At 37.1% G+C, this 72,089-nt stretch overlaps 1 long non-coding RNA gene across 1 annotated transcript; it reads left to right on the forward strand.

The window, feature by feature from the left end:
• Window positions 1-29,858: 29,858 nt before the first annotated feature.
• On the forward strand, window positions 29,859-59,284 carry LOC129049185 (uncharacterized). Its single transcript, XR_008512035.1, has 2 exons — window positions 29,859-30,004; window positions 59,159-59,284. It is a non-coding gene; the product is annotated as an uncharacterized LOC129049185 (long non-coding RNA).
• Window positions 59,285-72,089: the final 12,805 nt, after the last annotated feature.

A 72,089-nucleotide genomic window follows, 5' to 3' on the forward strand; every position in this document is an offset into this window, starting at 1 on the left:
TGAACTCATTTGAAATGTATGGTTTGATAGTTTAATATATATGCAACCCATTAAACCAGCACCACAGTCAAGATACTGAACATAAACTTTACCACCCAATAATTTTCTCATACTTCTCTGTAATCCCTTTTTCTCACTCTTCTGTGAACCCTCATTCTCAGGCAACTACTTAGCCACTTTCTAGCATAATAGGTGAGTTTGCATTTTCTAGAATTTTATATAAATAGAGATATAGAGTAGGCCATCTTTTAACCTGGCTTCTTTCACTCATGATCTATTCATATTGTTGTATGTACCTGATATGGTTTGGCTATGTCCCCACCCAAATCTCATCTCATATTGTAATAACCATAATCCCCACATGTCCAGGGAGAGACTTAGTAGGAGGTAATTGGTCATGGGGCCAGTTTCCCCCATGCTGTTCTCATGACAGTGAGTGAGTTCTCACGAGATTTGATGGTTTTGTAAGTGGCAGTTTCCCCTGGGCTTTTTTCTCTTTCCTGCCGTCTTGTGGAGAAGGTACTTGCTTTTTCTTTGCCTTCCACTATGACTGTAAGTTTCCTGAGACCTCCATAGCCATGTGGAACTGTGAGTTAATTAAACCTCTTTACTTTATAAATCACCCAGCCTCAGATAGCATCTTTACAGCACTGCAAAAATGGATTAATACAGTACCAATAACTCACTTCTTTTTATAGTTTAGTAGTATTCTGTTTTATAGATGCACTACAATTTATTTATCCACTGGTTCACTGACATTTGAGTTGTTTCCGGTCTTTGGTTTTTACAAATAAAGCTGCAAAGAACATTTGTGTACAAGTCAAGTCTTTGTATGGAAGTATGCATTCATTTCTCGAGAAATACCTTGAGATAAAGGTAAAATCACATGGCAGGCATATGCTTAATTTTTAAAGAAGCTGCCAAACAGTTTTCTAAGGTGACTGCACCATTTTGTATTCCCTCCAGCAATATACGACAGTTTCACATGTTCCACATACACAGTTGAAATGACAGGACTTTTTAATTTTAGGCATTTAATAGGTATATATTAGTATTTCATGGCGGTTTTAATTTGCATTCTCCTAGGGAGTAATGATGCTAAGCATCTTTTCATGTGCTTGTCATCAGTATATCTGTTTTAGTGAAGTGTGTGTTAAATACTTGACCGTTTTTAATTGGATTATTTGGTTTCTTATTAAGTTTTGAGAGTGATTTATCTATTCTGGATAAGCCTTGTCTTAGATATATAACTAGCAATTTTTTTTCCACGTCTTTGGCTTGACTTATTTTGTTCAGTCTTTTAACAGTTTTTGAAGAGAAAAAGTTGTTAATTTTGATGAAGGCTATTTTTTTCTTTTCTAGATAGTGCTTTTGGTGTTATATTTAAGAACCTTTGCTTAAGCCAATGTCACAATAATTTTCTCCTATACTTCTGGAAGTTTTATTCTTTTGGGTTTTACATTGAGATCTCTGATCCATTTGAGTCCATTTTTGTATATGGTATAAGGTATGCATCAAAGTTTATTTTCTGCACATTGTTACGGGTTGAAATATATTCCCTGTAAAGATGTTGAAATCTTAATCCTCATTATCTGTGGTACCTGTGAATATGACCTTATCTGAATACAGGGTATTTGCAGATGGTCAAGTAAAGACAAGATTATTAGAGTGACTAATAGGTTATTAATGTGACTGCCAGCCTTATAAAAACAGGAAATTTAAACACAGAGACGCACACACACAGAGGACCATGTGGACATAAAGGCAAAGTTTGAGGTGATGCCAAGTTATGCCAAAGCTTGCCAACAAACTACCAAAAGATAAGAGAGAGACATGGAACAGATTCTTTCTCACAGCCTTTAGAAGGAACCAAGCCTGGTGGCATCCAGAACTTTCAGACAAGAAATTTCTGTTTAACAAGCCATCCAATATGTAGTACTTTGTTATGGCTACCCTAACAAACTAATATACTCATGCATATCTAATTGCTCTAGAATTATTTGTTAAACAGAAAATTTTTCCTCCACTTAATTGCTTTTGCATTTTGTCTAAAGACAATTGATTGCACAGTTGTGGGTCTTTTACTGGATTTTCTTCTGTTCTATCAATCATTTGTCTATCAATAGCAATACCACAGTACAGTGATAGTGTAGAATATATATCTTGAAGTCAGTATAGGACCTCAATTTTGTTCTTTTTTAAAGTCGTTTAGCTATTACAGATATTTTGCATTTCTATAATATTTTTAGAATCAGCTTTCCAAATTTTACCCAAAAGGCCTGATGGAATTGTATCAAGATTGCTTGGAATGCATAGGTCAATTTGTGAATTGACATATTTTCAATACTGAGTCTTCTGGTCTACGAACACGGTATAATTTTCCATTTATTTAGGTCTTTAATTTACTTCAAAAAGTTTTGCCATTTTCATTGTACAATCTTTGCATTTCTTTTGCCCATGCATTTCTGAGTGCTTCATATTTTGGATTGTATTATACAAAAATAATATTTAAAAAAATTAATTTTCTGATTGCTCACTGCTAATGAATTTTTTGTATGTTGACTTTGTATGCTAAAACCTTGCTAAACTCACCTATTAGTTTTACTAGACTTTTATTGATTTTATAGGATTTTCTACTCACATGATTATATATCTTCACATATAGTTTTACTTACTCTCTTCAAATCTGGATGCCTTTTATTTCTTTTCTTGCCTTAAGGTACTGAGTAGAATCTCCAGGAAAGTATTGAGTGGAATGGGTGAGAGCAGTCATCCTTTTTTCCTGATCTAGAGGGAGAGCATTTAGTCTTTGCATGTTAAGTATCATGTTAGCTGCAGATTTATTTGAGATGTCCTTTATCCAGTTGAGGAAATCTCATTCTATTCCCAGTGTGCTAAAAATTTGTATTAAGATTGTATGCTAAAGATTTTTTTTAAAGTCAGAAATTTTGCGTTTATTTTGCAACTATTAAAATGACTATGTATTTTATATGTATATACATATATTCCTTATATAATATCTAAGTGTGTGTTTGTGTATGGGTGTGTGTGTGTATATATATATATATATACACACACACACCCATACACACACATATGTACCCATACACACACATATAATACACCCATAATACAATAGACCCATTTGTAATATAACACACCTATATATAAGGGTGTGTGTGTGTGTATATATGTGTGTGTGTATATGTGTGTGCAGTGTATATACATAAATACGCACACTCATACACACCCACTCATATATATGTGTACTATATATCTTATACATACACCCATATATATGGGTGTATTATATTACATACACACACATACACACACATATATATATGTGTATGTATGTGTGTATGTATGTGTATGTAATATAATACACACACTCATATATATATGTGTATATATGTGTGTGTGTATATGTAATTATATACATCCATATATACGGATGTGTTATATTACATATACACACACACACATATTATTAAGGAATTAAATTGATTTAATATTGAATGGTAACCCAACCATTCCTGAGATAAACTCTACTTTGTGATGATGTATTATCCTTTTTATACATTGTTGGAGTCTTTTGCTATCATTTTCTTAAAACTTTTCTAGGTATGCTTTTGGGTACTATTTGTCTGTAGTTTTCATTTTTTGTAACATTTTTGTTTGGTTTTGGTTTAAGAGTTAAACTAGCCTAATAATTAATTGGTAATTATTCCCTTTTTGTCAATTTTCTGGAATAACTTAGACAGAATTTGCACCATTTATTTCTTCTTTGAATATTTGATAGCATTCACCAGTAAAACAATCTGGGCATTTAGTTTTCTTGTAAAAATATTTTTAAGAGTAAGTTCAATATCGTTAATAAATATATATAACTCTACAAGTTGTGTATTTCTTAAGTGAACTTTTTAAATTTATGTCTTTCAAGGAATTTTTTCATTTCATCTACATTGGCAAATTTATTGGCACAGTTTTTTTATCATTATAAGTTTAATACCTGTAGAATCTATAGTAGTGCCACCCCCTTCATTCCTGATATTGATAATTTGTTTATTTTTTTCCTTATCAGTCTGGGTAGAGGTTTATCAATTCTATTGATATTGTCATATAATCAACTTTTTTCATTTTAATAATTTTTGTATTATTTTTATTTTTTTAGTTCATTCATGTCTGCTTTGATCTTTGTTGTTTCCTTTATTCTGATTTGTCCAGATTTTATTTATTCTTTATTTGTTCTTAGTTTTTTAAATTTTCCTTATGCAGTCATGAATTTTTAACTTTTCTTCTTTTGTAATATAGGTGTTTAGTGCCATAAATTTCCCACTAAATATTGCTTTACCTATATCCTACAAATGTTGATGTGTGTATTTTTATTTAGTTCAAAATTTATTCTAGTTTACCTTTCAGTTGCTTATTTGGCCTACAAATGTGTGATATTTAATTTCTAAATCTTTGAGGCATTTTCTCTAATATCTTTCCCTAATTGATTTCTTTATTAATTTCATCATGGTGAGACAATATATGTTCTATAACTTAAAATATTTCTATCATTGTGAGAATAGTTTTATGGCCTAGAATATTATTTATTGAAGTTTTACTTATTCCTTAGATCTTTGTTCAATTTCAGTAAATGTTTTACATGCACAAACTTTGTTCAATTTCAGTAACATTTTACATATACAAATTTTTCATGTGTTGCTATAGTCTCAATAATTGTATGTCCCTAAAATTTACATGTTGAAACCTAATCACCAATGTGGTGGTATTAGAAGGTAGGGCCTTTGGGAGGTGATTAGGTCATGAGGGTATGATCCTTATGAATGAAATTGGTGCTCTTATAAAAGAGGCCCAAGGGTACTGCGTGCACCTTCCACCCTATGAGGACACAGGCGTGAACTATGAACCAGAAAGTGGAGTATATGTCTAATACTAATATCTTCACTCCAGCTTCCTTTTGGGTAGTACTAGCATGGTATTTTTTTAGATTATTTTGCTTTGCATCTATTATGTCTTTATATTTAAAGTAGGTGTTTTATAAGCTGCATATTAAACCCTGCATCAATTAATGATGGAGATACATTCTGAGAAATACATACTTAGGCAATTTTGTCATTCTACAAACATCATAGAGTGTACTTACACAAACCTAGATGGTATAGTCTATAACACACCTAGGTTACATGATATAGCCTATTACTCAAATCATCATCACATATTTTGCCTGTTTTTAACCAAAATGTTATGCAGCACGTGGCTGAAGTTGGGTCTTGCAATTTTATACAACTTTATAATCTCTGCCTCTTAATTGTGATATTTATATCATTTATATGTAATGTAATTTTTGATATAGAAAATTTTAAAATTACTCCATTTTTATTGAAGTTTTACTTACTCCTTTAGATCTTTGTTCATATTTTGTTTTCTTTTTTTGCCTTCTTTTACATTAAGTACTTTTTATGATTGTGGTTTTTCTTTTCTATTGGTTATTAGCTACAAATCTGATTAGTGTTATTTTACTTTTTCCTTTATGGTTTAGGGCAAACAACATTAGCCTACCTCAGTCTACCTTCAAGTGACATTATACAACTTTCTTTTTTGTTGTTTGTTTTTGTTTTTAGATGGAGTCTTGTTTTGTTCCCTAGGCTAGAGTGCAATGGTGTGATCTTGGCTCACTGCAACCTCTGCCTCCTGGGTTCAAGTGAGTCTCCCACCTCAGCCTCCCTAGTAGCTGGGACTACAGGCATGCACCACCATGCCTGGCTATTTTTTTTCTTTTTTGTATTTTTAGTAGAGTCTTGGTTTCACCATGTTGGCCAGGCTGGTCTTAAACTCTTGACCTCAAGTGATCCACCAAACTTGGCCTCCCAAAGTGCTGGGATTACAGGTGTAAGCCCCCACTCCGGGCCCATATTATAAAACTTCTTATATAGTATAAGAACTTACTGACATTGGACTCCTAGTGTATTGACTAGGAGTCCTAGTGTACTTCTTCCCATTCCTTGTCTCTCTGTGCTATTGTTGCCATACATTTTATAACCCCCTTGAATAATATGTTCTTGTTTTGTGCTTTAAAGAGTAAATTCTCCTTTAAAGAAACAAATAATAATAATACATTCCTTCATATTTATTCACGCAGTTACAATTTCTGTATTATTCATTTGTTTGTGTAGATCCAGATCTCCATCTGGTAGTATTTTTCTTTTTTTTCTTTTTCTTTTGTTTTTTTTTTTTTTGAGACAGCATTTCACCATGTTGGCCAGGATGGTCTCGATCTCCTGACCTCGTGATCTGCCCGCCTTGGCCTCCCAAAGTGCTGGGATTACAGACGTTAGCCACTGTGCCCAGCCAGTATATTTCTTCTACTTGAAAACCTTCCTTTTGGTATTTTCTTATAGTTCAGGTCTCCTAGTGTTAAATTATTTCAGCCTTTGCATGTCTAAAACTGTCTTTGTTTCACTTTTTTGTTTGTAAGTTGTTTTTTTCTGGGTTAAAAACTCTAGTTTCACAGTTTTAATCTTTCAGTACATTAAAGATATTGCTCCACTGCCTTCTGGCTTACATTATTTCCAAAAACAAAACAAAACGAAACAAAACAAAACAAAACAAAAAAAACAACCTCTGTTATCATTACCTTTGTCCTCTTCATAATGTCTTTTTTTCCCTGTCTTCCAAGATTTCCTCTTTATTATTGTTATAAGCAATTTGATTATTACATGCTTTCATGTTTTCTTCATGTTTCTTGTGCTTCTAGTAACTATACCTTTATAGCTTTCATCAGCTTTGGGAAATCCTTAGCCATTATCTTTTCACACATTTTTTTCTCAACCCTCCCTCTTGATTCAAAACTCCAATTGGATTCAGTACTCCTAGTGTATTGACTATTGTTTACAATAATCTCTTGTATATTTCAAAATAGCTCGAAGAGAATAATTTCAATATTTCTAGCATAAAGACAAATATTTAAGTTCATGGATACATATCCCAATTACATTGATTTGATGTTTTACAAAGTATATGAATATATTAAATTATCACATGTTCCCTGAAAAGATGTACCCCTGTTATGTACAAACACAAATTTTTTTTTTTTTAAAAAAAAGCTTAAACAAATTTTTTTTTAAAAAGCTTAAATCTTCTCGGGCTTTGTATTGGATGCAGTTGTTACTTGCAAATTGCTTAATCCTTTCAAGTCTTTATATTTTAAGCTTCATTAAATGGACCATATTACTGTTTATTCTTGGGTTAATTTCCCCCACTACTGAGGCAGGACCTTTGTTAGTGCTCTAATTGATGCCTCATGAATTGTGGTTTTCTACTTTGGGTGTTAGGAACAGACACTATTGTCAACCTTTTGGAACTTAGGACACTCTTCTTTCTAATTCCTTTGGATAGTTTTTTTTTTTTTCTGTATTAGCCAGCTTTTTCACATGAGTGTGCAAATCAGTACTTAATTGAAACCTTCATGGGTACCTTCTTCAGGTCCTTAGAGTTCTTTTTCTGTACATCTCTCTTTTCTCTAGCACTTTGCCCTGAGGGCTCTAGACAACTTTGCTTCCTCAGACTCCCAGCTCCATCTCAACTCAGGGAAAGCATCAGATTCAGCCTGGATTCCCTTTCTCTACACTGTGGCCCAGAATATTTCTCCATCTAGTAATCTGGAGCAGTAATAATGAATTCTTTATTTCTTTTCTTCTATAAAACATCACTACTCTTTATAGGATGATGTCAAATGTCTTGAGCATCATTGTTCTATGTATGCTCTTACTATTATTATTTTTTAGTTATTTCCATTACTCTATCTGAAACAGAAGCATCCTGAACTGGAATTCTTGACTACTTCACCATACAACTTTTTTCTTCATGTACTATTTGCTAGTCTAGTAAGATAATCCTTCCCTCTTTAAAGCATCCACTACTTTGATAGAAGACAGATAAATAATTTTTTCTCAGTTGGCACTGTAACAAGTCTAACTAGACTATTCCACATTTCTATAAAACCACAGATAAGTGGTAAGCCCCATGAGTCTCATGGACATCGGACTACTTTTTTTTGCGGTAAATGAAGTTCCTTGGTTGAAATGGACAAGGACTGCCATATGCAGATTTATTAAATGGAAGTCCTGGTAGAAACAAGATCAACAAGGAAAGTAACTATAAATTTGAAATAAATGTCTATTTTAATGAAAAAACAATAAGTAGTTTTTCCCAAGATTAATGGTGCTTCAGAAAATATATTTTACACTAAGAATACTCTCTTCAATGAGACCACAATAGTGGCTTTGTATTGACATAAATGGAGCATTACCTGTGGCATGGCACATTTGGCCTTGTTGAAGGGATATCTCTCTCTGCCAACATAGCCATATTGTTCTTGAGTTCTTTGAGCATATTATATGATAGTTGCAGAGGAAAGTGGCTGGTAATTGCAAAACAAGTAAATTATCAATACAGTTATTTAAATCCTCCTCTACAAGATCAACTTTTTGTTGTATATTTATGTGGTAATCTAATACTCTTATACTAGAAGCACATTTTGAATGGCTTAGACACATGCAACCTTCTCTCACTATGACCTTCAAGCTATAACATAACACCACAGAATTTTAATTCCAAATGTGATCACTATGTCATGAAGAATCACCTACAACTTAGTTTTCATTTTTTTTCTCCTCAGTCAACTTCTTAAAAAAAAAAAAACCAAACAAACAAAAAAACCTTACCACAAAGCCACAAATATGGGTTAAAGAAGAGCCATCATTGTGCCTAGTATAGGCACACAATGTGTGTGAACCACCCACTCATTCAACACAAAGATGTCTTCAGGAGCTCTTGATTTAGTTTTTATAAACTAGATTATTTATATTTGATAGTAGATTGCTGCTGGGCACGTGCCAAAGTAATTAACAACACATATTTTATTATTAAAACTTGGATTGCATAATCATTTGGTGAACCTATGATCAAATACCCATCAATGCCTCTTAAATAGTTGACCATATAATTTATTAACAAAATTAGGATGCAAGGGTAAAGTAGGACTGTGCCAGAAAGCAGAATGTATAACCACGTTATAATACTTTACAACTCTAAGTAAGCCAAGAGTTAATTTTTTTTTTTTTTTGAGATGGAGTTTCACTCTTGTTGCCCAGGCTGGAGTGCAATGGCACGATCTTGGCTCACTGCAACCTCCACCTCCTGGGTTCAAGTGATTCTCCTGCCTCAGCCTCCTGAGTAGCTGGGATTATAGGCACCCCCCACCACATCCGGCTAACTTTTGTATTTTTGGTAGAGACAGGGTTTCGCCATGTTGACCAGGCTGATCTTGGAACTCCTGACCTCAAGCAATCTGCCTGCCTCAGCCTCCCCAAGTGCTGGGATTCCAGATGTGAGCCACTGTGCCCATTCACAAGAGTTAATTCTTCTTCTTCTTCTTTTTTTTTAAATTATACTTTAAGTTCTGGGATACATATGCAGAACATGCAGGTTTGTTGCATAGGTATACACGTGTCATGGTGGTTTGTTGCACCCATCAACCCCTCATCTACATTAGGTATTTCTTCTATTGCTATCCCTCCCCTAGCCCCCAATCCACAGACAGGCCCTGATGTGTGATGTTCCCCTTTCTGTATCCATGTGTTCTCATTGTTCATCTCCTACTTATGAGTGAGAACATGTGGTGTTTGGTCTTCTGTTCTTATGTTAATTTGCTGAGAATGATGGTTTCTAGCTTCATCCATGTCCCTGCTCCTCTATGTGCTCTTCTGTTGCCCTACTACTATTCCCTCTCTAGAGTAAACTGGGCAACTGGAAGCCCTAAATCCTGCATGTGTCCCTGGAACAAAAGCTGGTGTCCTATGTCTTGGACCCTTAATCATGGTGTTCCTCAGTCTTGAGCCTCCTGTCTGCCAGGTTCCCATTGTTCTCAACCTGAAAGGGTCTTGAGACATCCATTGTGATTGTCATCCTCTGTCTTTCCTGTCAGACTCCCTTCCCCTCCCACCAAAAGAGGCAGAGATGTATGATCATTTTTCAATTTAAATAAAATACAATTTTAACATCAAAATGAAGAATGAAGGGAATATAATTCTTCCCTTCTCATTTCTTTCTTAGAAGCTGGACAACCTCCAGTTCTTTTTCCACTCCCATTCCTCTACTCAGATGAGAGGATCCAGACATTACTTGGTTTAGTAACCAGGCACGTATTTGGAAGGTAAGTGTTTTTATCCAAGTTTTGCACTAAAGGAAGTCATTTAATTTCCTTGAGCTTCATTTTTTACCTCTAAAACAGGAAGTCGAGCAACTTGATGCTTACCATCTCACTGGCCCATAAGTAGAGTCATATCCTAAGGTCAATGAATCTAAGCTAGAAACAAGAATCATTTTTAAAAATCATTAATTAACACTCACAAGAATCTCCTCTGACCAGTAGCTCCAAGTGTTTATACAGGTCTGTAGTTATTGTTTTAGTCTGAAGCCAATGTCTAATAATCCCCTAGATGTCTGTCTAGATCCTTTTACCTAGTATTCACTTGCTGTCACAGGTGTTTCTACATTTCCTCAGGGAAGGCCACCTCCACAGACATATTTACGGTGTTATTTTAAGGTTCTTCATAAAGGATGTCCACTAATACTTTGAGAGTCAGCTCTCAGATATGGGGAAAGGTCATAATTTTTTAAAGTGATGGGTGAAGTCAAGTCTCTCTTCAAGTCAGGGTGGCTGTCCATTTCACATGCTAAATAGGACCTTAGCAGGATGCCTATGTATGTAGCTCCCAGGAATGTCATAACCATTAATCACCAACAAATCTCTCTAATTACCATGTAGGCTCTGCTGACTATTTTAGAAAACATGACTAATTTGCCTTAGCCAGTTAAATGCTACTTCACGGTCTTAGCCACCTCAGAATCCTCTTTTCTTCAACAGTACTTGGGACCCTATTCTAATTACAGGATATTTCACCTCCCATCTGCATTGTGATGCTTCCTTTATTGATGTAGGTCTCTAGGTCATGGTGAAATGAGTGATCTGGATTCCTGAACAGAACATAAGTGGTGGGAACATGATGATTCGAGCATTAAAATTATACCCCAGCCTCTATCACTCAAAGCCCTTTTATTTCATCTAATATATTATGGTAGAGAAAGTTCTGTAATTTTATCATCATTTAGGGTAGACCACCATTGAATCCCAGGTTTTGTTAGTCAAACCACACCATTCAATTAAGAATCTTTGATAAATTCATCAGCTACCAATACATTCATCCAGATTCTTTATCAAGGACCCTAGAAATTCATTCTCGCATCCTATACTGAAATTTTAACTAATACAAATTAACATGTATATATCTTTCCTTTCTGCATTCAAATTCATAATGTCTCTCAGGTTGTGCTTGCATTTTTCTCCAACTAAAATATAAGCCACACAAAAACAAGATTTGTTTAGTTTATTGCCATATAAAGTTGGCATCTAAGGAATATTTAATTAATAAAATAGTGAATTTGTTTTTTGAGTTTTAGATCTGGAAATAATACAAGCTGGTAATATAAGAGAAAAATTGACTCTTCCTCCAGGTGTGACTCCTTCAGTGAAGAGTAATAGCAATGTATTAGCACTTTGTAGGAGTTATATACAGAATTGTCTCTGTGATGAATCCTAGTTGATACCCAGAACATGTACAACATGTTTTTTCTTATTACTGTAGATTAGTCAGTCATTATATTTGATAGTTTTGATCCCAGTGGCTTTTGCTCTCTGTGAGAAATAGATTAAGTGATAATTTTCTTAATAAAATGTAGCCTTATAAGTTTCCAAGTAAATGCAATATTAGTATTCAGAGCAATAGATCTAAAAATTAGAATGACTCTTTCTCAAAAAATAGCCTTTCTATTGAGACTCTCCTTAAACAAGCTTTAATGCACACTCCAAGATGATTAGTGGAATACATTGAACGACTCCTTCATGTTATGTATTAGGAGCACACTTTTGACTCTCTGCTGTCTTGCAAGATTCTGCAATGTTTTCCAGGGCTAAGATCTGCAGAAAGTAAATTTTTGACTTCATTAGTCAATTGCTATATTTAACAGAAGTTCTTAGATGAAAGAAGTGGCAAAATGTCTATTTTTCCTCATAGCTCTTTTACTAAATTAAATTAAAACTGAACTGTAAAAACTAATGCTTTTACTGCTTTTTCTACAAAATGGAAGCATACACTGGGAAAAAATTAACCAACAAATCAGAAGTAGGTCTTATCTCCTATACTATCGCTTGCCAAGTTGCCTAGGCTTGTCCCAGCTATTTAGTGGTAAAAGGGAATTACTCTTTAATTTCACCTCATCTAAAACCAAAAAAGCACTCTGGTTTCTTGGAATACCATTCTTTCTTACATCAAATAAATATGAACACCTTTATTATAAATTAACCAATGCTTCCCCTGAAGCCTCTCTCTGGAAACTCCCCTGTTTAGAAGATAATTGATAGTATCTTCAAAAACATCATCTTCCGTGAAATTTCTTTTCCAATCCAGGCAATCTTTCCTGTGATTTCTTCTTGACTAAATTGGTTTTAATTACATTCCCGTTTGCTTTTAGTCTCACCGTCTAAATTAAATTTAGCATTAATATGATGTGTCCAAGACAGCCATGTAGTTTTATTACTTTTCCAATCTGGATTTTTTAACAGAGGTGAATTGTAATGGCTCATATTTCTTCTTACCTTTATCTCTATCAATGAACACTTCAAACCCTTTTTGAATATACAAAATAGAATAGTATATGAAGATTCAGAGATGTTTCCACCATTAGCTAAAAATTAAAACATTTAAAACTGGTATTAAAACAAAAAAAGGTACTCCTTAAAATTAACAATAACTGAGAAAAAGATAATTTTTAACATCCAAAATAAGAAGTTCATTTGGAATATTTAGTACAGATTAGTTTAAGCTTTCTTAGGGGAAAAGAGGAGCATTAGTTTCTATTGCTGTGTACCAAAGCATCACACATTGAGCAGCTTCAAACAATACCTGTTTATTAGCTCACACCTCAGTGGGTAAAAAGCATGGCATACCATTGCTGGTTCTCTTTTCAGGCTATTGTAAAGCTAAGTAATGATGTAACATGGCTAATATCTTTTCTAGAGGCTCTGAGGGAAATTCTGCTGTCAAGTTCATTCTTGTCATTAGAAGAATTCAATTCCTTCCTTTTGCAAGACTGTCTTTTCCTGCTGGTCAGCCAAAGACCACTTTCAGCAACTAGAGGATCCCACCTTCATTATTTGGCATCTGGCCCCCTTCATCTTCAGGCCAGCAACAGCACCTTGAATCCTTGTGCTCTTCTGACTTTCTCCATCTCTGTCCCTCTAGAATCAGATTTGGAAGGCCAGCATGATGAGGTCAGGTCCACTTGCATGAACTCCCTATTTTAAGGTCAACTGATTTGGGAACTTAATTAAATGCCTTTGCCATAGAATGTAAAATAATCATGAGAGTAATATCTCTCAATAATCACAGATTCCACCCATACTTGAAGAGAGATTATGCAAGAGCAAGGGTCATTAGAACTCATTTTAGAATTCTGCGTCCCACAGGGAACAATGCATAATTTGGACAAAAACTACTGAGAATTTCCCCTATGAAAAAAAAGAAAAAACTATTTTGTTTCTTTGTTAAGGCAATACTAAATTTATCATTTACTAGAAACCATTACTGAATAATATCGATATTTACATGGCTATTAAATACTAAAGTAAAATTTTAGTTTTGGTTTTTATTGTGACAGGAGTAAAAATCGAAATCATAAAAATATTCGTAGATATGTAGCCACATGGCCCTTCAAGAATCAATTTCTTTTTAATTGTTTTCTTATAAAGTGTGTGAATCATACTAGCTTCAGTCAGCCTTGCAGAGAAATAAAGACTTTGACAGCTAAGTAGCTAATGAAGGCAGTAGAATTTTCAGCATCTTGTCATTTGCTGCCATCTCTGCCACCACCTCTGTGCCCCAGGGAATTAGCTATTTGAAGAAGGGTCAAAGGGCCTCAAATGGTGTTGGAGCTTGCATGTAAAATGACACCATCTTGACTCAATGCTAAATGTGCTGGAAGAGAGTAAATAGCCAGACGTAATCAGCAGTTCAAAATAATAAATTTGAAAAATAAGGCAATATAAGTGCAATTGTGTTAATAAAGATGAAAAAGCATATCATTCCCAGCACCATAAGATTCATTTTAAAAAATAAAACAATTTACAGACAAGTAAGAAATGCCACTACGTAAATTTCAAATTTTATTTAATAAAAATTATTCTGCCATCTATATTTTTAATTTTTTTTAATTTTGACAATTTAGTGAGGTATTTTATTCCTTTCAGCACATCAAGTATTTTCTATGTGAATATTTTGAATCCATCCACCTATTTCCAAATTCATTTTAGTTACTGTATTATAAGAATCTGATATCAAAATGAAAATCCTCATTTGCCTAAAATGTTGCTTCAGAAATGAAACTAAAATAAATAATATTCATTACATATCCTCTTACATTTTGTAGGGTGTGTCTGTAGAGAGATGTTAATGCAAAGATTTTCACTTTGCAAACTGTTAAGCATTTACAAAGCATTTACAAAGCAGCAGACAAATATTTACAAATATTCTTGGATTTAAAAACATTTTCTCCTTTGCATCAGAAATTGAGTTCTTTCCAACCTCTTTCCAACCTCCTTGGACTCCCAGAAAACTGCTCAATAGCTTGAGATTGTGGGTACCTCGTTCTTAGTCCAGGCATTATAATATCTACTACTGAATGAATATAGATGGTCATCAATTTACCATGGTTCAACTTACAAGTTTTTTACTTTACATTGCTGCAAAAGCCATATGCATTCAGTAGAAACTGTATTTCGAGTACCCATACAACCATTCTGTTTTTCACTTTCAGGGAAGGGAATGAAAGGAGTGAGTAAATACAGCACCTTCAACCAAAACATCCAGGTACTTGCGTTGGGACTAATTAAGGAAATAACTTGACCCATGGAGAATGAGAAAAACAAGGCAGGACAACAGCCCACCCCAGAGCCACAAGAAGCCAAGGGAACCTCACCAGCCCAAGGAAGCAGTAATTGAATGTGCAACCTGGGAACCTTCGCTTCTCCCACAGATCTTTGCAACCCTTGGGTGAGGAGATCCCCCTGTCAACACACTCTACCAGGGCCTTCAGTCTGACACACAGAGCTAGGTGGAGTCTTGGCAGAGCAGCCGCTCAGGCACACACAGAAAACTGGGAGCTTTAGATACTCAAGCTTTCCAGGCTTCCTAGCAAAAGTAGCTGCAACTCCAGCAAAGCAGGAGGTTAGACCCCCATACATATCCCTTGGAAAGAGGCTGAATCCAGGGGGCTAAGCAGCGACAGTCTGCAGGCCCCACTTCCACAGTACCTCACAGGATAAGACCCACTGGCTTGGAATTCCAGCCAACCACTGGCAGCAGTGTTGCGCATCCCTGGGACAGGGAGGCTGCCATCACTGTTGTTTGGGCAATTTAGCCATTAAGGCCTTCTGGCTTTGGAGAATTCAGACCAACTGGGGGCAGAAAGGTTCCCCCAGCACAGCACAGCTGCTCTACCAAAACATGGCCAGACTCCTTCTTTAAGTGGGTCCCCGATTCCATTGCTCCTCACTGGGTGGAACCTCCCAACCGGGTCCTTGAGCCACCCTTGCCCCTGTTCTCTGGCTGACAGAGATTTGAAAATTATCTGGGACAGAGTTACCAGAGGGAAGGGTGGGCCACCATCTTTGCTGTTTGGGGGACTTAGCGATTCCAGCTTTCAGGTTTTGGAGAGCCTAAACTGACCAGGGGCAGAAGCAGAACCCCAACACATCAGATCTGCCCTATGAGAACATGGCCAAACTGCTCTTTTAAGTGGGTCCCCAATCCCATTTCTCATCACCAGGTAGAGCCTCCCAACTGAGGCCTCCAGCTTCTCCCACTGGTATTCTCCAGCTGACAGAGGTCTCAGTTCTCCCTAGGATGGAGCTCCCAAGGGAAAGGGTAGACCACCATCTTTGCTTTTTGGGAGACTTAGTTATTTCAGCTTTTGGGCTTCAGAGTGTCTGAGGCGACCAGGGGCAGAAGCAGACCCCCAGCACAGCACAGCTGTTCTGCAAAAATGTGGCCAGACTACTTTATAAAGCGGATTCCCAGTCCCATTCCTCATCACCGGGTAGAGTTTCCTAACTGGGGTCTTCAGCCACCTTCTACAGATGTCTGGGCCAGCAATAGGCCCATATCTCCCTGGAATGGAGCTCCCAGAGAGGGGAAGGCTGCCACCTTTGGTGTTTTGCAGCTTTCGCTGGTGATACTTCAAGTTACTGGAAAATTCAAGGTGACTAGGGACTGGAGTGGACCCCCAGCATACTACAACAGCCCTATGGCAAAGTGGCCAGACAGTTACATAGGTGCTTGTTCTCACATCTCCTCTCCAGGCAGGTCTTCCAGGTTTAGGCCTCTAGCCAGCCCCCACCAGAGTTATCAAGCCAGTAGCAACTTGCCACCCCCTGGGACAGAGCCTCCAGGAGCAACTGAAAGCTTCTCTGCCACTGCCTCTGCAGTGGAACTGTCCTTGCTACCCTCGGACTAACTAAGGAACAAAGACCTTAAGTGTCTTATCCATATCTTCAACAAGCTGCACTCGACCCAAGGAGAGGAGGCCAGTTTATCTCCTATGGGTCCCACACACTGTCCACTGCTTGTCACCAGAAAGGAAACTCCTGGCTTTGGCCCACAGCACAGACACTTCATCCTGGGCTAATTGCACTGAGCAATTGTTAACCCACATCTCTCTGGGGAGAAGGCCCCAGGAGACAAGCAAAGTGGTAAAGCAGTAAGCCAGCTGATGTGGAGCCCAGAAGGTTTGGTGCAGGAGCGTCTATAGTAGAACATGGCCAGGGACAGCCATCCCTCTAGTCTTGACTTGCTTCCATAAGAGACCTTAGCCCTAGGAGAACCGTTGGATCTGATCTTTGCCAGGTGGTCTTGCACATCAGACACGTCTGATCTGACTTGAGTACTCCTTGGTCTGCTCTCTCTCTCCAAGGGCCCAAGTCTGGCCATGCGTACTTATAGGGCCCTGGTGAGCCAACACCATAGCTTCTGCAGTGGACTGTGCCTAACCAGCGAAGAAGCTCCAGTGATGTGGCCCTTATGGCCATGCACCAGCCTGCAAGTCCCATGCAGCTTCCCTCGAGCCCATGGAAACTCCCCACATCACTTTGCTGGCATGTGTCTGCAAGGGCAGGTTTTGCTTTATTTGCCCTGTCAGCATGCAGGAGTGCACTACATCCCCCAGAACCCTGCTGACCACCATGGCAGATGGAGCCTTGGCCAGCACAGAGCTAACAAGCCCCCATCCCTACCAGAATGCTTCTCTTGCACTAATGCCATGCAGAGAACAGATGATTCTCCTACACCCTGAGCCATCACTCCTGCTTTCAAGGTACAGAGAAGGCACCCAGACCTGCACCAGCCAGCACCCATCCCCCAAACCATCACCACCTCCAGTGCAACAATGCAGTCTCTAGCAGGGGCCCCCTACTTTCCCCCAACTGCCTTGCCTTCGCCACTATGGTAAAAGCCCACAGAGAGGAAGGCACCCCTGGATCCACTAGTACTCTGCTGCAGCTGCCACATATTGGTCTTCCCAGCACAGTAGACTCCAAACCTTGAGGAGTCAGAGAACAAAGTCGCAGCCCAATACACGTCCCCCAGAGTCAGAGCATGCCGTCCATGAGTGGGGAGCTGAACACTGGTGCCCTAAAATCTCCCAGAAACAAAGCCAGTTGGTTGAATCCACATTATGCCACAATCAAATCCTCAAGGTCATCACAAAGGATTAAAAAAAAATCCCTACTTAAAGGTCAACAACCTCAAAGAATGAAGGTAGATAAGCCCAGAAAGATGAGAAAAAGAATCAGTGCAAGAACGCTAAAAACTCAAAAAGCCAGAGTATCTTCTTTCCTCCAAATGACCGCATAACCTCTCCAACAAGGGTTGGAAACCAGGCTGAGATGCCTGAAATGACAGAAATGGAATTCAGAATATGGATAAAAATGAAGTTCACTGAGCTACAGGAGGAGTGCATTGTAACTCAATGCAAGGAAGCTAAAAATCATGATAAAACATTGCAGGAGTACAGACCAAGTAGCCAGTATAGAGAAGAATAAAGAAAAAAGAATGAAAAGGAATGAACAAATCCTCCAGGAAATATGGCATTATGTAAAGGGACTGAATCAATGACTCACTGGTGTACTGGAAAGGCATGGGAAGAATGTAACCAACTTGGAAAACATATTTCAGAATATTATGCATAAGAACTTCCCCAACATAGCTAGAGGCCAACATTGAATTTTGGGAAATGCAGAGAACCTTAGTAAAATATTCCATTAGAAGATCATCCCCAAGACACATAATCATCCAGTTCCCCAATGTCAAAAATGAAAGAAAAAATATTAAAGGCAGCTAGAGAGAAAGGCCAGGTCACCTACAAAGGGAAGCCCATCAGACTAACAGCAGACTTCTCTAAGTTTCAGCAGAAACCCTATAAGTCAGAAGAGATTGGGGGCCAATATTCAACATTCTTAAAGAAAGGAAATTCCAACCCAGAATTTTATATCCAGCCAAACTAAGAAATAAGATCCTTTTCAGACAAGCAAATGCTGAGGTAATTTGTTACTACCAAACCTTTCTTACAAGAGCTGCTGAAGGAAGCACTAAATATGGAAACAAAAGATCATTACCAGCCACTACAAAAACATAATGAAGTACATAGACCAATGACACAATAAAGCAACATAAGCAAGTCTTCAAAATAACCAGTTAGCATCATGAATGCAGGATAAAATCCACACATATCAATATGAATCTTAAATGAGCAAAGGCCCCAATTAAAATACAGATTGGCAAGATGGATAAAAAACCAAGATCCATTAGTATACTGTCTTCAACAGACTTATCTCACATGCAGTGGCACATATACACTCAAAATAAAGGATGGAGAAAAATCTAAGCAAATGGAAAGCAGAAAAAAGTAGGGGTTGCAATCCTAGTTTCTGACAAAATAGACTTTAAACCACCAATAATCGAAAAAGAAAAGAAGGGCATTACACAATGGTAAAAGGTTCAAATCAACAAAAAAACTAACTATTTTAAATATATGTACACCCAACACAGGAGCAACCAGATGCATAAAGCAAGTTCTTAGAGATTTTCAAAGAGACTTAGTCTCCCACACAATAATAGTGAAAGATTTTAACATCCCACTGACAATATTAGACAGGTCATCGAGACAGATAATTAACAAAGATATTCAGGACCTCAACTCATCTCTGGACCACACGGACCTGATATATATCTACAGAACTCTTCATCTAAAAACAAAAGAATATATATTCTTCTCATTGCCACATGGCATGCACTCTAAACTCGATCACATAATCAGAAGTAAGACATTCTTCAGCAAATGCAAAATAACTGAAATCGTAACAAACAGCCTCTTAAACCACAACACACTCAGACTAGAAATCAAGACTAAGGGATTCACTCAAAATCATACAATTATATGGAGCTTGAATATTCTGCTCCTGAATGACTTTTGGGTGAATCATAAAATTAAGGCAGAAATTAAGCAGTTCTTTGAAACTAATGAAAACAAGGATACAACACACCAGAATCTCTGGAACACAGCTAAGGCAGTGTTAAGAGGGAAATATATAGCACTAAATGCCCATATCAAAAACCTAGAAAGATCTCAAGTTAACAAACTAACATCACAACTGAAAAAACCTAAAGAACCAAGAGTAAACAAATCCTAAAGCTAGCAGAAGACAAGAAATAACCAAAATCAGAGTTGAACTGAAGAGATTGAGACACAAAAAATCATTCAAAAGATCAATGAATTCAGGAGGTATTTTTTTGAAAAAATTAATGAATTAGATACGTTTCTGGCTAGACTAATGAAGAAAAGAGAGAAGATTCAAGTTAACACAATCAGAAACAACAAGGGAGTACTACCACTGATCCCACAGAACTGCAAAGAACCATCAGAGAACATTATGAACACCTCTATGCACATAAACTAGAAAATCTAGAGAAAATGAATTCACTACTGGACACATACACTCTCCCAACACTGAATCAGAAAAAAAAAATTGAATCCCTGAAGAGAACAATAATCAGCTCTGAAATTGAGGCAGTAATTAATAGCCTACCAACCAAAAAAAGCCCGGGACCAGATGGATTCACAGCTGAATTCTATCAGATGTACAAAGAAGAGCTGGTACCACTCCTACTAAAACTATTCCAAAAAACCGAGAAGTAGGGACTCCTCCCTAATTTATTCTATGAGGCCAGCATCATCCAGGTACCAAAATCTTGCAGAGCTACAACAAAAAAAGAAAACTTCAGGCCAATATCCTTGATGAACATTGATGCAAAAATCCTCAACAAAATACTGGCAAACTGAATCGAGCAGCACATCAAAAAGCTTATCCACAATGACAAAGTAGGCTTTATCCCTGGGAGGCAAGATTGGATCAACATATGCAAATCAATAAATGTGATTCATCACATAAACAAAAAAGATGAAAGCCACACAATTATCTCAATAGATGCAGAAAAGGCTTTCAATAAAATTCAACATCCATTCACATTAAAAACTCAATGAACTAGGTATTTAAGGAACATATCTCAAAATAATGAGAGCCATATATGACAAACCCAGAGCCAATATCATATTGAATGGGCAAAAGGTAAAAGCATTCCCCTTGAAAAGCAGCACAAGACAAGGGTGCCCTCTCTCACCACTCCTATTCAAAATAGTATTGGAAGTCTGGCTAGGGCAACCAGGCAAGAGAAAGAAACAAAGAGCATCCAAATAGGAAGAGAGGGAGTCAAACTCGTCCTGTCTGCACACGACATGATCCTATATTTAGAAAATCCCATAGTCTCAGCCCAAAAGCTTCTTAAGCTGATAAACAATTTCATCAAAGTCTCAGGATACAAAATCAATGTCAAAAAATCACTAGCATTGCTATACAGCAATAACAGTCAAGCCGAGAGCCAAATCACGAATGAGCTTCCAGTCATAATTTGCCACAAAAAGACCAAAATACCTAGGAATCCAGCTAACTAGAGAGATGAAAGATCTCTAGAAGGAGAACTACAAAATACTGCTCAAAGAAATCAGAGATGGGGGCGGGGAGGAGCCAAGATGGCTGAATAGGAACAGCTCCGGTCTACAGCTCCCAGCATGAGCGACGCAGAAGACAGGTGATTTCTGCATTTCCATCTGAGGTACCAGGTTCATCTCACCAAGGAATGCCAGACAGTGGGCGTAGGACAGTGGGTGCAGTGCACCATGCACCAGCCGACGCAGGGCGAGGCATTGCCTCACTCAGGAAGCACAAGGGGACAGGGAGTTCCGTTTCCTGGTCAAGGAAAAGGGTGACAGATGGCACCTGGAAAATTGGGCCACTCCCACCCGAATACTGCGCTTTTCCAACGGGCTTAGGAAACGGTGCACCAGGAGATTATATCCCACACCTGGCTCGGAGGGTCCTACGCCCACAGAGTCTCGCTGATTGCTAGCACAGCAGTCTGAGATCAAACTGCAAGGCGACAGGGAGGCTGGGGAAGGGGCACCCACCATTGCCCAGGCTTGCTTAGGTAAACAAAGCAGCCTAGAAGCTCCAACTGGGTTGGAGCACCAGCTCAAGGAGGCCTGCCTGCCTCTGTAGGCTCCACCTCTGGGGGCAGGGCGCAGACAAACAAAAAGACAGCAGTAACCTCTGCAGACTTAAATGTCCCTGTCTGACAGCTTTGAGGAGAGCGGTGGTTCTCCCAGCACGCAACTGGAGATCTGAGAACGGGCAGACTGCCTCCTCAAGTGGGTCCCTGACTCCTGACCCCCGTGCAGCCTAACTGGGAGGCACTCCCTAGTAGGGGCAGACCGACACCTCACACGGCCAGGTACTCCTCTGAGACAAAACTTCCAGATGAACGATCAGGCAGCAGCATTCACGGATCACAAAAATCTGCGGTTCTGCAGACACCGCTGCTGATACCCAGGCAAACAGGGTCTGGAGTGGACGTCTAGCAAACTCCAACAGACCTGCAGCTGAGGGTCCTGTCTGTTAGAAGGAAAACTAACAAACAGAAAGGACATCCACACCAAAAACCCATCTGTACATCACCATCATCTAAGACCAAAAGTAGATAAAACTACAAAGATGGGGAAAAAACAGAGAAGAAAAACTGGAAACTCTAAAAAGCAGAGCACCTCTCCTCCTCCAAAGGAACACAGTTCCTCACCAGCAATGGAACAAAGCTGGACAGAGAATGACTTTAATGAGTTGAGAGAAGAAGGCTTCAGACGATCAAATTACTCCGAGCTACAGGAAGAAATTCAAACCAAAGGCAAAGAAGTTGAAAACTTTGAAAAAAATTTAGACGAATGTATAACTAGAATAACCAATACAGAGAAGTGCTTAAAGGAGCTGATGGAGCTGAAAGCCAAGGCTTGAGAACTACATGAAGAAAGCAGAAGCCTCAGGAGCCGATGCGACCAACGGGAAGAAAGGGTATCAGTGATGGATGATGAAATGAATGAAATGAAGCGAGAAGGGAAGTTTAGAGAAAAAAGAATAAAAAGAAACGAGCAAGTCCTCCAAGAAATATGGGACTATGTGAAAAGACCAAATCTGCGTCTGATTGGTGTACCTGAAAGTGACAGAGAGAATGGAACCAAGTTGGAAAACACTCTGCAGGATATTATCCAGGAGAACTTCCCCAATCTAGCAAGGCAGGCCAACATTCAGATTCAGGAAATACAGAGAACGCCACAAAGATACTCCTCGAGAAGAGCAAGTCCAAGACACATAATTGTCAGATTCACCAAAGTTGAAATGAAGGAAAAAATGTTAAGGGCAGCCAGAGAGAAAGGTCGGGTTACCCACAAAGGGAAGCCCATCAGACTAACAGCGGATCTCTTGGCAGAAACTCTACAACTCAGAAGAGAGTGGGGGCCAATATTCAACATTCTTAAAGAAAAGAATTTTCAACCCAGAATTTCATATCCAGCCAAACTAAGCTTCTTAAGTGAAGGAGAATTAAAATACTTTACAGACAAGCAAATGCTGAGAGATTTTGTCACCACCAGGCCTGCCCTAAAAGAGCTCCTGAAGGAAGCGCTAAACATGGAAAGGCACAACCAGCACCAGCCACTGCAAAATCACGCCAAAATGTAAAGACCATCGAGACTAGGAAGAGACTGCATCAACTAACGAGCAAAATAACCAGCTAACATCATAACGACAGGATCAAATTCACACATAACAATATTAACTTTAAATGGAAATGGACTAAATGCTCCAATTAAAAGACACAGACTGGCAAATTCGATAAAGAGTCAAGACCCATCAGTGTGCTGTATTCAGGAAACCCATCTCACATGCAGAGACACACATAGGCTCAAAATAAAAGGATGGAGGAAGATCTACCAAGCAAATGGAAAACAAAAAAAGGCAGGGGTTGCAATCTTAGTCTCTAATAAAACAGACTTTAAACCAACAAAGATCAAAAGAGACAAAGAAGGCCATTACATAATGGTAAAGGGATCAGTTCAACAAGAAGAGCTGACTATCCTAAATATATATGCACCCAATATAGGAGCACCCAGATTCATAATGCAAGTCCTGAGTGACCTACAAAGAGACTTAGACTCCCACACAATAATAATGGGAGACTTTAACACCCCACTGTCAACATTAGACAGATCAATGAGACAGAAAGTTAACAGGGATACCCAGGAATTGAACTCAGCTCTGCACCAAGCAGACCTAACAGACATCTACAGAACTCTCCACCCCAAATCAACAGAATATACATTTTTTTCAGCAGCACACCACACCTATTCCAAAATTGACCACATAGTTGGAAGTAAAGCTCTCCTCAGCAAATGTAAAAGAACAGAAATTATAACAAACTGTCTCTCAGACCACAGTGCAATCAAATTAGAACTCAGGATTAAGAAACTCATTCAAAACCGCTCAACTACATGGAAACTGAACAACCTGCTCCTGAATGACTACTGGGTACATAACGAAATGAAGGCAGAAATAAAGATGTTCTTTGAAACCGATGAGAACAAAGACACAACATACCAGAATCTCTGGGACACATTCAAAGCAGTGCGTAGAGGGAAATTTATCGCACTAAATGCTCACAAGAGAAAGCAGGAAAGATCCAAAATTGACACCCTAACAGCACAATTAAAAGAACTAGAAAAGCAAGAGCAAACCATTCAAAAGCTAGCAGAAGGCAAGAAATAACTAAAATCAGAGCAGAACTGCAGGAAATAGAGACACAAAAAACCCTTCAAAAAATTAATGAATCCAGGAGCTGGTTTTTTGAAAGGATCAACAAAATTGATAGACCGCTAGCAAGACTAATAAAGAAAAAAAGAGAGAAGAATCAAATAGACGCGATAAAAAATGATAAAGGGGATATCACCACCTATCCCACAGAAATACAAACTACCATCAGAGAATACTACAAACACCTCTACGCAAATAAACTAGAAAATCTAGAAGAAATGGATAAATTCCTCGACACATGCACTCTCCCAAGTAAACCAGGCAGAAGTTGAATCTCTGAATATACCAATAACAGGCTCTGAAATTGTGGCAATAATCAATAGCTTACCAACCAAAAAGAGTCCAGGACCAGATGGATTCACAGCCGAATTCTACCAGAGGTACAAGGAGGAACTGGTACCATTCCTTCTGAAACTATTCCAATCAACAGAAAAAGAGGGAATCCTCCCTAACTCATTTTATGAGGCCAGCATCATCCTGATACCAAAGCCGGGCAGAGACACAACCAAAAAAGAGAATTTTAGACCAATATCCTTGATGAACATTGATGCAAAAATCCTCAGTAAAATCCTGGCAAACCGAATCCAGCAGCACATCAAAAACCTTATCCACCATGATCAAGTGGGCTTCATCCCTGGGATGCAAGGCTGGTTCAATATATGCAAATCAATAAATGTAATCCAGCATATAAACAGAACCAAAGACAAAAACCACATAATTATCTCAATAGATGCAGAAAAGGCCTTTGACAAAATTCAACAACCCTTCATGCTAAAAACTCTCAATAAATTAGGTATTGATGGGACGTATCTCAAAACAATAAGAGCTATCTACGACCAACCCACAGCCAATATCATACTGAATGGGCAAAAACTGGAAGCATTCCCTTTTTGAAAACTGGCACAAGACAGAGATGCCCTCTCTTGCCCCTCCTATTCAACATAGTGTTGGAAGTTCTGGCCAGGGCAATTAGGCAGGAGAAGGAAATAAAGGGTATTCAATTAGGAAAAGAGGAAGTCAAATTGTCCCTGTTTGCAGACGACATGATTGTATATCTAGAAAACCCCATTGTCTCAGCCCAAAATCTCCTTAAGCTGATAAGCAACTTCAGCAAAGTCTCAGGACACAAAATCAATGTACAAAAATCACAAGCATTCTTATATACCAATAACAGACAAACAGAGAGCCAAATCATGAGTGAACTCACATTCACAATTGCTTCAAAGAGAATAAAATACTTAGAAATCCAACTTACAAGGGACATGAAGGACCTCTTCAAGGAGAACTACAAACCACTGCTGAATGAAATAAAAGAGGATACAAAGAAATGGAAGAACATTCCATGCTCATGGGTAGGAAGAATCAATATCGTGAAAATGGCCATACTGCCCAAGGTAATTTATAGATTCAATGCCATCCCCATCAAGCTACCAATGACTTTCTTCACAGAATTGGATAAAACTACTTTAAAGTTCATATGGAACCAAAAAAGAGCCCGCATCGCCAAGTCAATCCTAAGCCAAAAGAACAAAGCTGGAGGTATCACGCTACCTGACTTCAAACTATACTACAAGGCTACAGTAACCAAAACAGCATGGTACTGGTACCAAAACAGAGATATAGATCAATGGAACAGAACAGATCCCTCAGAAATAAAGCCACATATCTACAACTATCTGATCTTTGACAAACCTGAGAAAAACAAGCAATGGGGAAAGGATTCCCTATTTAATAAATGGTGCTGGGAAAACTGGCTAGCCATATGTAGAAAGCTGAAACTGGATCCCTTCCTTACACCTTATACAAAAATTAATTCAAGATGGATTAAAGACTTAAACGTTAGACCTAAAACCATAAAAACCCTAGGAGAAAACCTAGGCATTACCATTCAGGATATAGGCATGAGCAAGGACTTCATGTCTGAAACACCAAAAGCAATGGCAACAAAAGCCAAAATTGACAAATGGGATCTAATTAAACTAAAGAGCTTCTGCACAGCAAAAGAAACTACCATCAGAGTGAACAGGCAACCTACAAAATGGGAGAAAATTTTGGCAACCTACTCATCTGACAAAGGGCTAATATCCAGAATCTACAATGAACTCAAACAAATTTACAAGAACAAAACAAACAACCCCATCAAAAAGTGGGCAAAGGATATGAACAGACACTTCTCAAAAGAAGACATTTATGCAGCCAAAAGACACATGAAAAAATGCTCATCATCACTGGCCATCAGAGAAATGCAAATCAAAACCACAATGAGATACCATCTCACACCAGTTAGAATGGCAATCATTAAAAAGTCAGGAAACAACAGGTGTTGGAGAGGATGTGGAGAAATAGGAACACTTTTACCCTATTGGTGGGACTGTAAACTAGTTCGACCCTTGTGGAAGTCAGTGTGGCTATTCCTCAGGGATCTAGAACTAGAAATACCCTTTGACCCAGCCATCCCATTACTGGGTATATACCCAAAGGACTATAAATCATGCTGCTATAAAGACACATGCACAGGTATGTTTACTGTGGCACTATTCACAATAGCAAAGACTTGGAACCAACCCAAATGTCCAACAATGATAGACTGGATTAAGAAAATGTGGCATATATACACCATGGAATACTATGCAGCCATAAAAAATGATGAGTTCATGTCCTTTGTAGGGACATGAATGAAATTGGAAATCATCATTCTCAGTAAACTATCACAAGGACAAAAAACCAAACACCGCATGTTCTCACTCACAGATGGGAATTGAACAATGAGAACACATGGACACAGGAAGGGGAACACCACACTCTGGGGACTGTTGTGGGGTGGGGGGAGGGGGGAGGGATAGCATTAGGAGATATACCTAATGCTAAATGACGAGTTAATGGGTGCAGCACACCAGCATGGCAGATGTATACATATGTAACTAACCTGCACATTGTGCACATGTACCCTAAAACTTGAAGTATAATAATAAAAAAAAAAAAAAGAAATCAGAGATGACACAAACAAATAAGAAAGCATTCCATGCTCATGGATAGCAGAATCGATATCATTAAAATGGCCATACTGCCCAAAGGAATTTATAGATTCAAAGCTATTCATATTATACTACCATTGACATTATTCAAAGAACTAGAAATAACTATTTTAAAATTCACATGAAATTAACAAAAGAGCCTGAACAGCTAGTACAATCATAAGCAAAAAGAACAAAGCTGGGGGCATCACGTTACCTAACTTCAAATTATATTACAAGGCTACAATAACCAAAACAGCAGGATACAGGTACCAAAACAGATACATAGACCAACGGAATAAAATAGAGAACCGAGAAATAAAACTGCACACCTACACCTAACTGATCTTTGACAAACCTGGCAAAAACAAGCTATGGGCAAAGAATTCCCTACTCAATAAATGGTACTGGGATAACTGGCTAGCCATATGCAGGAGACTAAAACTAGATCCCTTCCTTACATCACATACAAAAATTAACTCAAGCTGAGTAAAGATTTAAAGGTAAAACCCAAACCTATAAAAACCCTGGAGAACAATCTAGACAGTACTATTCAGAACACAGCCACAGGGCAAATATTTTGCTATTAAGACACCAAATACAATGCAAGAAAAGCAAAAATTGGCAAATTTTTACAAATCTAAAATCTAACATATCTAAATCTAATTAAACTAAAGAGCTTCCACACAGTGAAAGAAACTATCAACAGAGTAAACAGACGACCTACAGAATAGGAGAAAATATTTCCAAACTAGGCATTCTACAAAGGTCTACTATCTAGCATTTATAAGAAACCTAAACAAATTTATAATAAAATACAACCCCATAAAAATGTGGGCAAAGGATATGATCAGACACTTCCCAAAAGAAGACATACATACGGCCAACAATCATATGAAAAAAGCTCATCATTGATCATTAGAGAAATGGAAATCAAAACCACAGTGAGATACCATCTCACACCAGTCAGAATGGCTATTATTAAAAAGTAAAAAAATAACAGATGCTGGTGAGGTTGTGGAGAAAAAGAAATGCTTATATACTGTTGCTAGGAGTGTAAATTAATTTAACCTTTGTGGAAGACAGTGTGATGATTCCTCAAAGACCTAAAGACAAAAATACCATTCGAGCCAGCAATCTCATTACTGGGTATATACCCAAAGGTATATCAATTGTTCTATTATAAAGTCAAATGTACATGTATGTTCATTGCAACATTACTCACGATAGCAAAGACATGGAATCAACCTAAATGTCCATCAATGATAGACTGGATAAAGAAAATGTGGTGCATATACACCATGGAATACTGTGCCGCCATAAAAAAGAATGACATCATGTCTTTTGCAGGGACATGGATGGAGCTGGAAGCCATTATCCTTAGCAGCTAACACAGAAACAGTACCAAATACCACATGTTCTCACTTATAAGTGGGAGCTAAGTGATAAGAACACATGGACACACAGAGGGGAACAACACACACTAAGGGCTATCAGAGGGTGGAGGTTAGGAGGAGGGAGAGGATTAGGAAAAACAACTGATGGGTACTGCTAGGCTTAAGACCTCGGTGATGAAATAAGCTGTAAAACAAACCCCCATGACACAAGTTTACCTAGGTAATGACCCTGTACATGTACCCCTGAACTTAAAATAAAATATAAAAAAAAAGTAAAATAAATTACATGAGATATTCAGCACTTTATTTTAAAATAGTCTTTGTGCTAGATGATTTTGCCCAACTGTAGGCTAAGGTAAGTGTTCTGAGCATGTTTAAAGTAGGCTGGGTGATGTTCAGTAGATTAGGGATATTAAACGCATTTTTGACTTATGGTATTTTCAAGTTACAAGGGGTTTATTGGGAGGTAATCCATCATAAGTTGTGGAACATCTGTATTATTCAGTGCCAGAGACTGCTCCAAGCTTTCCTCCCTTAAACTATAAAATTATTATAATTCTATGTAAAAGGTGAAAAACTAAAATAAAAAACATTTGGCAATTTGCCTAGAGTAGTAAGTGGCAGAATAGAAATTAACTGAATTTGGGACTCCCTAAATCCTTAAGTAACCATTCATATAGAAAGCATGAAGGTCTAAAACAGAAGAATAAAAAGTACAAATCAATTCACCTCTCTCAGTATGACAGTCATCATTTTTAGTAAACATTTTAAGCATCAGAATCACCACTCATTGTCCATCTGTACATTTTTTTCTTCTTCAAAAATATTTTTGGTTTGTGTTGTAGCTGCTGCCTCACTAAGTACAGTATATTTATTTCAGATCTTAGAAAACTCTTTTTTTCCTGGAATAATCAACAACGTGAAAATTCTTATTTAAAATAGAATTACAGCACTCTAGAAGCAAGGGACACAACAATTAGTCTCTATAGCAACTGGATATTATACAAGGAAAACGGTGAGCACGAAGGAGAATTTGGGAAGAGGTAAGAACAATTCACGTGAATTGTGAAGAGCCCTACAAGAAAGCCAGATTGTTCCCTGGGGTCTCTTTGGGGGCAGGGAGAGAGAATGAAAATACAGATAATGAGGATGACTCTCGGCAGGTAAGTGTTTGTAAAAGTAATGTCATTGTTTATAAAAGTAATGTCATAATGGAAAGGCTGCAGAAGTGAGAGGTTAAACCCAGGAAGGGAAGTGAATGCAAACTTGAAATTTGGAAATTTTGAATAGTTTGATCTTAGCACAAACCATTTACAATAACTTTCAATATAAAAATTGAAACATGATATATAGGTATATGACTATTTTTCAGCATATGCTGTGCATTATAATTTGGAAGAAGGCCTAGATCTCTATGTAATAGTGGAATCTCGCCTATAACTATGTCTAACATGAGAGGCAGAAGGTTTAATAAAATATTTTTAAATTGCCATTAGTCCTGCCTTCACTCATTTAGTTTCAATGAATAACATTTCTAGTTTAAAAAAATAGCATATGAAAATTTCCTCCAATGAAATACCATATTTAGTCCATAATATTAGATAAAATTTAAAAGATTTATGAAACCCAATTTTGGCAATGATGTAGGGAAATGAGTACTCACATACATCATATATTGTTGGTAGGAATATCTTTCAGCTTAGCAACACTTAAATGGTGTATGGTTTTTAACTCAGCACTTTCATACCAGAGAAATATTTGCACTTATGTACCTAGATATATGTTATTAAAGGAGGATTATTGCATCACTGTTTGAAACTTATGAAGAGATACAAGGTAATAATTTATCAAAAGAACAAATATTTTTAAAGTTATCTTGTGCCTGTACAATTACATACTTTACAATAATAAACACTTAAATAATTTACAGTCATTTAAGAGAAAAGGTCTACCTATTGTTATTGACATGCGAAGTTTTTCAAGAATGTGTTGAGGAGTAAAAGTAAGATACAGAAAATAATGCATGGCATGATCTTATTTGCTTAAAAAATTGCAACTCCACTTATTTGCAATAGTAGAATATAAAAAACCAGCAATAATCACACTAACCAAGTAACTGTAGTCAACTCTGGGTGGAATTTGGAAAGGAGTGAAAAGAAGATGAGATTTTCACTTTTTATCCTACACCATTTACTTCATTTACTATTCTGTTTCACTTTTTACAACTGGAAGTGTTAGCGATGGGAGTTGAGTCACACGGCACCAAAATATGTTAGCGGCGGTGAATCCATACAAGTCTGCAACAACCTCAATTTGTGTCTCCTTAGAAGAAATAATTTGACTGAGGGGCGTAAGGCAGAAGGAGAGGCCAAGGGAAGGATTAGAGCAGAAGTGAAACTTTATTAAAAAAACTTTAGAGGAGGAACAAAAGGAAGGAAAGTACACTCAGAAGAGGGCCAAGTGGTCGACTTGAAAGACAAGTGCGCGGTTTGACTTTTTGACTTGGGGTTTTATATGTTGGCGTACTTCTGGGGTCTTGCGTTCCCTCTTCCCAGCTTCTTTCTTAGGCTGGGCTGCATGAACAGTGGCGGGCTAGCCCTTGTGAGGGGAGCATGTGCAGTGTTTACTGGTGTTGCAGGCATGCTCCCCTGAGGTGCTCTTCCCTTACCAGCTGACTGTCCCTGGGAGGTCATTTAGCAGTTAAACGCCACCATTTTGCCTCTTAGTGCGCATGTGTGAGCCCACTTGCTCAACTCCTAAGATCTTATTGGGAAGTTGCCGATCACTAGTTTCAGGTTTTTTTTAATCTATAGGGAGACTGACTACCCCTGGTGCTGGCTGTGAACAGTTATTATTTCAGAAAGACAGTGTAACAATTGCCTGATCATCACCTGATGGTCGTCTGACATTTCTGGTGGTGGTGGACACTCTTCTGTCCCCGCTCATGCCTGACTAGCTACCTACTGTAATAAAAGGTATGATTTTTGTAATTTAAAAAATATGTACTGTTAAGTGTTTTATATATATACATACACACGCACATAGAGAGAGAGAGAGAGATTCTACATGTAGTTTCTAATTGTAAAAGGTAAAGTTCATAGATTTAGTAGGGCCATGTAGTTGACTTCATCTGGCTTTGCAATTAAGTACTGATGTTTCAACATTGGCGATGTTGCCAAGATGTTTTATTCTCCACCCTCAGCCACAACTTGTTTATATAAAAAACTAATTAGATTCATCAATCATGTGATTTTTTTAAATGAAATGATAGTTGTACTAATGGATATTCCTGAAAACTCTGTTAGAAGTCAAATAAGTAATATTGTTAGAGTAGGTAGCTAGGCAGACATAAGCAGGGCAAGAGAGGTTCCTCTCCTCCAGGATTATCAGGCTACCATCAAGTGATAGTCAGGTGGTTGTTAAACTGTCTCTCTAAAATAATAACTGGTGGCAGCCAGTGTCAGGGAAAGGCAGTCTCCCAATAAATAGAAAACACCTCAGGCTGGTGATCAGAAGCTTTCTGAAAAGATCTCACGAGTTGGGTGAGTGGGCTTAAATATTGCATTAAGTGGCAAAATGTCAAAGTTTAACTGGCATATGACCTTCCTCTAGGAACACTGGACTGGTAAGGGAAAAATGCCTCAAATAAGCATGCACACAACTTCAGTTAACACACTGTGCATGTGGCCCCTCCTAAGTGCTGGCAGACCACTGCACATGCAGGCAAGCCCACCCCAAGAGAAAAATCAAGGAAGGAGAAATGGAAACCCTGGAACCATGTCAATAGATAAAACCCCAAGTCAAGGTGGGACAGAACACTTGGATCTCTCAAGTCACCCACCTGGCCCTCTTCCAAGTTTACTTTACTTCCTTTCGTTCCTGCTCTAAAACTTTTTAATAAGCTTTCACTCCTGCTGCAAAATTTGCCTTGGTCTCTCACTCTTCCTTACGCCCCTCAGCTGAATTCTTTCCTCCGAAGAGGCAAGAATGGAATTTACTGAAGACTGGTATGGTAACAATATGCATAATTTGTGTGTTTTCAGGTTGCTATAGTCATTTCAAAATGAAAAATTTTAAGTACAAACTTAATACCTTTTGAACACATATCAAAGTTACAATGTCTTCAGTAGGCTTAAAAATAAAATATGAAATTGCTCTTCACTAAAAGCAAGCAACTATTTAGTAAAATAATCAAACCCCATGGGTTCAGGTTTTAGTTTTATCTTATGTAATGTTTGCATTAAGTTTTTAATAACAGTTATTTCATGATATATTCACTGACATTAACCAGAAGAAAGCACAGTACCAGACACATTATAAACTCTAAGTAAATACTGCTTGATTTATCCACTTTTATTGGCCATCCATAGGAACTGCCTTTAATATCCTTGGTATTAATGGAAAGTATACTTCATTAGAGAAGGAAAAATCATTATAAACAAAATAATAGAAGTAAAATGTTTGTCTAGAATAAGATATAGGATCATGAAAATAATAACTTAGAGGATCTATTCTGCCTTCACCTAACCATAGCTCTCATACCCATGACTTAGAATTTAATAAGAATTAGGCTGGGTGTAGTGGCTTACTCAATCCCAGCACTTTGGGAAGCCAAGGTGGGAGGAGTGCTTGAGCCTAGGAGTTGAAGACCAGCCTGAACAACATAGTGAGACCCTGTTTTCTCTTCAAGAGAAAACTGGACCATGCTGGATGTGGTGGCACCTGTAGTCCCAGCTATTTGGGAGACTGAAGCAGGAAAATCACTTGAGTCCTGTAGTTTGAGGTTACGGTGAGCTGTGATCATGCCACTGCATTCCAGCTAGGTGACAGAGTGAGACACTGTTCCCAATAAATAAATACATAATTTTTTAAAATTAAATAAGTAGTATGCCAGGACTTTATAGCAGTGTGTCATGCCCCTTTTCTGTTTAAAATTTTTAAATTTTCCTTGACTTCCTACTGTCATCAATAAAGGTAAAACTTCTTGGCATATCAACCAGGGCGGATTCATGAACCTGCCAAACTCTTTAGCCTCCCTTTACATCCAATCCACACCATGATAGCTGCCTTCTACCCTTGTGCATTGCTGCAGTAGTTCCCTAGGTAAACTGAATGCCAAATGTAGGCATCTGGGAATAAAAGGAAACAAACATCTATCTCATCTCACTTCCCCAAAATGATAAAGATTAGTTTAGATGAATATATCTAGAATGTTGCCAATAGAAAATCTATGAAAATAAAAGTATTTTAATTTCAGCATCTACAATATCTTGTGTCATTTCAAAAAATAGTGTTTCATTTTGAGTTTCCACCTAAAGGTCTTTCTCTAGCCCTACCTCACTGATTTCACACGTGCTTTTCCTTCTTCGTGAGATGTCCGTCACTCATCTCATCTCACTTCATTTCACCCAGGCTATCCTTCATCTTATCCTCCACCCGATTGACTTTAATTCATTTACCAGAAATAGCTGCTCACATCATCTCTGCCAGGAAGGTTTTCCCAATATCTTCCCCTTGGGTTAGGTATTCTTTCTTTGTGGTTCCAAACATGTACCATGTAAACACATCTACTACTGTATGGACTCATTTTATTATAATCATTTATTTATATGTCTCTCTCGTCTCTACATATAAGCTGGTTTATTGAATGAACAAATAAATAAATAAATGAATAAATAAATAAATGAGTGAATAAGTTTGTGGAATAATATTTCTTTTTTTATATTTTACATTTTTAAAAAGAATTGTTTCTCAAATCTTCACATATATATGTTCATATAATTTATACTGTTCATAGAATATAGTGCTATCCAATGAACTAAAGAAAAAAATAGAATAAATTATGATCACCCTTCTAGTAGAAAGCCATTAATTTACCTTTTAGAAAATGCCATTGACAAGGTCAAAATTGCCAAAAGAAAGAATGGCACTGAGCAATGTTCACCACTAAGTAGTCTTTATTTAACTGGCATTTAAGGGATTTTCAAAAGGTGCCTGGTCAAAGAGATGTATAGTAGCCTTATGCTGAGCACTATTTAATTATTTCAGTCCTCATCTGTCACATTCGCACTCTCCTGTCTCATTTTCAGTGCCCTCAAAGCAATGCAGTTGATAGATTATGGAAAATAAATCTAGTGTGGAAATACTCATAATTTCCTCTAGGTCAAAAGAAAAAAAAATCACCACATTGGCAAGAGTAATTTGCAACTACTAAATTGCTAGATATAAAGCTTTGGCTTGCTGCTCTGCAAAAGGTGGGAGGGGGCTTGACAAGAGTCAAGACTCTTTAGAGAAGTATGCAAATCAAAAATTTACCTCCTTTTTAAACCTTTTTAATCCTTCAATTAATCTCAACAATGACCCAGTTTTTGGAACACTGAATATGCGTGGCCACCTAATCACATTATCTCACTTCTCTTCAGCAAACTTTGAAGTGGGAAAGATACATGTATAAATGAAAACATTGATAAAGCACAGCTGCCTGTCACATTTCCAATCTTCTCAGGAAAACAAGTGATTTATAGCATGATGAGATCAAATCTTTCTCTACGGCATGCCATTGCCTATATTTTAAAACTCAGTTAGGGGAACTCATGTAATAGCCCAGGCTGATGACATTAACGTCAGATCTTTGAGCAAATCTAGTTAACGTAAAAGCAAGAGAGAAAGATGATCTCATTTTGGAAACAACAATAAAAATGATGCTGTTCACTAAGAATTGAGACCATGAGGGTTTAATGCTGTATCTTTGAGCTTGTCTTTTATTAGCCAGCTTTCCACTATAAAATACATTAAAAATTCATTTATGGAGAATATAGCTCAGAACTGTTATGAAGTGGATGGTTTGTTAAAGAAAAAAGATCTGGGTGGGATGGCTGGCAAGATGGCCAAATAGGAACAACTCCAGTCTGCAGCTCCCAGCAAGATAAACACGGAAGGTGGGTGATTTCTGCATTCCAACTGAGGTACCTGGCTCATCTCATTGGGACTGGTTAGACAGTGGGTGCAGCCCACGGAGGGCGAGCCGAAGCACGGTAGGGCATCACCTCACCTAGGAAGCACAAGGGTTCAGAGAACTCCCTCCCCTAACCAAGGAAAGTTGTGAGGGACTGTGTCATGAGGAACGGTGTGTTCCATCCCCAGAAACTAGGTTTTTCCATGGTCTTTGCAACCCACAGACCAGGAGATTCCCTCGGTGCCTATATCACTAGGGCCCTAGGTTTCAAGCACAAAATTGGGCGGTGGTTTGGGCAGACACGAAGCTAGCTCCAGGAGATTTTTTTTGTACCCCGGTGGCACCTGGAATCCCAGTGAGACAGAACCGTTCTCTCCCATGGAAAGGGGAGTGAGGCCAGAGAACCGAGTGGTTTAGCTCAGTGGATCATACCCCCATGGAGCCCAGCAAGCTAAGATCCAGTGGCTTGAAATGCTCGCTGCCAGCACAGCAGTCTGAAGTTGATCTGGGACTGTCCAGCTTGCTGGGGGGAGGGGCATCCGCCATTACTGAAGCTTGAGTAGGCAATATTCCCCTCACAGTGTAAACAAAGCTCCTGGGAAGTTTGAACTGGGCAGAGCCTGCTACAGCTTGGCAAAGCTGCTGTAGCCAGACTTCCTCTCTGGATTCTTCCTCTCTGGACAAGGCATTTCTGAAAGAAAGGCAGAAGCCCCAGTCAGGGGCTTATAGATAATACTCCCATCTCCCTGGGACAGAGCACCTGGGGGAAGGAGCAGTTGTAGGCACAGCTTCAGCAGACTTAAACGTTCCTGCCTGCCAGCTCTGAAGAGAGCTGTGGATCTCCCAGCACAGCATTCAAGCTCTGCTAAGGGACAGATGGCCTCCTCAAGTGGGTCCCTGACCCCCCATGCCTCCTGACTGGGAGACACCTCCCAGCAGGTGTGAACAGACACCTCATACAGGAGAGCTCTGGCTGGCATCTGGCAGGTGCCCCTCTGGGACAAAGCTTCCAGTGCAAGGAACACACAGCAATCTTTGCTGTTCTGCAGCCTCTGCTGGTGATACCCAGGCAAACAGGGCCTGGAGTGGACCTCTAACAAACTCCAGCAGACCTGCAGCAGAGGGGCCTGACTCTTAGAAGGAAAACTAACAAACAGAAAGGAATAGCATCAACATCAACAAAAAGGATGTCCACACAAAAACCCCATACTAAGGCCACCAGCATCAAAGACAAAAGGTAGATAAATCCACAAAGATAAGGAAAAACCAGTGCAAAAAGGCTGAAAATTCCAAAAACTAGAACATCTCTTCTCCTCCAAACAATCACAACTTCTTGGCACCTAGGGAACAAAACTGGACAGAGAATGAGTTTGACAAATTGACAGAAGTAGGCTTCAAAAGGTGTGTAATAACAAACTCCTCTGAGCTAAAGGATCATGTTCTAACCCAATGCAAGGAAGCTAAGAACCTTGAAAAATGGTTAGAGGAATTGTTAACTAGAATAACCTGTTTAGAGAAGAACATACATGACCTGATGGAGCTGAATAACACAACACAAGAACTTCATGAAGCATACACAAGTATTGATAGCCAAATTGATCAAGCACAAGAAAGGATATCAGAGATTGTAGATCAACTTAATAAAGCATGAAGACAAGATTAGAGAAAAAAGAATGAAAAGGAATGAAAAAAGCCTCCAAGAAATATTGGACTATGTGAAAAGACCAAACCTACATTTGATTGGTTTACCTGAACATGACAGGGAGAATGGAACCAAGTTGGAAAACACTCTTCAGCATATTATACAGGAGAACTTCCCCAACCTAGCAAGACAGGCCAACATTCAAATTCAGGAAATACAGACATGACCACAAAGATACTTCTCAAGGAGAGCAACCCCAAGACAGATGATTGTCAGGTTCACCAAGGTTGAAATGCAGGAAAAAACGTTAAGGGCAGCCAGAGAGAAAGGTGCCGTTACCCACAAAGGGAAGCCCATCAGACTAACAGTAGATCTCTCTGGAGAAACCCTACAAGCCAGAAGAGAGTGGGGGCCAATATTCAACATTCTTAAAGAAAAGAGTTTTCAACCCAGAGTTTCATATCAGCCACACTAAGCTTCATAAGCTAAGGAGGAATAAAATTCTTTACAGAAAAGCGAATGCTGGGACATTTGTCACCACCAGAGGCCTGCCTTACAAGAGCTCCTAAAGGATGCTCTAAATATGGAAAGGAAAAACCAGTATCAGCCACTGCAAAAACATAACAAATTGTAAAGACAGTCAACACTATGAAGAAACTGCATCAACTAACAGGCAAAATAACCAGCTAGCATTATAATGACCTACTCAAATTCACAGATAACAATATTAACCTTGAACGTAAATGAGCTAAATGCCCAATTAAAAGACACAGACTAGCAAATTGGATAAAGAGTCAAGACCCATCGGTGTGCTGTATTCAGGAGACCCATCTCACATGCAAAGACACATATAGGCTCAAAAATAAAGGGATGGAGGAATATTCACCAAGAAAATAGAAAGCAAAAAAAAGCAAGGGTTGCAATCTTAGCCTCTGATAAAACAGACTTGAAACCAACAAGGATAAAAAAAGACAAAGAAGAACATTACATAATGGTAAAGGGATCAATGCAACAAGAAGTGGTAACTATCCTAAATATATATGCACCCAATAGAGGAGCATCCAGATTCATAAAGCAAGTTCTTAGAGATATACAAAGAGATTTAGACTCCCACACAATAATAGTGGGAGTCTTTAACACTCCACTGTCATTAGACAGATCAACAAGACAGAAAATTCACAAGGATATCTAGGACTTGAACTCAGCTTTGGACCAAGCAGACCTAATAGACATCTACAGAACTCTCCACCCCAAATCAACAGAATATGCATTTTTCTCAGCACCACATCTCACTTATTCTAAAATTGACCACATAATTGGAAGTAAAACACTCCTTAGCAAATGCAAAAGAATGGAAATCATAACAAACAGTCTCTCAGACAACAGTGCAATCAAATTAGAACTCAAGATTAAGAAACCCACTCAAAACCATGCAACTATGTGGATACTGAACTACCTGCTTCTGAATGACTACTGAGTAAATAAAGAAATTAAGGCAGAAATAAATAAGCTCTTTGAAACCAGTGAGAACAAAGACACAAATACCAGAATCTCTGGGAAACAGCAAAAGCAGCATTTAGAGGGAAATTTATAGCACTAAAATGCCCACAGGAGAAAGCAGGAAAGATCTAAAATTGACAACCTAACATCATAATTAAAAGAACTAGAGAAGCAAGAGCAAACAAATTCAAAAGCTGGCAGAAGACAAGAAATAATTAAGATCAGAGCAGAACTGAAGGAGATAGAGACATGAAAAACCTTCCAAAAAATCAATGAATCCAGGAGCTGGTTTTTTTTAAAAGACTAACAAAATAGACCACTAGTCAAACTAATAAATAAGAAAAGTGAGACGAATCAAATAGGCACAATAAAAAATGATAAAAGGACTATCACCACTGATCCCACAGAAATACTAATTACCATCAGAGAATACCATAAACACCTCTACACAAATAAAATCTAGAAAATCTAGAAGAAATGGATAAATTCCTGGGCACATGCACCCTCCCAAGACTAAACCAGGGAAAAGTCGAATCCCTGAATAGAACAATAACAAGTTCTGAAATTGAGGCAGTAATAGCCTACCAACCGGAAAAACAAAACAAAACAAAACAAAAAACCCAAGACCAGACAGATTCACAGCTGAATTCTACCAGAGGTATAAAGAGAAGCTGGTAACATGCCTTCTGAAACTATTCCAAACAATAGAAAAAGAGGGACTCCTCCCTAACTCATTTAATGAGGCCAGCATCATCCTGATAGCAAAACCTGGCAGAGGCACAACAAAAAAAGAAAATTGCAGGCCAATATCCCTGATGAACATCGATGCAAAAATTCTCAATAAATGAATGGCAAACCAAATCCAGCAGCACATCCAAAAGCTTATCCACCATGATCAAGTTGGCTTCATCTCTGGAATGCAAGACTGGTTCAACATACAGAAAGAAATAAATGTAATCCATCAAATAAACAGAACCAATGACAAGAACCACATGATTATCTCAACAGATGCAGAAAAGGCCTTTGATAAAATTCAACAATCTTCATGCTAAAACCTCTTAATAAACTAGGTATTGATGGAACGTATCTCAAAATAATAAGAGCTATTTATGACAAACCCACAGCCAATATCATACTGAATGGGCAGAAACTGGAAGCATTCCCCTTGAAAACTGGCACAAGACAAGGATGCCCTCTCTCACCACTCCTATTCAACATAATATTGGAAGTTCTGGCCAGGGCAATCAGGCAAGAGAAATTAATAAAGTGCATTCAAATTAGAAGACAGGAAGTCAAATTGTCTCTCTTTGCAGATGACATGATTGTACACTTAGAAAGCCCCATTGTCTCAGCCCAAAATCTCCTTAAGCTGATAAGCAACTTCGGTAAAATCTCAGGATACAAAGTCAATGTGCAAAAATCACAAGCATTCCTATACACCATTAATAGACAAACAGAGAGCCAAATCATGAGTGAACTCCCATTCACAATTGCTACAAAGAGAATAAAATACCTAGGAATACAATTTAAAAAGGATGTGAAAGACCTCTTCAAGGAGAACTACAAACGACTGCTAAAGGAAATAAGAGAAGACGTAAACAAATGGAAAAACATTCCATGCTCATGGATAGGAAGAATCAATATCAAAAAAATGGCCATACTGCCCAAAATAATTTACAGATTCAATGCTATCTCCATCAAGCTACCATTGACTTTCTTCACAGAATTAGAAAAAACTACTTTAAATTTCATATGGAACCAAAAAAGAGCCCATATAGCCAAGACAATCCTAAGCAAAAAGAACAAAGCTGGAGGCATCACGCTACCTGACTTCAAACTATACTACAAGGCTATAGTAACCAAAACAGCATGGTACTGGTAGCAAAACAGAAATATAGACCAATGGAACAGAATAGAGGCCTCAGAAATAACACCAAACATATAGAACCATCTAATCTTTGACAAACCTGACAAAAACAAGCAATGGGGAAAGGATTTCCTATTTAATAAATGGTGTTGGGAAAACTGGCTAGCCATATGCAGAAAACTGAAACTGGACCCCTTCCTTACATCTTACACAAAAATTAACTCAAGATGGATTAAAGATGTAAATATAAGACTTAAAACCATAAATACCCTAGAAGAAAACCTTGGCAATACAATTCAGGACATAGGCATGGGCAAAGACTTCATGACTAAAACACCGAAAGTAATGGCAACAAAAGCCAAAATTGACAAATGGGATCTAATTAAACTAAAGAGCTTCTGCACAGCAAAAGAAACTATCATCTGAGTGAACAGGCAATCTACAAAATGGGAGAAAATTTTTGCAATCTATCCATCTGACAAACGGCTAATATCCAGAATCTAAAAGAAACTTAAATTTACAAGAAAAAACATACAACCCCATCAAAATGAGTGAAGAATATGAGCAGACACTTCTCAAAAGAAGACATTTATGCAGTGAACAAACATATGTAAAAAAGTTCATGATCACTGGTCACTAGAGAAATGCAAATCAAAACCACAATGAGATACCATCTCATCCCAGTTAGAATGGCGATCTTTAATAAGTCAGGAAACAACAGATACTGGAGAGGATGTGGAGAAATAGGAATGCTTTTACACTGTTGGTGAAAGTGTAAATTAGTTCAAGCACTGTGGAAGACAGTGTGGTGATTCCTCAAGGATCTAGAACCAGAAATACCATTTGACCCAGCAATCCCATTTCTGGGTATATATGCAAAGGATTATAAATCATTCTACTATAAAGACACATGCACACGTATGTTTACTGTAGCACTATTCACAATAGCAAAGATGTGGAATCAACCCAAATACTCATCAATGTTAGACTGGATAAAGAAAAGATGGCACATATACAACATGGAATACTAAGCAACCATACAAAAGGATGAGTTTTTGTCCTTTGCAAGGACATGGATGAAGCTGGAAACCATCATTCTCAGCGAACTAACACAGAACAGAAAAACAAACACTGCATATTCTCACTCATAGGTAGGAGGTGAACAATGAAAACACATGGACACCGAGAGGGGAACATCACACACTGAGGCCTGTTGGGGGGTAGGAGGCTAGGGGAGGGATAGCATTAGGAGAAATACCTAATGTAGACGACAGGTTGATGGGTGCAGCAAACCACCATGGCACATGTATACCTATGTAACCCTGAATATTCTGCCCATGTATCCCAGAACTTGAAGTATAATAATAAAAAGAAGATCTTCACATGGTTATCTAATTTCTGCCTTTACATCCAGAAATGTTTATTGAAGACCAACAATGCTGATAGTATTATGCAAAGGACTAAAAAACTACAAAGATAAGGAAGAACATATCTTGCCTGCAAGAATCAGTAAGTGGGCAAGTAGAGAACACAAGAAATATAAACATACCTTGTATAACATATGTGTATGCATATAAACATATGCATATTTCTAAATAGATGATCTGATAGTGCATGTCTTCCTTCAGGTTCTCTAGAAACAGAAGCTAACATGAAAATTCTTATTTAAGATTTAAGTAATTTATTGGGGACCTTTTTCAAGAAAAAGTAATGATGGAAGCAGGATAGAACTGGGGGCAAATAAAGCAAGGGCATATTCTCAGATGGAGACTAATTTCAGTCTGATCACACGGGCAAGTTTGGGGACAAAGATTGGATCCAGAATTGTTCCTACTTTGAGAGAAGGAGGTCCGTCTTTTATATCCCATGCTAGTTAATCACGGGCCAAGTTCTGCATCTAGGAATTTATCAGTGGACAGCACTGCCTCCCAGGCAAAGTAACTCCCATTTGGCTAAAGACGAATCTCTAGTAAAAGGGACAGCTGTGAGCTGATCAACACAACAGTAAGAAATGGGGGCAGTGGCTATTAAAGAGGAATCAGGGTGAGGCACCAACAGCATCAATTCTAATTTACCACTTGCACCACTCAGAATTATTTTAAAGATCCCTTTCCAACACTCAGAAGCACCTTCACTTTACGTTCACTCCATCCAGGCACAGCTTCTTTGTGATATTTGTTGGTTACAATTTCTTGGAGATTTTTCTAGAGAGCTACTGGGATAAACTACAAACTTGACTGCTACAGATGATACTGAGGCCATAACTAATACTACTCATCATGTTCTTTCTCCATCTCTTATTCTAGATTCCCCTCATCCTCAGCTAGCACGTCTGTTTGTCTGGGTGCCTTGCCTGCTGGGTTTACTTAAACCCTCATTCCTGAGAGACCTGAGTGCCTGTTTACCATGCTCCAAAATGACATAATTGATATACTTGTACATTTAAAATTATAACTGGGCCTAGAAGTACCATGAGCCCACCAATGGATCACTTAAGCGCTATAGATGCTCCTATTGTCCTCTTTATAAAGCAACACCTCTACTTCTCATGGTGATTATAGTCAGTTACCTTATGCTAGTATGGTAACTCCTTTCTTTGGTTCCTAGTCCACTGACACAACGATCCCAAAGTACTGGAAATAGTCATAGTTTTGAACTTAGCTAAACTCAAGTTAGTGTGTCACTTGGTGGAATGCTCTTTACTTTGGGAACCAAAAATTCTAGGCCCATAGAACTTAAATTACCAGAGAAAGGAAGTGATGGTGAGTGCTGCCACTTCCTTAATTCCCAGACCTATCTATCTATTGATGATACAGCACCATATACTAGCTGTTGTGTTCTGCTCTATGAAGGGTAGAGTCTCATCTTTGTGCTTTTTCATCTCCAAATTGGAGTTTCAGCTGCTCTTTCAAGAGGTCATTTCTGTAATCCCAGCAATTTGGGAGGCCAAGGTGGGTGGATCACCTGAGGTCAGGAGTTCAAGACGAGCCTGGCCAACGTGGTGAAACTCCATCTCTAGTAAAATACAAAAATTAGCCAAGCATGGTGGCACATGCTTGTAATCCCAGCTACTCAGGAAGCTGAGGCAGGAGAATCACTTGAACCTGAAAGGGAGAGGTTGCAGTGAGCTGAGATCACGCCATTGCACTCTAGCCTGGGCGACAAGAGCAAAACTCCATCTCAAAAAAGAAAAAAAAAAAAGGTCATTTCATCACTCTGTCAGATCAGCAGTTTCTGGATAGTAAAGTGGGTATCTTGATTTGAAACAATGTCATGCAGAATCCCATGTCAATGGATCAGTTACTCTGAGTCTTTCAGTAGTGGTACTGTCTTAAGTATTGCAGGCAAGAAAGGAAAATCTATACATGGAATATATGTCAATCCTGTTATCACAGGAAGAATAATGTTTCCACCAAAGATATCTATGTCTTAAACCCCAGAACTTGCGAATATATTTTATTTTATATGACAAAATGGACTCTGCAGATATGATTAAATCAATATTTTTAAACCAGGGAGATTATTCAGGATTATTCAGATGGGCACAATGTTGCCCATGGGCACAAGGATGCTTAAAAGATGAAAGAGCGAGGCAGAAGAGTGAGAGTCTGAGAAGAATATGTGACTGTGCAAGTAGATGATGGGATCACTGTTCACTTTGAAGTATGGGGCAAGGAATGCAGGCATTCTCTAGAAGCTGGAAAAGACAAGGAAAGGAAATCTCCCCTAGAGCCTCCAGAGGGCACAGCTCATTCTTTATTATTTCAGCCCAGTGAGATCTATGTTCAATTTCTGACCTCAATATTCTAAGAAAATAAATTTGTGCTGTTTTAAGCCTTACATTTGTGGTAATTTGTTATAGCAGAAATAGGAATGTTGTGATTTTTAGGGTGCAACAGATGTGATGTAATCTAATTGCCAACATATGGTTGCCTGCTTTCCTCAAAGCATGTTACCCCATTTGGGGTTCAGTTTCATTTTCTGTTCCTGGAAGATCAGACCTGCACTGGAAGCAATAGTTAGGCCAGTGCTGGTGAGAGGGAGCCCAGGCTGTTGAGTCAAGCAATAGCCTCTGTCTCTACCATAATGAGAACAATATTCATGAACCTATTTTGCTAGCATTGAGATGGCTGAGGACAGAATCCAGCTGACATCAGCTAGTAAAGTCATTCTCTCCACTTGGTTGCTTAGTGCCTCTTCTACAATGGCATTAAGAAGTAGTATAGTGATGCTAATACTTTCTGTTCATTTCCATAAGTCCATACACATTTTTCCCCTTCTTGAACTTCTGATTTCACTCATTATAGGCTCTTCAACAGGGAGCTAAGTTATTTACTGCTCATGAGTTTATGTATACCATTACTTAAGGCTGCTTCTCTCTCCACATTAAGTGAATGACCAGATGTACTTTCCAATACTCTCCCAGTTGATAGGATTTTCCTCCATCACTATCTTCCAGGACCATCCTTGCTTGGAACTTTGTTGCAGAAAAACAAAATTCCATCTTGCAATCATATTTTAAGTTGGCCCTTTCATGAGCTCAGTTTGGGCCTTTTCTTCCTCTCGCAGCTGATAGCTCATGAAGCCACAGGAATGAGTAGAAAGAGTGGTGTCATACAGTTGGCATAACTACGTGGGTCATCTTTTTGTGAAGATTACTGTAATCTCTAGCATGTTCAATTCCAATCCTTCATGTATAATAGCCATCTTATGATAAATTGCTGATTAGCCTACCTCACCTTATAACTTGGTTGGTCTTATAGTAGTCAGTACATGAAGGCAACTTGAGTTTCCATAGTCAGACATTTTTTGTTTTTTATCATGGCATTGTAGCATGTCATGAGCTGCTTTTCAAATGATACATAAGTTCTTTTCTGCAGATGGCAAGGCCTAGTTCCATAATCTCAGAGGTCTGTGCTGTGATTCTCCTACTAGGCTTGCCAGGGGCTCCATTTGGCATTTTTGTTTCCCACAGATGCTGCTAACCATGGCACTGCCAGGTTATATGCCTCATGTGGCATAGCTCCTCATATCTGTTAAAGTGGTCTTTCCTCCTTGGCCTCACTCAAAGTGAGCAGTTCCACATCTTTCCCAATACATGTGTCAATGCAATATTTACAAGTTCAAAATATGGTATCCACCAATGGATGTCAATATCAAAGGGCAAAATTTTGAAGAGAAACAGTATGTTGGCACAATCTCGAAGTAGTTTTCCAAAGATATTTATCAATTATAAAGAGAAATATAGTAACTTTATAGTGGTGAAACTCAGCAGATACCACCCATACCAGATAATCAAGGTTAACACACTAGCAATGCGGCACATCAAAATATTGTGCTCCCTGGTATAGCGTACCAACAAAAAGACAACACTTCTGTGGTATCTTTGCCAAAAAATGCATAATCTCCATATGATCATGACAAAACATCAGACAAATCCAAATATTCAACAAAATGACTTATTAGAGCTCATCAAAAGTGTCAAGGCCATGAAAGATAACAAAACATTTACAAACTATTAGTGATTGAAAGAGACAAAGGAGCCACAATAATTAAATGCATTATGAGATCTTAAATTTGATTCTAAAAGGGTAAAAGAAACGTTAGCAGAAAATTGGTGAAATTCAAGTAAGGCTTATGGTTTACTAAATTTATTTAGTATTCTACCAATTTTCTGGTTTTGATAATTATACAATGGTTGTGTAAGTTAACATAAGGGTGTCAGGGTATAGGTTATATGTGAACTCTCTGTATGAGTGTTGTTAACTTTTATGTAGATCTAAAAATATTTCAAAATACAATAGTGAAAATAAATTAAACATTAAAAATGTAATTGGATTAAATATTCTATTTTTTATTCCAAAATGGATGAAAGAATCAGACCCAATTTATGTCGCTTTCCAGAAACACATTTTAAATGTAAGCTAAAAATAGGCTGAAGTTAAAAGGATGTAATACTAAGCACAAGAAAGCTGATATAGCTAAATTAACATCACACAAAGTAGACTTTATGACCAAAAAATATTATTACTAGAGACAAAAAGAGATATTTCATAATAATAAAAGTGTAAATTTTTCAAGAAGCTACAAAAACCTTAACTATGCAAGCACCTAATAAAAAAAGCTTTAAAATAGGCAGAAAATCAAACAGAAAAAAGTCATAGTTGAAGATTTTAATAGCCCTTTGTCAGTAATTTGTAGAAGAAATGGGTCAAAATACCAGTAAAGATACAACCCTATTAAACAATCAACCTAATTGACATTTTTAGAATACAATACTCAACAAATGAAGAATACATGCTTTGTTAAAATTAGGAAGAAAATCCTAAGATGGAGAAAATTTTAAGAGGCTGACAATGTAGAGCTTTCATATTAAGGTAACTAATATTTAACGTGAAGGGCAATGAAAAGACAAAGAAGAATTTTAGCAGGGAAATGGATGATATAAAGCTGACAATAAATTTTATATTGTTGATTTGCCAAAATCTATACCAAATGTCATCAGGAGAGTGCTAAGCAAAACATTTAAATAGGTTTGGGCCATGAAGAAGAAATTTCTAAAAATAAAATGAAACATAAAGATTATCAGACCAAATAATTTTTAACATATAAAAATAAAATTTACAGAATGAAGAAAGGGGAAGTTTTACAATACTTAGATATGCATTAGGCCTAACTAAGAATAAGCAACAACAAAAAAAGGAATTCTATCATAACGCCATTCCCAAAGCATCCACACAAACACTCACACACACACAGTCACACCCACACACACCCCCACACACAGAGCCGAGTCAGCAGGAAGAATTTGTTCTGGTTCAGAATCTTTCAAGATATTCGTGTAGGATTAAAGTGATTTTCTATTTTCCTTGGTCTCTCTTGACCACAAAGTCCACGATTCAGTCACTCTATGATTTCTATCAAACGTTAGTCTTTGATACAGGAAAGGAATGTAAAGATAGCATATTTTATTTTCAGCATTGTTATGTGCTTTGAGATTTCTCTTTTTAAGTACTAGATATTTCTACACCATCAGTCACAGGGAAAACCCTACAGGCTACTATGTAACCTAGAGGCACATGTTTGGGCCAAGAACAGTTCAAAAATAAGAGCCGTTTGAACACAGAGATCTAACAATGACAAGTTAAAGTTACTTTTCTCATCATTTTGGTCTCATAAATTTAAGGAAAGACCTAGATCACACGAAACATTACTTCTTTCCTATAATTTTTCTTGCCTCTATTTTGGTCTCACAGTTTCTTGGGGCTACCCAAAGAAATCCATTTTCTGTCTTGCTTATCACGTGTCAGAAATCATCTTTTAACCTTTAGATTTCCAGGCTAAGAAAACTGACAAAGCAAAATCTAACCTGACTTGAAATGTAAATGCTGACCCAGTTTTCTCTTTTATCTTGTTCCCTTAGTACTGATTTGTGTGAAATGGGAACAGATGGCAATGTGTTACTTTTGGGGAAAAAAAAAAAAACCTTACCTCTAAAATGCCCCCCTTCACTCAATAACATATTGCCATCAATAACTGTCTCATTTGCTTCATTTAATTACTTTGGTCCAGAATCCTTCGGCTATGCAAGTCAAATAAAAACTCAAAATAGATGGTATTATTCTGGAAGGAAAGTGAAGAAAGTTATGATAATATAAATTATTTTGATAGAAAAATTTAGAGACTGAAAGCTTTGTAACTCAGGCTGAAGGGCCGTTGAAGAGATGGTCTCAGGGGCAAGTTTCAAAATAAGCCATGAAATTAGTAACATATAACTTTGTATATTCAGCAGCCAACACAAAGCAGGCTTGAAGCAAATCGAGGACTGAAGAACAGATGAGAGCCTCAGTAGACTGAAGGTGTGCAAATCTTGGCTGGCCAGCACAGACACCAGAGTGCGTTATTATGTGTATAAAACAGTTTACTGGAAAACAATCCTAACATTTCAAATTTGCAAATAGAACTGAAAAAAAATAATTTTAAGCTGCAAAATAAAAGAGTTCTTTTGGAGTAAGAGGAGTTCCCACAGGGACTGACTAAAGGGAACAATCAGCTGCTTCTATTTAAAGTCTCCCTGTGTGTATGATTTTCCCTCTAGAGAAAGGGCATGAAGAAATGCTTTAAAACCTCCAGTTTCACAGTGATCACGCTGGGGTAGGAAATTGGGTTCTTTCCTTTTTTTCCACTCTTCCTTCCTCCACCTTCTTTCCCTCCCTTTCTCCTTTCCTCCCTCTTTTTCTCCCTCCTCCCCTCCACTTCTCTCCTTTCTTCCTCCTTCCCTTCTTCCTTCCTTCTCATCATCCCTCTTCCCCACCTTCTTCCTTCCCACCTCCCTTCCCTCCCTCCCTCCCACCTTCCTTCCTTCCCACCTTGAAGCTTATAAATAATCCCCTTGACAAAATATTAAAAAGCAGTATCTTCCCCTGACCATTGGACATAATGGTCGTAAATTTTAGGTGACTTACGTCAATATGGATCATGGTGGAAACTGAATTCTCCCCAGCTGGTTCAGATGAAGTAGGTTTAAAGAAAGTACTACTCTCAAGAGTTTCTGAGGTTGGATCGCATGAAAATGGTCCCAAGATTGAATTTTCAAAACGGTTTTTTTGCTGTAGAATGAACAGGCATTGTGGCAATGCAGTTGTATCAATCAGATCATCATTGACTCATCACTCTTCTGGCATAGTTTCAAAAACCCCTTCTAACATAATGTGCTAATTTTATTTAAGCTACTGAGAAAACTCTTAGTGAATTATTACAAAAGACACTGGTTACATAAAGCATAGCATGATGTTTTAGCTATCAGGAGACCTGGGCTTGATCACTCTAACCCTTCACAAGATATTGAACCTCAGGAAGGTCATCTAAACTTCTGTGAGCCTCAGTTTCCTTATTTATAAAATAGTAATAGCATTAGTTTTTCCCCCAAAGGGTATGAGTATAAAATTAGACAAAATATGTGAAAGTGCTATGAAAGCCACAAGACACTTTGCCTATACTAAGTATTGTTACTGTTTGCCAAATGGAGACAGAATTAGAATATTGATCTTAATCTAGTGTTTAAAAGGCAGACTTCAGCATGGCACATGTATACATATGTAACTAACCTGCACATTGCGCACATGTACCATAAAACCTAAAGTATAATAATAATAATAAAAATAAAATAAAATAAAAGGCAGACTTCAGAATCTACCTGATACCTTTGATTTCTCAGTCTACCACCCAAGGGATTATTTTGATTCTTGACTGTTTACTAATTGTACTTACCCTTTCTATTCTCAGTATTTCCATCCATAAATGAAGGGTAGTTCTGTGAAGTTTTTTTTTTTTTTTGAGACGGAGTCTCGCTCTGTCGCCCAGGCTGGAGGGCAGTGGTGCGATCTCAGCTCACTGTAACCTCTGCCTCCCGGGTTCAAGCGATTCTCCTGCCTCAGCCTCCTGAGTAGCTGGGACTACAGGTATGTGCCACCACACCCAGCTAATTTTTGTATTTTTAGTAGAGAAGGGGTTTCATCGTGTTAGCCAGGGTGGTCTCAATCTGCTGACTTCATGATCCCCCCGCCTCGGCCTCCCAAAGTGCTGGGATTACAGGCGTGAGCCACCACACCAGGCTAGTTTTGTGAAGTTTTAATGAGATAATGCATTTAAACCTTTTAGGACGACAGTAACTGGGCACATATTTCTTCTATATACATGTCATATCTAGAAATCTATATCTAAAACAAATGACTCTTCTGCAAATATACAACAATACATTTTATATATGTTTTAAGTTCCCATTTTAGACTCTACCATAACTTACATTTTGTACTGCAAAATAAATATTTTCCAACAAATTCTTTTGCAAAGCTACTCAGGGGATCTCAAAAATTTAGACCAGAGAATTGAAATTACACTAGGATGGAGCTAAGCATTGGTTATATAAATTCAGTTCAGCTGGTCAGGAGATGAAGGCCATGTATTTTTCTGCTGTGTCTGCATTCTCCATTCTCCAGCCGTCATAGCTAAAAAATTCTTTCCTATGTTTTCACCTTTAAAAAAAAATTATAGAAAGCTTTTTCTCTTTTTAAGTTTTGGGTCTCTGATACATCACTTATTTGGTATTTTTGAGAATCTGATTCTACTGCTTATGTTTCTAATGTTGATTTTAATCCTGCTGCTTTTAAAGGTTCTTATAACATTTCCCTACCTCAAAAAATGTCAAGTTTTCTATTAGCATCTACCAGTTTTTCAGCTCCCTGTTCAGCTGACCCTTTTTATATTATCTCATTTTTATCTTTTATAATCTACTATTTTAGAATGTTATTGAGAGCATATGGCCATTGTTTTAAATTCTGCTGAGAGGTCAGACTCAGACTACCTGGGCTTACACTCCATCTTTGTCATTCACAAAGTCATACAGCTGTGAGCCTGTTACTAACTTTTTGTTTCAGTTTCCTCACCTGTAAAATGGGAATAATCTCATAATTTATATGAATTATAAGATACACTATATATTAAATGTTTAGAACTCTGTTAAGCAATAGCTCTCAATAAGTAACTATTATTTTCTTAAACTATCATTTTTTTAAAAAATTAAATTATTTTCCCTATAGTAATTATCGATAGCTCTAGATCTAAATATAGATTTAGAGATCTAGATGTGATGATTAATACTGAGTGTCAACTTGATTGGATTGAAGGATACAAAACAGTGATCCTGGGTACGTCTGTGAGGGTGTTGCCATAGAGATTAACACTTGAGTCAATGGGCTGGGAAAGGCAGACCCACCCTTTATCTGGGTGGGCACCATCTAATCAGCCACCAGCACAGCTAGAATATAAAGCAGGCAGAAAAACATGAAAAAACTAGACTGGCCTAGCCTCCTAGCCTACATCTTTCTCCCATGCTGGATGTCTTCTGCCCTCAAATATCAGACTCCAAGTTCTTCAGTTTTGGAACTCGGACTGGCTCTCCTTGCTCCTCAGCCTGCAGAGGGCCTATTGTGGGACCTTGTGATCTTGTGAGTTAATACTTAATAAACTCTCCTTTATATGTGTGTGTATGAGTGTATTCCATTAGTTCTGTCCCTCTAGAGAACCCTGACTAATACACTAGATTTCTCTCTTTTTATTTCACAGTAAGCTGTTGGCTCAATCTGCCCCTCTTCTATTTTAGAGGTATTAAGATTCAAAAGTGGGAGCTTATTCCTGCCCCTAAATTCTGAAATAAGTATGAATTTCAGTCCACAAATATAATTGTTGAAGTAATAAAACTTGGTTTACTTTCTATAATTCAACTTAATTTCTAACTCTAGATCTAGAAAAGATTTAGATACCCAGATCCACAGATATAGATATAGACATATATACAAAAACATATATATGCACACGTATTTCTGTGTCTATGTATATATGTACATACACATATATTTCCTCTTCTGCATTGAGTATGGTGTTTTTAGGCTTCTTCATATTGCAGATTAAATATGTAATTAAAAACTTTTCCACAGACATTATAAAAAAACTACAGATATTCCTCATGAAAAGATATGCTGCATTTTAATAAAATATGCCAATAAAAACTCTATAAATGTTTGAATAGCTTTGTGTTAGAGATAGAGAAAAGAGTGGAACTCTCGTGTTAACATTGGTTTCTTCAGAGAGATTAAAGGTGGTGAGGAAATCTAGTTTTTCACCTGTGTATTGCTTGAAAACAAATATACATACATTCATTTTAAAAATTTAAATATTTTTGAATCAAATTTTTAAGGGATTCTACTTTATCATTTATGACAATCGGAAATTTTGAATTCAGCATACTTATTTAACACCTACTAAGTCTTAGGCCTTATATATGGTGCTTGGGACACAAGAATGAATAAGATACAGTATCAGTCTTCAATAATCCTCAATGTAATTGAGTGAGAACACATACCTAAACTACAGCTGCAACTAGTATGCATGGCTGTGAAGAGCATAAACCTCCTTCCTCAGTATGACAGCACCTCACATAGCATCTGGCACACAGCAAATATTATTTAATAAGTGTTTGATGAATGAATAAATGAATAAATGTGTATGGTGTGGTGGGACACAAAGGGAAAGTAGACCATTCTGCCTGGCAGGTTGTGGGGAGTACAGTGTAAGGGATGCATAGAGGAGATGCTTTAATTCACCTTTCTGAGTTGTAGGTGTTCATCAGAGCTGCTATGGAGTAGATGTAAAGAACTGCAGGTAAAGTGAGCTGCATATAAAAAGGTGAAATCACACAGCATGATTAGGGAATGGAAGTTCCTCACCACAATTGCAGCACATGGTAAAAAGAGATGGCTGGGTCTGAAAATCTGTCAGGAAAGGAGATAAGGGATGGCTTCGTTTGCTATGATAAAGCATGTGTGTTAGAGTGAAGGAGATCAGAGAAAGCACAGGAGGAGGACTGTTACAGGCAAAGGAGTATTCCTTCCTCTGATTACATATATATGGATATAAATTCATATGAATATGTCTATATTATATCTAATATTGTGTATATATGCATATTTGCGTATGTTAGGATCATGATTGTTCATCATACTCTTTCTCTATTAAATAAGAGACAGGAGGAGAGTAAATGTGAGGTTAGCTTGAGCTAAGATGCTTGAGGACAACGTAGAGAATCTGTAATTTCTGTATTCATTGTATGAGTCTCTTGGGTCTTCAGGAAAAGGTACCAAAAAAGAAAATCAAAGCCAAATGGTGGTGCTTGTATTCTTATCCTGGTGTCTAGTTATGGAAGGAATGACAAAGCAGTTGCCTGAGAAAACAATGTTATGGCTGCCCCTTTGAACTTCAGGCTTTTATGATAATGGCCTCAACACTTGCATTGAAGTAGAAACTGTCTCCTACAAAATACCAACTCTCATAAATAAATATAAATGTGCAAACTGGAGTATCCAGAATTCATTTTATTTATCTTACACAATTTTACCTCATTCCAAATGGGCACATATTTTGACCCTGATAATGTAAATTCTATTGACTTGAGAGTTTCAGGAGGGGAAATGAGAACATTAGGTATTTTGCCAAATGATTTCTCTTTTTATTTCACAGTAAGCTCTTGGCCCAACTACTTCTGCCCCTCTTCTATTTTAGAGGTGTTGAGATTAAAGAGTGGGAGCTTATTTCTGCCCCTAAATTCTGAAATAAGTATGAGTTTCAGTTCACAAATATAATTGTTGAAGTAATAAAACTTGGTTTATTTTCGTAATTCAACTTAATTTCTTACACAGAGAGCTTACGCCACCACTGATGGGAACCTTGATCACATAAGCTTTGAGGATTTCTTTCCTGTGGTTCAACTCCAGCTTCCCTTCCAGAATCTTATGCAAGGAAGGGTGTTTGGGGAATTCAAGTGGAGGAAGGGGAAGCAATCTGCTATCTAGTCAGTTGGGCATGATGATCTTCTCTGGAACATCCATTATCTCCATCTGTCTGGTTTCCTTCAGATTCAGAGATTCTCTGCTATTCTGAGCCACTATTCAGGCGTAAAAGTCCTTTCCCATACTGCATACAGGGGGCCACCTGCCTTATGGCCTCATGGCCATTTTTTCCCTGGGCCTTGTTGTCTTGTAATGTACAGTTTTTCCTCTGCATTTGGGATACATAGACCGCTCTATTTCATTTCTCATTTCTCCCCCACCCCAACCCAGAGTTCTCTTTATAAGGATATTTGGTGTATGTGTGTGGGGGGTGTTGTTTTGTGTACTAGTTTATTGCAAAAAAAACCCATCTATTCTTTGAAATTCTTTCTTCCAAGTGTTCAGATTTTTTTTTTTTTTTAAACCAAAACTCAGAAAGACTCATGGTGAGTTAGGGGATAAGAAAAAGAGAGTATCTCAAAATGTTTACTCACCATGTTTTTGTCTATCATAGCCATCTGTTTTGCTAGACTATAATAAAATTGGTAAAGAACTTTGGCATCCATAAATGTCCTTTTGTTGGGAGAAGGACTTCTATCATACATCTACTGACTAAAGCTCAGTTTGACTTAACCGATGCTTACTGAACTTTTCCTGTTTGTAACATACTTTGCATAACACAAAGTTGAAGAAAAATAAGATGCTTGTCCTAGAGGAATTTGCAGTCTAGTGAAGAAGAAAGACTAGAACATAAATAACAGTAATGCAAAACCTGAAATGATTAATCGGCTCACAAGAGTCATAAACAAAGAGCTCTGACTGTACTGAGAAGGCAATTAATTTAAATCAGGTAATTGAAGAATACTTCAGACCAGCATTGAGTCATAGTCTACCAGCAAAGAGAATATTAACAACTCTCTGGACATTTCTTCTGCTCTCTGGGTAATTTGGAGTTGGGGTACAGAGGATTATTCTAGTTCTTCAACCCCTGCATAACAGCATTTGTTATGCTTTGGAGAGTCCAGAGCTTAGTTTTATGCTCAAAGATTCTTCTCATACATCTTCACTCACTGTTAGAGGTCCCCCTCGCTCCCACCTCACCCCATCCATCAGTCATTATCTGCTTTTCTAAAGCTTATGCATTTCAGAATCTAGGTCAGTCCTTCTCTTGCCATCTTGTCTTTTGGTGGTGGTGGTAGTATGTGTTTGTTCCTCTCTGTATTTTTTTGTGTGTGTTTCCATTAGCTCTATTTTTCCCTACCTGAAAAATTGATTTCAAATTTTGAAGAAGTTGGTGCTTGGCATTTTCTGCTAACATCACTTTGGTCAGAAGCCTTTGGAAAATGAAATGGTCACATGACAGAAAAGGAACATGAGATTTCCTTTAAAAATATGAAAAACTTAAATGTATATTACGAAGTGAAAGAAGCCAATCTGAAAAGTCTACATACTGTATGATCCCAGCTCTATGACATTCTGGAAAGACAAAACTATGGAGACAGTAAAAAAAAAAAAAAAAAAAAAAAAAAAAAATCAGTGCTTGCAGAGGTTAGGGTGGGAGGGTGGAATGAATACACAGAGTACAGACAATGTTTAGGGCTGTGAGACTATTCTATATAACACTATAAAGATAGAAACGTCATTATACATTTGTCCAAACCCATAAAATGTGCACCAAGCTTGAACCCTAATGTAAACTATGGACTTTGGGTGATAATGATGTATCAATGCAGGCTTACCAGTTGTAACAAATGTAATACTCTGGTGGGGGATGTTGATGGTTCAGGAGGCTGTAGGGGAAAGGGGTACAAGGGAACTCTGTACTTTCTACTTAATTTTGCTTTGAAACTAAAACTTCTCTAAAAAATAAAGTCTGTTCAAGAAGCTAAAAAATTAGTATGCACTGTTCTCTCTGCCCCACTTCTCACAAATTAGTGATTGCTCTCATACTCACCTAGTCACAATACTGTCTTCTGATTGTGTATGAGTCTCTGTTGTCTGTCAACCTGGGTGAGTGAAATTGTCTTTCACTTGGCAGAACGTAAGTGGTATGGAAAATCTTTGACTATCTTGGTCCACATGAAAAAAAAAAAAAGATTCACTTGATTCTGCTTCCTACAATAAGTACTGTGCCTTGATGTATACTTCAAAGAGACACGGCACAGATAGAGAAAGGGCAAAAAGAAAGAAAAAAAATCAATACGGGAAAATATCATTTCTGATTGCTGTGAACCATTTCAATGTTCCCTATTTGTTTTATCACTCAAAGAAAGACTCTGATGGTATACAGGCTTATTTAGCACCATAGAAAATGTGTGTTTAGGATGTCGAGAGAAGACAGTCTGTCCTGGCCAGTCACCATGGTAACCTCTAAAAGCAAAGATTATGTCTGATTAGGTTGCCCTTCTCAGGAGGAACTGACCAGAAAAAATCTTTTGAAAAGTTTAAAATGAAAGATAGGAAGATACTGGTACTAATTTTGCACAGCTGTTCTCCTCCCTGACTCCCTTAATAAGAGTGACTCACGCTATTTTCTAGAACCTTTTTTCAATCCCATAGAGAGCTTCCAAAGACATCCTCCCCTTGTTGAAAATGTACCTCAGCTCAGTCCTTTGTGGTTATTGTCGCCACAGCCCATAATCAGAATTCCTGATACCTTTGTGATTGCCTGTAAAGAGATTAATGAATGTTCCGAAAGAAACAATCAAGGAAGTAAAAGAAGTGAAACATAATCTGCTCTGAAGAAGTTGTGAAAGGAAGCAAAAACTCAATCATGCCTTTCCTTCAGTGATTTGGAAGACGAGCAAACGCCAGCAAGGAGGAAATATTGAAGAAGCCGGAAGACTACTTAATGTTAGAGTTAGTTTGTGGAAGTTATTAGTGCTCTTTGTATTAAAAATAATCCTTTTTGAGAAAGATTTGTTTTTTTTTCTCAAGCTTCTAAAGCTAATACTAGTGCCTTTAAAGCAGAGGGTATATCAGTTATTCTGCTTTCTATTTCATTTTTTACACAATGTAATAAGTGAAATTATTGGGGAGTTACTAACATAAAGAGAAGTATCAAGTAGAGGAAATGATAGGTGTACTCCTACTTAACTGAGATGGTATATCCTTACTGGACTGATAGAATATTCTGGACTGGCAAGATAATTTATGTAAAGTCTGCAAAATATTTGCAAACTTTTTGGTGTTTAATAGACCTAAAAAATGGGTGGCATTAAATGTCACTGTAATCATTTACATGGTAAATGTGATTATTTATTCAGTTTATTGCAAAAAAAAATCTGCATTTGAGCAAAAGACAAAAGCTAAGAGTGATTCTTTGCTCTCTTTTTATTGAAAGTAAATAGTTTTTTAAATTATACATTATTATTATAATAAATCTGTGGGAAATGTGGTAATACACATACAATTAAAACTGCACAACCCCTTTGCCTACAGGTAGATTTCCACGTGTACATGAAAATGTGTTAGATGATTCTCATTGAAGCAAAAGATACAAAGCTATACAAATGCACTCTGTGGGCACCAGGTTTAAAAATTATGATTTATCCATATGATGTAACACAATGTTGTTTTCAAAAAGGGTGAGAACGTGCTATATAGGTCAATAAGGAATATTCTCCAAATATCTTAAATGATGATGCAGCAAATACATAATGTTTATGATGTGTCAGATATATTCTAAATGCTTTTTGTGTATCAACTAATTTGATCCTCATGACAACTCCATTAAGTAAATACCCTTATAAGTCCCATATTATAGAAGAGTAAAGAGAAGCACAGAAAAGTTACGTAACCTGCCCAAGGTAACACAGCTAGCAAAGGGTAATGACAGGTTTTGATCCCACAGTCTGACTTCAGAGTCTGCTGAGCAATACTGTAAAGCAACTGTCAGAACAGTGTGTGTAATATATTGCTAGCGTATGATTAAAAGAATATATATATGCATACACACATACATATAAATACATACATATATATACAGTCGATCCTCATTATTCATGGGTTCTTCTACTTGCTAAAATATATTTGTATTAACAACTCCAAAATCAATACTTGTAGAACTTTCTAGGTTAAAGAAGGCAATGCTCTGCCTTCTTATTTCAGCTTCCGTACTATAAACAAGTGTCCTTTTCATGGTCTACTTAGTGCCAAATGTTTCTAATTTTTGTGCTTTTTTGCTGGTGATTTCATTGTTTAAAATTTCCCCCAAGCATCGTGTTGAAGTGCTGTCTACTGTTCCTAAGCACAAGAAGGCTGTAATGTGCCTTATGGTGAAAATACGTGTGATAAACTTTGGGCATGAGCTATAGTGGCTGTGAGTTTAATGTTAATGAATCATAAATAAGATGCCTTCAAACACAAAAACACACAAAACGAGGTTACGTATAGATCAGATGATTACACTGTTGTGACCAAAGGCTTTCAGAAACCTAACTCTGTATTTCCCATAGGAGCAATGGTACAGTAGTGACTAATTCAGTGTTCACAAAGACTATAGAACACACCTACTGAAAACAAACATTATATATATATATGTATATATTGCCTAGCAAAATCTTACAAAAATTATGAACTATAAACTGTGGGTGCCTTTGAGAGGGAAATTAAGGTACTGGAGTTCAGAAATGGAAGATTTACCCTTTACCTTAAGAAATTTTACCACGTATATTCTTTATGAAAATATTTTTATGTAAACCGTACAGAGAAAGAAAGTTTTCCAAACTTCTGCCTAATCCCAACTTCCTGCAAATAGTTTCATAAATAATTTTTAGGTTTTTAAAATACAAATAGAAATATATTATTATATTCTATAGCATCTTTCCTTTTTTAAACTTTATATGCTGAACTTCTTTCTAAGTCAAAACATAAATGACTACCTATTTCTCCCTTTCTATGTCCCACCAAAAAGAAATAAAGCCCCACAGTCCCACACTGAGAAACAGAATCATGGATTTCTTTTTCCAGACTGTCCACCTACGACTGGCATTTCTGCAAGAGTCCTATAACAACATTTTGAAGATAAAATCATGCCATGACTCTGAAATTGGAAGTACAGAACATATAAGAAAATAAATCAAGAAATGAGGGGAATCTCCTGAAAGGTTTTGCTAATTTTTATATTTTCACTTCTTAGCTCCAACCAGAGAATTTTTATTACAATAGAAGAGAAAATAATTTACTCCAAGTCAGTCACATATTAAGCATTTTCTAGATTTTACTTGGTCTTCATACTACTAGAAGGTGATATAATTATTCCTATTTACTGATAGAGAAAATAGGCTCTGAATGATTAGGCAGCTTTCGCAAATCAAATCATTCATGTCTCTTGAAAGCAGGATAAGGAGCCCTTTCCTATACTCATCTTCAGGTGAATGTCTATGAATCTTTTTGTACCAATTCTAATATTTGACTGTCATATCTGCAGGTTACTGGACCACTTTTTATTGTGATACTTAATTTATACAACATTAAATGGCCTCCAGTGTCCCCAAAGACTGCCTAGCAGATGTAATGTGGATATCCCAGAACACACTAATTAGACTTTTAGAGTCACAAATACACACCGCTCATTATATTAGAAACTGAAACTCTAACCATTTCATTACTGCTGTTCACGAGGGTTAAGATTTTGATTTTGTTGTTTAAAAAAACAAAAACAAAACAAAACAAAAATGACCTCCTTAAGATACTGACGCCTTGGTTTAAAGGAAAAAAGTGCTGCAAACTTAGAGCTACTTAAGATAATGGCTTCTAGAAATGAGTTAAGTTGAATACAAATGAAGTCAAGGAACTGTTCTCAGGATCGTGCTGTATTTAAATTAGACCTACTGGCATATTTAATGTTTGAATTGTAATACTCACTGATATCCTCTAGAGGGAGAATGAAACAAGAATAGGCAAATTATTTATTTTAAAAAGTGGGTGAATTTGAATTATCCTGAAAATTGTCCCTTAACAGAAAGAAGTCATTTAACCAAATCTGTCATAAACAAACCATAGACTGGTTAATTTTACTGTGGTATATTTTCTAAGTAGCCGAATTAGCTTCTATAATAAAGACCCTATTTTTAGTTTTCTATTAATTTGGAATTAGAAAAAAAGCTACATGCACACACCCACAAAATTTCACCCACTTTACTATTTATAAATTGCAAAAATGTCTATATTATAGCATAGATAATGACCTGCTTAAAACACTTTCTAAAAACTGTGCATTTCATTCTTAGTATTCATAAAATAAACACAGTGCCCATCTACCCAAATACAATATGACACAGCCTAAGAAAAGGAGGCATTCTGCAAAGCAAATTACCAAAGGCTACATAAAGTACTTCATAAGGTTAAATATCAGAATAATTATTCCTCTCCCCATCACAATTTTCTTAGGATGGTCAATGTTCAGCTAAAATGATCCAATCTTTTAAAGTTTGGAGACCTAGAGAAAAAGTACCAAAATAAGTGTTTATGTGCATTGTACAAGAACTGAAATCCAGGTAGCTTCACTGTTATTACAGAATCTGAAGAAATAAACATCCTACGGAGATGAGATCACTATCTCCAGAAATAAAGGTTTCCAAAAGAAAAACAATTGTGAAAGGAAATTATCCTCTTTACTAACAATATGGTGATCAGCCATTCCCGCTTTCTCCTGATGATGAGGTGATGTCACCGGTCAGAAGCACTGGCCTATTTTCTGTACTGCCTATGGTGGGTTGGATTGGATGAAAATAAACATCTTACATAACAGGCCGGCTGTGCTCTCTTTTTTTTTTCCAAAGAGATTTTCCCAGCATGAATTCAGTGTGTACAATTAACACTGGCCAAATTTCAGCTGAAAAATCTGTTAGGTTTATAAGCAGATTAACAAATACAGCTTATGTATGCTGCCTCCCATTCCTCTACCAGTCCAGCTCCTTTTTACGCACACACACACACACACAAACACAGGCACACACACACCACCACCACCATCACCACTGACATCACCTCACCCCCACCACCTCCACCCCTCCTGTAATCAAAACAGCTTTGTACCAAGAGAAAAGGGACTACAGGCAAGTTAAAATTGAAATTGGTCTTTGAACAGCAGAAACAAAATAGAAGATTGCAGATTAGAGCCATTGTCTTGTCCCAGTAATGCAAACCAGACCCCCTCAGCGCTTATTTTCTCAGAATTGAAGAAGATAAATCAAAGATTATGAGCCTAACCAAAAAGATGCATCCTTATGCTAGTGGCTTTTACAGTCATGAAAAGAGCAAAGCCAGAAGTGAGTATTTTCAATTGTCATTTGTAATAATTAGTAAAAATACTGCAGCTTTCTGTCATAAATCCTGTTGTACATGGAGGGATTTATTAATCTTTAAGCTTTGGTATTTATTGTAGAGGCTACTTATAGAGAGGGAACATAAAACTAAAGGACTCAGCTTGATTTTCCTAATTCCTGAAGGTACAATAAAATCAGAGATGCCAAAGATCTGAAAGAAACATGTGCTTGAACAGCCTGGATAGAAGCTCATTTAAAATCAGCAATATAATTCACAGTGGGGTTTGGACGGAATACTTTAACTGACCTAGTGGTCTTAGTTTCAGAGAAAATCCGTCATACAGTCTAAACTCAGTAAATATCTGAATATCTATCATATGCCTAACAAATGGCAACTATTGATTAACTTAAATAGTATAGAGTTAAACTTGGATGACAAGATAATTCTTTGCATTGTTAAGCAATAAAAAACATTACTAATTTGTAGGCCAAGATAGAAAAATGATTCAGAGTGAATGCAAAGGAGATGATGAATTAAGATGATCTGATCCTTCCTGTCATAAAAAATAATCACCATTTTTCTAACCCAAATAAGAGCCACATTGAAAAGGGCTGAAATGCAGCTCTCTTTTACTTGGTGCATATACATAATGTCAAGTCAAGAAAGCCAGTCCTGTACCTGTGTATGCCTTACTGTGTATCCATTTACAGTTGCTTATCTATGTTTACAGGCTACTCTATCTCTTAGAATATGCTTCAGTATGTTATATATGTACTTAATATATACCAGTAATACCCATTTGTTTGAAGATAGAATATGCATGTGAAGAATTAGCTGTAATATTTTGGAAATATAATTAAATTTGCATTCTAAATACTTGCATTTAAATCTCAGCTTTGATTGTTACTGACAGTAAAACCTTAAACAATTAATTGAGCTTCTCTAATCTTCAGTTCTCTCATCTGTAATGTGAAGACAATTATGTTTTTAAGAGAGGTTGGGAGGAAAGAAAGAAAACATGTACAATGGATCCAACACAGTGCATAGCCAATAGTTGAATATCCATGTATGTGCGTATATGTATGTGTACATACACATAACTTTGAATTATCAAAGCAATATATATTCATTGAGTAATTTTGCAAGGAAGCAAGATTGAATTATTTAATATTTAACAATAAAGGAAAAATACAGCTTTTTAATTTCTTAGAACAATTACTTATTTACTTGGCTTAAAGGATGATAATGACCCGTAATTTTTGTATATGTATAGTTATTTGCATTGAGTGGGTAGTATTCAAATTAATTTTCAATTGTTAAATCAAACAAATATTTTTGAATGCTTATTTTATGTTTAATAATAGAAGAGGGGAAAAAATTATTTCAGCAGTTTATTGTCTTCCAGGAGATTTCAAAGTTTTGGGAGAGATGATACATTAAAGAAACAATTATAAGACACTTAGTAATCATCTTATTATGTCAGATGTAAGTGTTCTAGGAGCCAAAAAGAAATGTTGGTAAATTAAGAACAGTTACTGCTTTTATGTGCATTTATAAAATGGCAAAAATCTGTTATTTTATGAAAGAAAATTCTTTATGAATATCTAATATGAAATTATGATCTCTTGAAATATCTTCTATACATTTAGGAGAATAATGTTTCTTGAAGTAAGTATTTTTTGACAGTGCTAAAAAACTCAAATCTCAGTAGGTTTACAGCTGAAAATAATTTAAAAGAAAAGCAAAAAAGATGAACATCTTCAGAGAAATACACTTGTAACAAGTTAATATCTTTAAAAACTACATGTACAAAATAGTAATGTATAGAAAACATTTTCAAGTTATAGTTGTGTGAGAAAATTAAAAATGTGGAATCATGGTCCTTTTTTACAAGCTTTGAATTACCATTGTTAAAACTGGTGGTGAAAGCTCATTGATTTTACTAGAGTTTTATTTTGCTATTTTTGAGAAAATTCTGACTGAAGGAAATATAGGTTTTATATACTCAGGAAAAGAAGGAAGAAACCCAGCTTTTTCTTTGTGTAGAATCTCAAGTCCAGATGCTGTTTTTTTCTTCATGAAAATTCATAGTGTATCTATTATAGCTTCCTAATTAAAGTCACACATGTATGAATAATGTTTTGAAAATCAGTCACTATCCACTTTACATATGTTAACATATATTATGTTTTAGAGTCATTTTTTGCCAAAGAGCTCAGGGTGCTACATAACTTACAGGAAGTAGAAGTACTACTAATGTTTCGCTCATTGATTAGCTTCAAGAATTTTATAATGATGAAAAGTGAAAAAGCTAGAGTTTAATATTTTCTAAAACCCAATTAAATTCTGTGACTATAAAAGTGTTGTTTCATTTTCTTACGCTTCCAAAAAGCTGTACCTTTTAATTAATTCAACAAATATAATTTTTAAATATCTAGTTAATGCCAGTCACTCTTGAAAACATCTGGACTATATCTGTGAAGAAAGCTGACAAAAATGGCCAAGCGCAGTGGCTCACTCCTGTAACACAGGCACTTTGGGAGGCCGAGGCAGACAGATCACCTGAGGTCAGGAGTTCAAGACTTGTCTGGGCAACATGGCGAAACCCCGTCTCTATTAAAAATACAAAAATTAGCTGGGGGTGGTGGTGAGTGCCTGTAATTCCAGTTACTCAGGAGGCTGAGGCTGAGGCAGGAGAATCGCTTGAACTCGGGAGGTGGAGGTTGCAGTGAGCCGAGATTGGCCACTGCACTCCAGCCTGGGTGACAGAGCTAGACTCTGTCTCAAAAAAAAAAAAAAAAAAAAAAAGAAAAAGAAAAAAGAAAAGAAAGAAAGTTGACAAAAATATTTCTACTCTAGCTTCCATTCTGGATCAATGGTAAGTTAGAAATACAACAAATAAGTTAATTGTATAACATATTCGAAATTGTGTAACGTATTCGAAATTGTATAACATATGTAACAAAACTGCACATTCTACACATGTATCCCAGAACTTAAAGTATAATTTAAAACAAAAAAGAAAAGAAAAGAAAGAAGTGTGGTGAAGAGCCATAGAATAGGGTGAATGGTTGGAGAAGGAAGTGTTGTTTCAAATGAAATCTTCAGGGTTCGCCTGATTGAGAAATTATCATTTGAACAAAGATGTAAAGGAGGTGAGAGAGGTGAGATTTGAATGTTTTACTGCTATTAAACAGTGCAGTATCAGTTATCAGGAGTCTGGCTCAGTCACTAACTGAAATTGGTGATTCTGGCCAAGTATTTTACTTCTTCACCTGTAAAATAAACACAATAAAAATATCTACTCAAGATTGAGGAGAGGGAATATAAGACCATTTATTGCACAAATACATTGCTCATTGCCAATGGGGGCTAGGCACGCAAAATGAACAGTACACAATCTCGTCCCTTCAGGAACTCATGTTCATTTCAATAATGATTACATGCCAGCAATGAACAATGACAGTGTATTGCAAGGCTTTTTGGAGACTGCCATGTATTTTGCAATTGAATGGATATTGGAATGCAAAATTGCCTTTCTGATTTGTCCTTCTCTTAGAGCTGTGTATCACTGAACCTGACTGACGGGATCTTCTTAAAGCTTCTCATTGGCTGTCTCTCTCCTTCTGTAGCTTCTCCTACCTCTCAGTCACTCATTCTCTATTTAATTCACTGACTCTTCTTATTCTTTCAGATTCTTTATCAATAATATACCTTAAGAATTCTTTCTCAGTCCTCTTTGTATTTCTTTGTGCATTCTCTCTGTGGATAATTGAAATGTTACTGATTTTAAATATCAGCTCTAAAGACACAGCTACCTCTCCATCTTACCCAAATTCTTAATTGAGATGTAAGACAAGTCTGCAGATAGAGAATAAAATAACTTTTATATTGCTACAGTTAAGAAGGAGGACTCAGCTTTATATGGGGAGCAAATGAGTTGGCTAAATGGCCCTCACAATTCCCTGCCCACTTACCACATTTGGGGACCATGTCAAGTCTCTCCATTTTGAGTATCCTCCTGGGACCCCAGCAGGCAGTGTCAATTTGATCTGAAGCCTCTGTACCAACAGCAAAAATTTTGCTCGGTATTCCTTTGTCCATCCCAAATTATGTTCAGCCATGTTGTGCAACCTAGCATGTTGGGGATTCTCCAGTAAAATTAAAGAACCACATTAGGATACCCATATGATAAAAAAAAAAATAAAGATTATCCAGTAAAGAATTTAACCTCAATAGATAATCGAAATGTGAATATAAGCTCCCTTGACATTATAAAATTACCAGAGAGAGGCTGAAGATTCAATAAAATTTAAATTTCAATAGAATTAAAATCAAAAATCAAATTCCACATGAATTAAAAGTTCACAGAAAAAAGAGTCAAAAATTCATCTCTGTATGACCTACTGTTCATGGTTGTGGTTGGAGATGTTCTCGATGCCTGGGTAGATATCAGGCTCCTTTAGAAGTTCAAGCCTAGGGTGGCATGGATATGGTTCTTTCATATATCAGAATTTTATGCCTCATTTTTTAATGTAGAGATTATTTATTATTTATGTTTCCATTGAGAGGTGATTTACAAATAGTGTCATGTGCAGATGTTAAGTGTATAATTCAAGCAGTTTTGACAAATATACACACCCACACTTGCATTAAGTAGTAGAATATTTCTGTCACTCCAGAAAATTCCCTTGAGCCACTTGCCAAGAAATTCCTGTAAATCAAGAAGGGGCCATTGTTCTGATTTCTCTTACCAAAGATCAATTTTGCCTGATCTAGAAATATGTATACACAGAATCATAAAGTGTATACTCTGAGGTGTCTTCTTTCACTCAGCATATTTTTTGAAATTCATTTATGTTGTTATATGTATCGATAGTTCATTCCTTTTTATTACAGAGTGATATTCTACTGCATAAATATACCACAGTGTAATGGTTTTATTAAATTAATTCTCCTGTTGATGGATGTCTGAGCTGTTTCCAGCTTCTTGGAGTTTATGATATGTACATAATGTACTTTTGATCTAAATACTTTCTGTTGGTATAGAGCCTACGTATATATATATATACACCCACACTTGCATACATATATATATGGCAGTGTTGTACAAGGATTCTAGTGGGTAAATTTTCATTTTTCTTGGATGAATACTTAGGAGTAGAATTCCTGAGTAATATGGTAGAAACATATTTAATTTTACAATAAACTATCAAATAGATGTATCATTTTATACTCCTATGGTAATACTGAGAGTTTTGGTTATTAATTGTCTTTTTAATTTTATCCACTTTTAGGTGTGTAGCAGTATCTTGTTGTGGGTTTAATATTTTTACCTCACAGTAATGGCATCCAAATATCCAAGATTATCACAGCACTGGCCTCAAGTCAGTTAGTTTCTTTCAGACAGTACAGTCCCCAGCTCCTAGAATAGCTTTTCTCTTATGTAAAATTAGAAACTCAGTACTCAATGATATATTAAAGAAATAGCGAAACTCTTTCACATTATTTGAGCGAAAAAAAGTGTAGAAGGGGACATTCTGCTTGTTTCTAGTGTCATTAGGATGACAGTCTAATACATCTATTATCTATAACCAGTGGACTTAATCTCAACTGATAGAAACCTACCAGCAAGATGATAAATTAAATCCTAAGCATTTACTCTTTAGGGGGAAGCAAGATCTACTATGTTTGATACTTCTTAATTTTCTCCTTAGTTCTACCGTCTTCCACAGGTGGCTTCCAATGTCACCTTGTTCAGCTGACTAAGCTGATGGAGAGGACTAAAGCAGAGAGGAAGGTATCAGGAAGGTTTATATGAGGCAGGGCTGAAAATGGTACACCACCATTACCACTCAAATTCCATCAGCGAAAACTCAATCATATGGACCCAGCTAACTGCAAGAGAGACTGGAAATGGGATCTAGATGCAACCTGGAAGAAGAGAAAACAGGTCAAAACTAGCTAGTAGTCTCTGCACACCTCATTCTAGCCTGCAGCGCCAAGCCTTATGGTGACTGTAATAGTGCTCTACACCAGCCCACACACTGAAATTGCCTGTTAATTGCTAAAACCATCATCAGTTTGCCAAAATCTGCTTGGCTGAAGTCCTTTGACACAATCTAAAAAGTGTTCAGACCTTTACTGAACCTCCTTTATGCACCTTCACCACCTGAGCACTTTTGGCAAGCCCAAGTATCTTTGCTGTGGTCTGAAAGCCTTTCTTGAGGCCTGTGTGTACTCAGGTTGCTGCCTCTATAGAAAGACCCCACTTGGGTGTGACAAACCTATTATAGTCTGAGGTCACTCACCTAAGTAAAAAACCTTTGACCCAAAGTTTTAAGCCTTCATTCAGGCTGTGGCAGTTTAAAGCGGATCCATATAACATTTCAAAAGCCACCAACATCAAAACATCCTGCCCGCATATAAAATTTAAAGCCCTAAGCCGTATACTCTGGCAACACCAGATGCTTTCATCACTCGCTATGTATATTTTGCCCCCCCCCACCAAATTATTCGTTTCATTGTTCAATGTTCCCAGCCAACATATATATATTTAAAAAAATGCTGGATCTTGATATCGCTTTTTCCAAAAGCCACAATACTCAAATCCTCACCGTCAGCAGCAGAGGCTGTCTCAGCACAAGGATTAGTGGAGGGGAAAATGACTGAAAGCACATACTGACTTCCAAGGATGGAAAAGGGCCAAGCATGCCGAGTTCCTTCTCACATTTAACAACCATGCCTCCATTCCCTGGTGCTGAGTACATGGAGAGATAGGAGACCTTACGAGTTCTTGTAGTTGAGTTTCCGTAAAATGGAAGTTAACACCAATGAAGAAGTGGTTCTCCGGCCCTTACAAACAAGAGCAGTGTCTATTTATGTGGCCCTTATCTCTTTCCTAAACTGGTCTAGAACCCTTTTTAGAAATCACTCAGCGACTTCCCATTGCTTTTAAAGGTCAAAATGCTTTAACTAGGCCACAGGCCCTGCATAAACTTTCCCCAATCTGGCTCAACTTCATTCCTTCCTCACCTTCCCTGTCGCTACCACACACCAGCCAAATTGACTTTCTTTCATATCCTTGAACTAAGCAAGCTTATTTCTGCTTATTTCAGGACTTTTGAACGTGCCTAGAACAATCCCTGTGTCCCACTTCCCTTCACCCGTTGTCCAAACTTTTTATCTAATTAATGCCCACATATCTTTCAAGTCTCAGCTTGAATGTCACTTATTCAGATGAGCCTTTATTGACTCCTTAGAGAGTACCAGGCTTCCCTTCATATTTAAATATCATCTTTAATTTCCTGAAAGAACTTAACACAGTTGAAATTACTTAATTCTTTAATGATTTATGTTTACTGTGTCTTTCTCCCATAAAATCTAAGCTTCACAGTGGAAAACATGTCTGTCTTAGTCATTCCTGTTTAAGACAATACTTGGCATTTAGTGGATGTTCAATAATTATTTGTTGAATTAATATATCTAAACTTAAGGGGACTCTCATGATATGACCCTCAACATAGATCATCAGTTAAAACTTACAAAAAAGACTAATTAAGTTTTCTCAAACACACTACGCCGTCCCACAGTGATAACGTTACTTACAATTAATCTAGTACTTGGAATATTCTTGTTGTCTTATCTATGTCTGAAAGTGCCTTAACAAGCCTTCTATGCCAACCTGTAGGATTATTATTTTCTCCATAAATCCACTCTGATATCTTTCATAGGTTGTCATCTCTTTCTTGCTTCTTTAGACTAAAACAAAACAATGTACTTTGATACATTTTTCATTACGGTACAATTATGTGTGTCCCTTTTTTAAGCCCCGATAAGACTATAGACTTCCTTAGAGGGGAGACTTATTCTCTCTAGCTACATCAGTGCCTGCTACAGTGTCTCATAAAGATGTTGTTCAATAAACAGTACTGAATTTAATACTACAGGATGTAAGTCTAAATCTCACTGCCATAGATCTAAAAGAGAACAGATGAAGATCATGATATAAAAGCCACAGTCTCAAAAATTTATTTATATCAGTCCATTGATATAAGCTTGCTATGAGCTGAGCCTCTCTCCCTTGTAAGGCTGTCTTTTCTTTTTTTTCTTTATTTTTTTCATGTTCTTTTAGAGCATAGATAACAATGGTGCACTTAAGCAATCTCCCTGAAGTAAGGAAAATCTGTACTGAAATGTTAGTTCTGCCCCTTACAAGCTTTAACCATGAATTGTCTCCTAGACAGTGTCAAAACGATACTTTAAATTCCATATCTCCTGCATTTGCAAAGACTCTAAAGTGGATACACTGCTTTTATTGACATTTAATGGATTCTCCCCTAGACGCTATGCAAATGCTTTAAAAAGATCAAATGGTCTTTACCTAAAAACCAGCTGGCTATACTTACTAATCTATTTTTTTCAATTATTTTATTGTCCCTCGGGCACTAAAGAAAGAAAACTAGTGTCTTACATCTAGTAAGTACTCAAGCTCAATAAACTGTTTCTAAGACCTCCATGTCATTATTTGATCAGTTGTGTGATATCACAGAAAAAGCATAGAATTTTCACTCAGAAGATAAACTTTTATGTATCTTAGCTCTACCACTTTCTAAAGACCACGTAGTTTTGAGCAAATCACTGTAGTTTTTGCTTTTGTAAAATGAAATTAAAAATAACACCCAACCTATTTCTTTCACTGAAAACTTTGTGCTAAAGTTTAATTGCATGTATCTACGAATACTGTAAAACCCAATTCAAATAATCATGACAGAGGTCAAAAGTATTGCTGTTGTTCTCAGTATATAATTTGCTTAACATTTTTGATAATAAATTTATGTCAGATTGTACATTCTACAGCCAACAGTGCTATACAGAAAGCAAATTCTCAATATTATATTGTTTGAATTTAAACATAAATGTATTTCTGATGGAAAAATATTAAATACATATATTTGTATTTATAAATGTAATAGTAGGTATTAAGTGTATATTTATCCCTTTTTCTCAACTAAAATTAAGAATATAAATATTTTAAGTATAAATTTTTGAGAAGCAAACGTCTATATTTAGAGTAGTGGATTTTAAACAAAACATGAGTTTTTGTCTTTTAGTGATTAGAAAAAGTAAACATAACTTATCCAGATAATTCTATCAATTCTCTCCACTCTGTCCTTATTCCAAAATTTCTAAACTAACTAGATGTGAGGAAAAGTTGCATCCAAAATAGTTTTAGGTGGAGGTAACCAAATATTCAATTCCAGGTGTTTTTATGTTCATTGACAGTCATTCTATTCACTAATCTGAAATGCTAATGCTTATTGCAGATTTTTTTCTTTCCTGAATTTTGAAATATTAGATTTAAAGTTGATGGCTTAAAAATCCTCATAGATCCTTTTCCAGCAGTTCATTCTCAGTTGTAGGGACTTTGCAGAATCTGCACTAGTGAAAGTGCTGAAATTGACTCTCTTAGGGTCACAGGAGAAGGCTGCATGTGTGCATTCAGGTGCTCAAGGAAGTATGCATTCTACTCCAGCAAGATGACTTGGCTTAATGCAACTTGCCTGGTTAATAGCAGAGCCCACAAACACACAAGTTAGGGCTGAAGGCTTGCAATTGGGAGCAATATTCAGATTAAGTAAACACCGTCTCCTGGAAAAGATAGGAGTTGAAGTCAACTCTGAGAGAACTCTCGGAGGATTCCAAAAAAATTCACCTCACTTCCTCTTTTGGCTCAGAGGGTTCAGAAAAGCAAAGGAAGTGAGATATGACTCTATGTTCCAGAGCAGAGAAAAAAATATGCAGTTGGCACCTGTTACCTTCAAAGTGCTGCACATGGCTTAGAATCAGGAATTGGGCCATTGTTTTATCTTTTTTCTACCTTAGCACAAAACAAAAGATTTGAGAATAACAGTGAATCAAGATCCTAAGGGTAGTTCAGTAGCCTGGAGAAGATTTTATGACATGAGAGAAGAGGTAAGTAAAATTATTCCCAGAAGTAGAGCGAAGAAATGAAATCATCTCTCCTTGTCTCTGGTGGGAAATGTGCCTTTTAATTCCTGAGAATAAGTGCACACAAAAGCTAAAATAGAGTTTGGTTTCTCTGAAATAGCAATCTTCAAAATATGTTCAGATTGCTTGACATACTAGTAAATGAATAACTGTGAAGAAAATTAACTAGAGCATGTAGATATGTCTAGTAGATTCTTAACAATCTGCTTAGCTCCAGGTAAACATTTTGTTCAGAGTGGCATTGAGAGGGTGAGTTAGTCAAGCAATGGTTTGCAAATGCTTCCCATGTGGAAAACAAACACCAAACATTTGCCTCTGGTATAATTTGGCTCCACACACACACGTATGCATATACGCATAAAGATACACACAAACATATACATGCAGTTGTGTTTGTATATAGCACATATTTAGGTGTATACCATGTACATTATTTGTAAGCACAGGTTACATAAACGATAAAAACGCTTCTGTAGCTGGGATTATTTCTTAGACTGAGTGAAAAAATATTTCATGTGACACCTGAGTTACATCAATACATTAAAATTTGAAAAATATACAAGTCCTCCAATAGAGGAATGAGGTTCAAGAAGAGTTAATTAAATAAGCCATACATATC

This window comes from Pongo abelii, chromosome 10 (assembly GCF_028885655.2).
Source record: "Pongo abelii isolate AG06213 chromosome 10, NHGRI_mPonAbe1-v2.0_pri, whole genome shotgun sequence".
NCBI classification, from domain to species: domain Eukaryota; kingdom Metazoa; phylum Chordata; class Mammalia; order Primates; family Hominidae; genus Pongo; species Pongo abelii.